Here is a 72,089-nt window from a genome sequence, read left to right as displayed (position 1 = left end):
AGGCGTTTCAGCAGAGGCCAGCATGGTGCCAATCGACTCGAAAGCCGCTGGAAAAGAAAAAATCACTATTAGCAGTCAATCCAGTACATTAATACACTTTATTCTGCTACTAACATTTCGAAACACTGAAAATCGATAGCATTTTGGAATGAAATGAGTACGATACACCAAAGATCTGGTAAAACTCACTAAAAATAAATTCAGGAGAAAAAAAATAATAGTGCTAACGTATATTTTGTCTCCAAAAGTACCAATTAATAGAATAAATATTTAATATAAACGTAAATTATTGCTCTTTGCACTGTGCATGCCAAAAAGAAAGGGACAATTCTTGTACATTCATGCTATTGAATATTTAGCAAAATTGTTGTTGAGCTGAAGTTACTAGCTTGGCTTGATTCCACGTGTTAGTCCATCTCTAGTTATCGTAGTTTCATTCCAATTCACATTTGTAATCTTGTTCATTACTTGTGAGTGGCAGCATGAAGCTCTCGAATCTGTCCTCGTCTTCCCCCAGGTCGACCATGAGCAAGCGACCAAGCGAAGTGTAGAACATGGAGCGGCATCTCATCTCCATCACCGCGACGCTGTTCCCCAGAAACGGGAAGTGTTCACTCTGCAAAAAAAAAAAAGAGTCAATTCACGCATTACCTCAATAGAGGCGACGAAACCAGAACAGGCACAGATAAAAAAAAATGACGTTTAAATGTTGTTTTTTGATACAAAATAAAAACTTGGTTTAGACTAATCCATATAAAACAAAATGAACATCCGTTTCGGAACTCGATCCATTAAAAATTTTCATCTCACTCACATTCAACATTAGGATATCTTATTGATAGGGACCGGAAAAATTCGCGGGTTCAGTGACCTGTAGGATGAACTCCACAGTTCCTCGCACACTCGGTCAAATGCCACCCACTCATTGGCTGCTGTCTTGCGAGACGTTCCAGCGTAGCAGCCTGTGATTCGATAAAGCTTTGGTCGGGTGTTTCTCATTGGCCCAGAGTCATCCAGGTTGAGTTGCGAGCCAACAGCAGAGGCAGCACTGAGGTATAACTATTTTTATTTTAGCCTATCGCAAAATGAATTCGCGAATTTTTCCGGTCTCTACTTACTGAAATTGAAAAATAGATAATTTCATATGGGACGATGTAATCCGGCCAACTGACGCTTGTCTTATCTACGACGGCCTGGAGCCCCTCAGTAAGGTACCCAACAGGACGGAATGCACTAACTTACAGTGTGGTTGTTGAGCATGAACTGCACTTCGTCCAGCTTCACCAACTTCCGCACGCAGCTGTAGCCCACGGACAGGTCGTTCAACAGCTGCAGGGTCTTGGATATGATCTGCTCGCTTCGCCCCCAGTACTTCAGGTTCGTGATGCTGCGACATTCACAATCACAAGCCAGATTCAGCTCGACTGTTCCAAAAAGACGTGCAATATTTTCAACAACCAAATATATCCACTGTTAGCATACACATACAGTAGAGTCCTGATCAACCAGGGTTAATGTGAACCGTGGTAACCCTGGATAAGCAAAATCTTGAATAACATGTTTATTATAAGGAAATTATCTTGGTTTTCAGTTGGCCCCCAGTGGTGTAATTTTTCTGGGTGATGTTTCTTCAGTGTGCATTCTTTAACATCACTTCATGATTTGCTCAAGCAGCATATGGCATCTCTGAAGATGATTTATTTAGGCTTTCTAGGTTTTCTAGCAAATATTTTAACTAGTCTTTACTGGCAATGAATACGGAGTTAACGGAGACAATACCGTAGTTCACAGACCACAATTTACCTATTTGCACAGTTCCATACAAGACAGTAATTTCACGTTCTATATCTAAAGCTAAACATATCAACTTTAAAATATCTATTCAATCAGATTTTCAATAAAAAAATTAGTATCAAAGAACTAAAGCATTAACTCAACTCACTGCTAACAAACGTTATTTTAGCATACAAGCAGTTTGTAACACAAGTTCATCGTTTAAAAGTTGAAGGTTCATAAAACAATTTTAAAGAATTTTTAATCAATAAAAAAAGTTTTTACTTTTTCTGAAGTAATTAACTAGTAGAATACAATTAAATCAGGCTTTCAGTATACAAAAAAAATGTCAGAAATGTTAATAAAATTTCAGATCAAATTGTACTGGATAAACCAAAGTGAGAGAAACTCACATTTTCCTAATGAACACGCTCAACACCATCGCCTCGTCACTAAGGCCCAAAACTTCGGACAACCGCCTATAGACTTTGGAATTCTTCTGTACCTGTGGCAGTGGGTAAGAAAAGATCTGTAACAGATGATGACTATAACATGGAAGAATATCACAGATGAAAAATAAACAGAGGATCCGAGATGTCCTACCTGGTCACCTACATAAATCTTGCGGAACTGTTCGAAGAAACTGAGCATTGCGAGTTCCAGTTTTTCACAGTAGCCAGCCTGCGACAGTCTTGAATCAGTAAGATTCATGAGTTGTAATACCCTGAAACAAGTAAAAAGTAAACAGTAAACACTACTGACTAAATAACTAAATAAAACATACATATTATATTAACCACACTATGACATACATATATTTTAAATATAAATTATCAATCTCCATACATATATTTTAAATATAAATTATCAATCTCAGGTCACAAATTAAAAAAAAAAAAACATTTTTCACTGCAATGCACAGAAATTCCCTGATATTTCCTGGTTTTGTTTTCCCTGACTTTATAGAATTCAGGTTTACTTCACTTTAACAAACTGCTGTTCATTAAGTAATAAAAGTTTCCACATTAAACAATCCACTGACCTGCAAACTAGTTCCCCATCCATCGCATCGTGTTCATCGTTGCTGTTGAAGGAAACCCGGCCTCCAATGGCTGAACCAATAATGTACACCAGCCACGTGAGTCTCCCTGATAATAAAAAAAAAAAAACAAGCAATAATAGTATGTACATGTATCTGAATTGAGTACCTACAAAAGGCATAACCCTATCAAAGCAGATACACAAGCAACTGCATTCATCCGAGGTCAGAGTGTTGTTTTGAAACATCTGCTAAGACAAAATTTTTCATAAAATGTGTTCAGAAAGCATGTTACGCAGCTTATTCAAAACTTGACAACACTGCACAGCACTCCAAAACTGGTCAGTCTGATATTTATCGAAACATGGACATCTTGCACGTGTTTTGGAGTGTTTTCTGTGAGAAAGACATTGCAATGGCTACTGTCCTTGCATATGGTAAACATATTTTCATTCACAGTCAATCCATAAATTAAAAAAAAAGTACTGTCTAATATCTTAAGAGGTGTGTATTTATATTAAGTATTTAATAGTAAATATTGCTACATTTATTAGTACTTTTGTTGTTAAATAAAGTGAATCGCAAAAAATAAATACCGGAAATGCTATTTGTTTTACACAAAACCTTTAAAAAATTTTGACAATTTTCTATAATTATGTATAAAAAAATTTCATAAAAAATAAAATGGTTAATAAAAGTTTACTTTTCAAAAGTTTGGCGTGAGGCTTATTCTAAACAAATATATTTTATTATTATTTAAATATTAGAGCTGAAAAGCTTATTCCAGGACACTTCTTGTAACTGTATTTATCCGTGTATGGGTAAGCACATTTAATGCCAATTTTTAGTTTAAAAAAATTTAGTGTGACCCTTATGCAAATTTTTAACTTTGGGTAGAAAATTTTTTTTGATTGGGCGCAAGAATGCTGCCTCACTCCCTCCTACAGTAATAAAGTGTCGAAAGCAGACAAAAAGAGGACCGAGGGTTATCAGTGCTGTATTTCTTACCAACCAATAGGCTGAGACACGGAAACTCTACTGAAGACAGATATATAATATGAGACCCATATTCGAGGGCAATCCTTACAGTGAAAAATGTTGGATTTTTATGACCCAAATTATAGGTGCAACCCATACGTAGGGGCAACCCTTCTGCCGGTAAACACAGCATTACACGAAAAGCAAAGCACATGGCTAGAGACCGGAAAAATTCGCGAATTCATTTCGCGATAGGCTAAAATCCAAATCGTTATACCTCAGTGCTGTCTCTGCCATCGGTTCGCAACTCACCTGGATGACTCTGGGCCAATGAGAAACACTCGACCAAAGCTTTATCGAATCACAGGCTGCTACGCTGGAACGTCTCACAAGACAGCAGCCAATGAGTGGATTGGCAATTTGACCGAGTGTACGTAGAACTGTGGAGTTCATCCTACAGGTCATTGAACCCGTGAATCTTTCCGGTCCCTACATACGGCGAATTTGCACAAATTTTCAGGTGATCTTCCGAGCAAAATAAGTCTCCGACAAACAAACCCCTTTGCAACCGAACTCCCCCCCACCTTCTTGGATGGTTATGTCGAGGGGAGGCGCACTGGGGCTCGCCAACAGCTCCTGGTACGTTCCCGCAGCTTGGTCGAACAACTGGACGAGCAGCGTGCACGTCTTCTGGTACTCGCACCGGCCGATCACAGACAGCTGCTCCAGCTGCTGCTGGACCATTCCCAGGTCGTCCAGCGGATCCTCCAGGCTCTCTCTGCGTCACAACACGTCGTCAGGTGCACCAACCCCCGAAAACCATTACCAAAAAAATTAATAAATGACATTAAATGACATCAACCCTTGAAATCACCTCAAAAATAAAGCAACTAAAGAGCATGGCTTACTGCAGATCACCCTGACAGCAATTCATACGTTTTTACACTGAAAGTTAATTTCTCGTCAATTCATGTTTTGTATAATCAAGTTGAGTGCAAAAATTCTGCTTCATATGTTTAAAAAAAAAGTCCAGACAGTTGATTAGGTATGGTTTTAGCTACATTAAAAATACTGTAAAATCAACTTGTTTTTAAAATAGACTTACCAATCTGAAATTTACCTAGGTAACTTAATTAACGACTCTTACTATTTTAAAGTATTTTTAATGTAGCTAACCTAGCTAATCGTACACACCATTGCAAAATATTATTTACGTAGCAACCTAAACAGCCATTCAACATATATTTTTAGTTACACAAAAATGTTTAAGTTTCAATTCATAGAGCAAAGAATACAAATTTTACAGGAACAAAAGGCCTAGAATTAACATTTGATACAAAATTTGAAAAGTAACTAAAATTTTTTCACATATTTATTACACTGCTTTTATGTTATAGTACAGACATTATGCACTGATTTTGCTTTATTTTAACAAAGCTTTTGTTCAATTTTTATTTAAAATTAGTCTGGGGTCCCTACTTATTGGAACTGAAATATATCTCCTAAATTTATAACATTATTATTTTGTAACTGAGAAATGTTAGCACATACACAGAAATGTAATGCCCTAGCCCTGTTATGTAAAACAATGCAGTCAGTGGATTTTTTTTTACTTATAATTTTTATGTTGTTTAACCTCAAAATTTTATTTAAACATTTATTTATGCGTACTTTAAATGTATATGGAAATATAAAAATACTGTAAATTGACTTAATGAGAAAAGTGTCATAATTAAAATGGTTATCATCTAATAAAAAACAAATTATTTTAATTAATATAAACAATTTTGAAAATAAAAAAATGTATTTAATTAGCACAGTTTTGATTAGCACCGTTTTCCTGGAACAAATTAGGGCGTTACTTCGAGGGGCAGAGGTATCATGTTATAGGAAAACTATATGCAAAGTAGCATTAACACTTGCTAGGTTTCATTTTAGAATGAAAATAACCTATCAGGAGTAAACAGTAAAAGGAACGAAATTACTTAGTGGTACTCAATTTTCTGTTAATTTGCAAAAAGTTATGAAACTATAATTTTTGCATCTTTATTTTTAATTTTGCTAGTATAAATCTGTTTTCTTAATGTATTTATAAGCTCTCCGAACAAAAAATTAGTCAACCCTGGAATCATTACAAGCATCACGTAACAAACCCATCACATATGCCTCCAGCCCGATGAACTTTGCTGTTGTCATCTTGAAAAATCAGGGTATCAATAGTACACTCAACATGCAGATGTCGACTGAAAGGCAACACCTGATCATCCAGAATGTTTAAATAAACGTGCCTGTTCATGTTAGTGGTAATTGCATTGAGCGAGCCAGCCCTATCCATGATACGAAAAACACCCCCAAAACATCACAGACCCACCATCCAGGATGAAATGCTTTCATTGTCCTTCGGTGCATTCTGCGACGTGCGTCATTGGAATACAGGCAAAATCTTGATTTGTCAGACCACATTGCATTCCGCCAGTCAGCTACGGTCCATGTTCGATGATTCCTGACCAATTGAAGTCGTGCAGCTTTATGTGCGTGTGTGAGCAACGGCCTCTCGCGAGGTGACCCCAACTCCAAATGTTCACTGCATGCAGTTCCCGTAGCAACGTTTTCTCGCTAACAGGTTGGGAACGAGACTTCAATCACTTACTGCAGCAATTCCTGCCGGGTTTGGAAGCAATTTTTGATTCCCAAGCCATGAAACGTGTCTCCGATCAGGATCTTTTTCCCATCACAATTCTGACATTGTGTTTTGTGGCCACATGTAGTACACCACTGCTTGTACACACGTTGAACAATCGGCTGCGAAATACCAACAAATCCAGCAACTTTACGCACCACATGGCCATGGGCACGGCCAAACAGGATTACCCATTTCTGCCACTCTGTCACAACCTTACATCTACCCAAGTACTGTCCGCTCGAATCATCAATATCCCACTGATCGCTACTGCCTTATGCTCACGACTCGTTTGCTGCACCATTTGTACAGGCTTAATGATACACCTGTGCGCAAGCACTAGGGTGACTAATTTTTTGTCCAGTGAGCTTACTAATAAGTACTATTTGAACTATCAGAAGTGAATTCCACAATTAGGAAAGTGTCGTATGTGTGTTTTAAATTAAAACGAAGTTACTGTAAATAATACGTTAACATTAACATTTTTATGCTCATCAAATTCCAGGACTTATCATAAAATAATTGTGTCACCATACACAAAAAGTCTCCATAGAAAAATGATTTTTTTGCCAAAATAGTTTCGTTTATTTCATTAAGCTAGTTGAGTGAAGAGACTTATGAATTGTAACAATACCTTACTACCACAGCGACAGATTCCAGTCGCGAAGTAATGTAAGCATTCGTCACCTCTGGCGTGTACGTCTCCAGCAAGTGGGGCTCCGTCGCCTTGACGTAGGGCACAGACGCCACCATGCGCTGCCACAAGCTGAGCAGGTAGTGAACACTGTTCGGTGCAAACTGCCACATCTGCGGGCAGACACACGCGCCCCCGCTGAGCACCGCGATCCTGGGGTCTCACGCTAACCCGGCTGTCCCACGCGAGCGGGCCTTCACATCCAACCCACAGCAGCAAGGAGAGACTACAGACGACACGTGATGGCCACAGTGGCGTAGCCAGGATTTGTGTATGAGGGGTGTTAAGAAACATGGCCCCCCCCCCCCCCTCCCGTATTGAACCGGGGGCCCCCGGGAAAAATTGGTTTTTAAGGTGTAAAATAGTGCTATTTTAGCAGTTTTCGGTACTTAAATTTAAATATTGTAATGGTAAAATTTTATTAATTTTTAATATGAAATTTTTTTGAGTGATGAATAAGAAATTAATTAAATATTTGGTCCTAAGGGGGGGGGGGGGGGGGGGGTGTTTGAACCCCTAACCCCCCACCCCCCCTGGATGGGCACATGCGCTCCCCTCCTCTAACTACGCCAGCTTGTTTCCCCAGACACGCAACAGCCGGCCCTCACAGCGGAAGCTGCTGGCTTCCCTCGGGGAAACAGCATGACAGTCGGGTGCCGTCTACCCGACCACCACATTTGTCGGCCTAGTATTAAATGTATCATATTATACATTCCTGGTGTAGTTTCACTCCGCTATTGGGTTAGCGTGAAAAAGGCCCATACAGCGAAACTCTGGCAAATTTAGACTCATTAAAGGGGGGATTAGGTCCTTCATCAGGAATTTTTCCACCTTTGCTATAGTTCTAATTTTCAACTATTTATCCCAATTTTTGGCATGTAAAAGCATAAATCATATCTCCCAGACCTTCTTCACCTCTATACAAGCACATAGGTATTTACTAACAGGCTCTGGTCTGTAAGTACCGCAACGAAATAACGTATTACTTCACGTGGGCGACGAATGAGTCTAGTAACAAAATTAAAAAAATACAGGATTCGAAGTTCAGATCCTACCCAATAATAGAAATAAATTTTAAAAAATTCAGTACTCAAGAACCTGGAAATAAAATAAAATCACTTAAAACAAAAACATATGAGAGGAAATTTTAAAGTAAAATTACGAACAGATATTGGTCATTAAATCACACTAGGAACCTGTGCTTTACACTTTACAGCAATTTTCTATGATTTAGGAATATTTTGATTTAAAACATGAAATAATCGGGCTGTAAAGAATGTAAATCACTTCCAGTTTGCCGACATTAACATAAATATATGCATACATGTGTAAGAAGCAAACAAATTACAGCTTCATTACAGTTTATTCAGGTCACCTCCAAGATGGTAAATTATGTTCAGATGCTTTAGCCAACATATATTTTGTCTATGTACCACAACTCTCTGATCACAACAATGAAAACATATTTCACAGGCTAGATAGATACATGAACACAAATATCCATATAATCTGGCTGCTACATATTACCATATACTACTATTAGCTATATTACCTGCAAGCTTTGCACTGTGAACTTGGCAATAAGCTGGATAGCTTCTGGATAGTTCTCCACCATGACGAGCTCACCTAGTTGGTAGTTAGACTTAAGTCTTGCCAAAAGACGGCAGAATTCATGGTAATTACTAGGATCACTAAGTCCCTGTCAAAAAAAATGCAAAAAAAAAAAACACAGTATTAGAGTAATTAATAAAACATGACCAGAAAACCACTAGTAATCACAGAGAGGTTTCACATCATCATCTTCTGCAACACATGGTAACTAAGAAAGAGCACATGTGCAAATGCTGTACATTACAAAACAGAAAAATGCAAAGTCAAAACACCACTGTAAGATTTAAAGAACAAAAACAATTTATTTTATTCAAGATGCATAGCTATATATTAACCCACATTTACCTACATATTTACTCAACCATAAAAAATATATTTACCCACATTTACCAACATATTTACCCAAAACTAAAAAAATTCAAGTAGTTGTGTGCTAGTAGTATGTATCAGTATCAAAAATGGAAACACAAATGCACAGAAAGAGAAAGATCAGACAGACATTACAATTTTTCCAATGCCCTATATTCATAAATTATTCATGCAAAATTCACTACTAAAAACAGTCTATAATATGAATATAATAAATAAAAATGTGCTGTTTTCTATTACATAACTCACTAAATCAAATCTTGCCACCTCAACTGTAAGCGCCTACCTTATCGCCAACAAATAACATCGCTGACCCTAGTAATCATTGAAGGATTGGCCTGCAATGTAAGCCTTAGTACATCCAACTCTAACGCCAATGTTTAACTGCAGTATACACAAAGCGGAAATTCAAATTTTGCAAACAGTAAACTTTAGTTGAGTGGTTCAGGAACTTGTCTCAATGCTCCCAACATTGTTCCACATGAGTAGCAAATCTGAACGTAACTCACGTGACTGACCTGCGGATTCTGCAGAATGTGTTTCACTCCGCTGACGAGGTGAGTAAGAAACTTCCCTCGCTCCGTGTTACTAAATAAGGAACGTCGAACAGAGGCTATCTGGACCAGACATGAAAGCGCCTGCAAACAATCCGAAAAGTCTCGGTGAACCTGCTAACATTTTGGCGCGACCAATACACAACTAAATACTCCACACAACAGTTCAAGCGAATAAACAATTTATTTAAAATTTTAATACAGGAAAATACAGCTCTGCAACTTACCTACTGGTATGTAAATTAAATGGAAGCAACAGGACAGAATATGTCCTGAATACAGCCTAAAACCAAACTTTTAGTCAGTCCAAAGTACTTATTGAAATATTCATTTTAACTATTAACAAATTACAATTTATTTTTATTTGTAGCCCGCAGTGCATGGCAAAATACTAATAACTTGAGCAATAAAACAAATATGCTTAGTATAGTGAACTATCATCACAAAGTACCTCACTATAAAATTTCTCACTTCTGAGTGTACGTTTTTAAATACCTACACGATGTTTCACATTGAATATAATTTCACTATAAAGTATGTTTGTTTATTATTAAATAGCAAAAGAGGGGTTTCCTTTTCAAGTACTCTCATAACGGACTTCACTGTAATTGTTTTAAAACTAAAACCCTGAGGACAAACAACTACAGTGCACTCACCAATGATGACAATGTATTTGGTAAGGAATGGTAGAGATCAAAAAACAGCTTCAGCGTCGAGAAGTCAAGGAATGCCGGACGCCAGCTGGTAGGGATTTGAACCGTACACAAGTCATCCGACGACTCGTCGGTCGAAGTTCCGATGAAATCAAACGTGAGGCAGTTGTGGGCAAGACGAAGAAGTTGCGTCATCAACCCATGCTAGGAACAAACACAAAAAAAAAAAAAAATATATATTTCGACCAAATCACGCTAGGAACTTATCCAAGGCAGTGTCCCAATTCGCCAATTCACTGTCGCCCACTCTTGACATAGAGGTTGGTTTTGCTGCTACACCTCAAAGGGGAGAAGGTAAAAGGGAGAGTGAACAATAATGTACCTTTGCACTCTCTCTACCACTCTTTTTGCAGCCATCTTGGTTTAAAATTGAAAAAAAAAAAAAAAAAAAACATTTTACATTATTTAGACATTACTAGTTAAAAATTAAAAAGTTAACATAAGCTGTTTTTAAAAAGTATGTCACTACTGTAATGAGAAATGAGTAACTGATGGTCTGGTTATCAAATTCTAATTTCTGGTAAACTAAAATGAAATGTTTAAGTAAAAATTATACAAGAACTTACATAGTGTAAATATATTTCAGTCATGAAAGACAAGTTTACACTCGTCACGACACACGTAGTTTGCTTGGGCATAGCCAAGGGTTGTCTCAGTTCATTCTATAGCAAGCCAGTGTGTGCCAAAATGAATAGTACTGGGACACTGTGTTAAACAAGCACTGTACATAGAATCATAGGTACAAATTACAAATAATATGCACATGTAATGCAGGAATTTTTTTTTACCGTGATCTAGTGGTCAAATTCGACACTGTAGTTTTCATCATGCAAATCAGTCTTTTAAGGGACTGTTCAACTACTAAAAATGGTAGTGAAACAAACCATTTTAATTTAAGCAGGGACATATTGAACAAAACTGACATTTGATCAAATTGATGGCCTGATGTGACACAGCGTTAAGACACTGTGAGCTTGCACTCCAGAGAACCTGGGTTCAAATAACGGTCTGACCATCTTGATTTTGGTTCACTATGGTTTCCGATAACCACTCTAGGTTAATGCTGGGATAGTTAGTTACTTCCCAGATATCCCTGTTCAGTGTAATTACATTATCGCCTACTGACCTCGTCGACGATAACACATCTAATGCAAACACAAAATAATTTACTGAATCAACAATTAATTTGAAAATGCAAGACTTATAAAAATACCCAACTGCTCAGAGTGTCTACAAATACCTTGTGAACTTTTAATAAAAAATTTCTTACAATTTTTTATCACAGTCAATTAAATAGATAATAAGCAAATTTAATAGATTTAATAGATTGGTTACTCGCAGGAATGCTCCCATATTTATATGAGAGAGCTAAAGATTTTTCAGAATTAATTTCCAAAACCAAGGAGGAGATGGGAAGAGTAGATAGTTAAAGGAGCGCATCAGAGAGAAGAAGACTGGAATAAAGTGAATAATAAGGAATGGTGGAAAGACAGAGGAAGATGGAGGCATTTTAACTGGCTGACCCAGCCACAGGCTGGAAACAACTGATGATGATGATGCCTTTCTTTGATTTTTAAGTGGACATGTATCTGCAATTAATGTGAGACTATGAACTGAAGTGAAGTGTTTAAAAACAAAATGCAAGTTAGGAAATAGCTCTGGTGGAAATTTAGATTTCGTGAGATCCCAACACCATTACTATAGCATGGTTCGTAACCTCTTGAGCAATCAATAATGAAGGATTTTTAAAAGGCCTCTCTACTTCATCACCATCACTATTAAGAGGTAGAAAACCATTTGTAATATTAAAAAGTACCTCAAGAAAATAATAATGTTGAATAGTTAATGCACAAAAAATAATATAGTTGGTTAATTTAATTGTTACAGATAAGCTCTTATTGTCCATAATTATCTCTGGAATACATCTAACCCAAGCAGTGTATCTGACTTATATACCCCTACCATTTACTATGATCAATAATTACATTTATTTTAAAGTTCAAAGCAAGACAATAAACACATTCTTAGTTTGAATGTGAGATACAATCTATGAAAACCAAATTCTAAATATATTTTGTGTATAAAATCTCATCCGTGGCCCGAAATTTGCCAGTTGCGCTGGGCACGCACAAAGTGTTGTTGGCTGCCGAGTCAGGAAACAAAAGAACAGAAATACTTGTACTTATCCATTACTCGCAAGCTACCAGTTTTTATTAAGGAGTTTATGCGGGTTCTTAGTGAAACTGAAGGACTTTTGAGAGCCGTTAATGAGTTTATAACAAATTTAAGGACGTTTAAAGGATATTAAGGAGGAGTACGAACCCTGTATAGACACACACTGATGTTTCACGAATTTTGTGATCTGTTAACTCTGTATACACACACACACACACACACACACACACACTTATGTTCTTGTAACTTTTTTTTTTTGTGAATTTTGTGATCTGTAGACACCTTGCTGCAGATGGTGAAATCAATGGAAACACGTATCCGGGGAGCGCGAGAGGGGGAGAGGGGGAGAGGGGGAGAGGGGCTTCCCCTTTACCTGCGCCTCGTCGTTGAAGTTGAGGTTCTTGCAGTTCTCCCGGGCGGAGCCGAGCAGCGAGCACGACAGCCGGAAGATCTCGAAGAGCTGGGTGTCGCGGAACGACGAGGCGATCTTGCGGTGCTTGGTCAGCGAGCGGTTGGCGTCCGCCTCCGAAATCTGGTTCATCTCGCAGGTCAGCTGGGACAGCAGCTGCACGCCGATCATGCAGTGCTCCACGGAGCCCTTGGAACAACCCACAGCGTCGCTGCCGGCTCGCACTCAGACCAGCGCTCGTCAGGAGCCCCCCCTCCGGGTCCCGTCACACACGCCGTGTCGTTTCCTCGTCCTTGCTTCTGGAACCCTCTCGCATTTGGTGTTGGCTCACATCTCACCAGATAATTACTGAACTTTATATTCACTTCACTGAAATAAATATTTGTATATTTTACAAGGAAAATCCTCGGAAACCCTGTTGCCTAGGATATTACTTGTAAAACCGCTAGGCAGAGCTTTGTATCGTGTGCGATTTTGCAAAGGCTCTGCCTTGTAGTTTTGCAAGAAATATCCTTGGCAACAGGGTTTCCAAGGATTTTCCCTTGTAAAAGTACAATTTTTTTTTTAGAGTGTTGTATGTACACTTTGCACCGAGTTTTTACCACTTTTACAAGATTTATTAAAACATCTGTTCTGACGATTTCGAGACGAAACATGAAATGTGAACTTGAGAAAAATTTTTGGTGAGAAATTTGCAACCCAACAACAAAATGCAAAAGAGCTGTCAAAAAAAAAAAACTTACAGAAGCTCTTGATTAATAAAAAAAGGACAATAAAACAAAATGACAAAACATGGCTTGTATCCTCCGGCCCCTGAAGGCGTACATCAAGCGAGGCCAAAATGTCACAATATTGGAAACAAACATGTTGCTATCACAGATTCTTATTCTAATGTACATGTATGCGAAACTGAATTAATTTCAAATCGAGATATTGTTTTCATACGACAGAGTCAAGGAACTCCCCAGCAATGTTCAAACGACACATGCCAGATACCAGACAGCGCCAACTAGTACAAAACAAATACAACTCGTGACTAGTACAGAACGCCCAATCAAGACAGCCCATCGACTGGAGACCCCACCAATCACAAAGGAAAAACATCTGCAGATAATACTGGAACAGCAATAAAACAAATATTAGCCAAGAGAAAACTTGGGTGGAAACCTGATAGCACACCACTTCCCACCGCTCAACCAAGCCAGTTCACACTGACATGGAGGTAGCTGGCAGAAAATGCTCACTTCACTATTAAGGCTATTTTATATATGTTTTCCTTAATTGTCGATTTACCTAAATTTTATTGCTCAACAGAATCAAATTTCAGTATTTTTCAAAGTTATTCTATAGTTTTTCAAAATTTATTTTTAAACAGATAAATAATTACACTAAATAATACAAAGAAAAAAATTACACTTTAATTAAATATGATGATAAAATTTGTAAAGCACACATGCTCTATTATGAAAACCTGAGAGAAAAAAAAACATAAATTAGAAAAACCTAAAATAATAATAATATAATTTATCTCCATTGCAAACACACATTGTTTATTAATTCATATGGAAAATTTTTTATATGACTATTTTTTAAAATTAAAACTCAAGAGACTTGTCAGTTCATAGCTGTCACACAATGCAAAACCTGGGAACTTCAAATAACCACCAAAATATTTTGTAATTTTTTACTTTCTGAATGAAGCTTTCACGAAATCAGAATACCATTATAGAACATAACATAACTAAACATTTATCTACAAACATTTTACAAGCTTCTTTAGACAAGTTATGCAAAAACATTTAATTGAATGCTTAACAAAATTAATTTTATCTTTTAAAATGGCCAAACATATTTATCAAATTAACTAAAATGCAATGAAATTTTTTTTATTATTGTTGCATTTATATCTTTTTCCAGTTTTCTTTATAAACATATATTTTGATTGTATTTTCAAGTTTAAACTTACAATTTTAAGGACCAACTGATAACATTGATATGAGTAAATATTTTAAGTCCCATTTTCAGTTTAAATTGTGAACACTTTGTTAACCAGCGTCTTGAATGACAGTGGTAAACAAAATCATCAAAAATTTTTTAAAAGCACTTATATTATATCAAGACCATGCTGGGAATGTTTGCAAGTGTTTCCAAGCTACTGTATGTTTACTCTTGAAGTACATATATGTATGTAGTAAGAACACTGAACTCAATTTAAATGCCAAAATACCTAACAACCACTACTGGGAAACTCAAAATAATGTTGTTTAGAACCAAAAACATTAAACTTTTCAAGGGCTTCAAAATACCTTCTGGGGAATCAAATACTATAAGGACCATAACAACAATGTTTTTTCTTATAATATTTGTAGCTTAAAAGCAATAACCAAAGCTCATTTACTCTTCCTTAACAGGACATAAAAAAATTTTTAATGACTTAAGTATAGCCTGGAATGTCCAATAAAGGTAACATTCATCATTATTTTTATATGCCAAATGATTATTAAGAAAATAACCAAACACAAAACTTTGCATAATGCTATTACAGATTCAATGAAAATTTTTTATAATGCTTTCAGGTGCTAATGACCGAAGGCCCAGGACTCAGGGCAGAATGAATAAGACAGCTCCACGAAGTTGCGACAACTGGGATTACAAGGTAAGCATGCAAGAGGGTAAAAAAACTTGAAGTGGCTGATTCAATTTCGTTCAGTTTTTAAAATAAAACCTCGCACAGCAAGAATCTAATGTGAAAAGAAATTTATAAAGCACACGTAAAAATATATTGGTAACACAGTGTAATTTCAATCGAATCAACATTTATATCATCAATATATCACGTCTATGCTCAGTAAAAAAAATTTGTTTTAAAAAAAGGGAATAAGTTGACTGTGAATAAAATTTCATGCAAAATAAAATGACACTGCAAATACCCATGGTAACCAGCGTAAGGAAAACAGGTGGAGTATGCTCATTTTTCCTCCGTATGCATTCAAGACTTCAGCATAGGGAAAGAAAGAATGCACTGTTATAGAAATTTCTTCTTTTCTGTACAAGTTAACCATGTTTGGCCCCTGGTTGGATTGTAATTAATACAGTACTTCAAAGTAATGTTTAAAAGATCTTAGTACCAGAAAATGGGAAGGTGCATTCAAATAAAGCAATGCCCACATATTTTAAGTTTTAATAGGTCAGAAAAATCATAACAGTTTTACACAATGTTCCACTGAAAACAACTTAAGAATACCAGTTTTCTACAACACAACTTACTTCTAACACAAGTCTCAAAAATGGGAAAACAAAAAAAAAAAAAATATTCATATTAATTTTTTTAGTTTTAAACAATTACCACCTCTTAATGATAAATGTTTCCACAATGCTATAAATAAACAGTGCTACACAATAACTGAAAAAAATAACTTAAAGAAAAGAAAATCTCCTTTTTACTGCAAAAACAAAAAAAAATGGCAAAACTATTTTTAAAAGTAGTGAACTGATATATGGTATAGGTATTTGTTTTTTTTATATAGTATTCAATTAAATATACTTATCCAAACATTAAGTCCTGCTAAGTTCTACAACCAAGTTTTGCTCTACGATCACCTTTCATTCACAAAGTGCAATATTTTTCCAAGATATTGTTTTACTAAAGAAAAAGTAAAGATCATAAAAACACAATATATTATAATAATTTAGTTATGATCAATTTTATAATGTTAAACCTTGCAAGTGTACATTATGCCAATAAACCATTTCCAAGCAAAAATCACAATTACTATAACCTGCTACATTTTTAATCATGAATAATCAAAACTAAAAATGACCCAATGAAAATTGTAGGGCGATTTATTTCATTACGTTTCCAACTGCATCGTTAATAAAAAAAATTGTTTAAATTCATACTTTAAAAACTAGAAAAATGAAAAACTAATCAAGTCAAGTTGATTCTTGCAACTAATATTTTATTTTATTTTAATTTTCGAAAAAATATGTTTTTATAACTTTTAAAAGATAGAATGAGAATGAAGAAATATATACTTTATGATTTGCATTTCTAGACGATACCATTTGATCGATGTTACTATTTTTTTATTTAATGTCTTGTTGACGAGGTAATTAGAGACTGTAATAATGCACAGTAAATAATTTAAAAACCTTTATATTCAAAATGCTAAAATAAATTTTCAGATTTATATTTACGTTGAGTTCTGGACAAAAAAACATTATCTTCTTATTGCATGAGCGACTGAGATTTATCACAAGAAATGCCAATGCACACAATATTTCAGATGTTCCGTTAAATTTCTCTGCTTCCGTAATAAATAACACTCCATGATTCCGTAACTCAACAACCATATCAGTAATAATTACAGCAAATTCATAACATTTGGCGGCACTGCTAATACCATCACTATAGTCACACTTACCAATAATAGTAGTATAATAATTATAATCAGTAACAGGAGTTAACCCTCTGAGTGAGGGTAACACTGAAATATTTTCGAGGTGAAGTGTACACCCTGTACCATGCTTGTCATTACAGATTACAGCACGAAAAAAAAAGACATTAGAGATTAAAAGTGCATAGGTGGGGGACAAGAGAGTAACTTAAGAAAACCCCACTGGCTCGCGCAGACAACCGTCACATTACCGAACTTGCGAGTAATCCAAGTTTGACCCTACCGAGAAATCCAAGTTTGAATGGTGGGAGGCAAGTGATGTGAACACACTGTTACTACAATTTCCAGCTCCATGCGAGAATTTTGTTTTAGTGTAGGGCAAGCTTGTGGCAGAAGACTGTCTGAAAATTAGTGCAAATCTAATGGGAAAAAGGGGGGCTAGGTCCGGTGGCTTCATTTGCTTTACCCAAAAAACACAGGTAGACTTATCTTGTATAGTAACTAAACAAGTGTACAGTGGTCGAAAAGTAGCTTTCGTAAGCTGTAAACAAAACCCTATGGCATAATTTCATGGGGATTCATAACAAAACCATAAAAAATAATCAAATCAGTTACTTTTCTTATAAGGGAAAAATACTTCAGTCAAGGGGTTAAATTATATTATTGCAAACATGCAATTTTATACCATGTAAAACAGTAAATTAACTGCAATATCAGGGTGTTCTAGTCAATTGCGAAAATAAAAATTAGTGACTTTTACTTTTTCAAGCGTACCTAACACCATTATACCTTACAATTTTTTTCTCAAGCCAATTTTAAAATGTAAATTGTAATGCAGACAACACTCTCATTAAAATATTACAACAAATTTCAAACCATTTATTATCTAAGGATGAGAAAAATCTTTCACGCAAGAGCAACAAATTTTAATAAAACTTAAACAAAACATACACTTAAAATTCTTGACTTTTAAGCAACTTGTGAGCTTTTATAAATTTAATAATTCTTTTATTATAAATAACTTTCGTGAAAAACCTTTATATCTCAATAAGCTGTACACCCTTACCACTGAATTATTATTTTGCTTAAGAAAGCTTGCTATAACCTATCTGAGATATGAAGCTAAAAAAATGTTTACAAACAACCCAGAATTAAGTGAACTAGCCAATCCCCTTTAAAGTTGATGATGTGAGAAATATAAATTTTATGATTCTAAGAACGTGAATATGACAATAAGTAAGTAGCCAACTATGTACATTTAAAGACACCCATATTTCTGCAAGAAAATTAAATTTTTTTTTAAGAACTTAAAATACCTACAACACAATATACTATTGGCAGTCGGAGGTGCTTTGCTTCAACCGCCTGGGCCAATGGGAACACAGTTTCTGTGTTACTGAACATCCACGATTAACCAAAACCATAAGAAAGACCTACAGAGCTTTGAGAAAAAACTTGACAGAAAATGTTTTCCCAAAATACAAGTGTGTCTTTAACTACGTTACATCTCTAATGTTTTGCTTAAAAATAAACAGTACTTCAAAAAAAATTTTTGTTTTCTGTATTCTGAACATGGACAAAATGAAAGAATTATTTTTGAATTGCAAATATATTTTAGGTTTAAAATATATTTTTCATGGATTGTACAGTATCCACTTAGGACCAGTAGCAAATCAAGAGATCACCACTCTGCTGTCATTTTAGTATTAATTTTTCTGCAGTTAATATTTTTTTAATTATTTAACGCTTTAACCAGGTCAAAAAAACACATGGATATCTCTGATTAACATATAAATGTGGGTAAGAGGGCATCACAAGCAAGATAAAACCATAAATGCAGATGCACTATAGAAATTACTTCCCCTCTCCTTTTTTTTTTAACAAATGCTTGGATCTGCCAGTTACACAAGCTAAAATGTGCATGTTGACTGCAAAGCTCACGCAAAGACAACATATTAGTTTTTAAATTCACAATAACGAAAAAAAATTTAATTTTTGAAGCTTTAACTATGATCACATTTAAATACCATGGTTTCAGATAGATTTGAAGACAGCCAGCTAACGATGTACACAATAACTATCAAGTACACGAACAGCTATGAATGTTTTGATTTGCACTTAAAATTTTACAGATTAACATTCTTGCTGAATTCATTGTGGTTGAACATATAATTTAAATTCTAAGTTAAAAGAACAAAAAAAAAAATTCAAATGAATTTCTACAAAAAAGTTTTAGGGGAAAAAAATTTGAACTGAAATTTATTTATTCGCCTGAATAAGAACAGAATGTCATATTGCTCTTAAGCATCTGATGCTTTCTTTTTTCACACATACTTTAAAAGTATATACTTTTATTTCACCTGGAAATTTTCTGCTATTGTTACAAGCTTCAACACTTAGATTTCTAACAAAAAAAACTTCTTAAAATCATGGCAGTATAAGATAGGATCACACACATACAGTAAAACTCCAATATAGTAAACCTCTTTATAACAAAAACCTCATAACAAACAGTTTTGCTAAACCCCAGTAAAAATTTTATCCACCAAAAGGCATTTTCACCTCTATGGTACAAACATTATTCTCTTTCAGATGTTAACTCCTTTATAACAAAGTGACAGGATTATAAATTTGTATTATTTTTCTTTAAAATAGCCCAAATTTGCTAATATTTCATCAAATATGTTAATGACTTATAAAAATGACTTTCAAATATTTAATAAATAACAATAGGAAAAAAAGAATATTCATATTCAAAGATAATAAAAAACATCATAGCAGAAATAGAACAATGCAAAACTAATAAAGATTAACTGATGAAGTAATAAGGGGGGGGGGGGGGGGGGGGGGGGGGAACATGAAAATACAAGCTAATCAGTTTGACTTATTTCTTTAATCATATAAATTTCTACAGCATATTATGTGTTGTTTGACCCACACAATTTAATGGCAGTTGAAAGTTTGGCAAATCACTAAAATAATCACTAAGATAAGTTTTTTTAATTTCAGAACTCAATCAAAATAACAAATCGACAGCAATTTTTGTGTCAGTAACGTTCAAAATTTTGTGTTGTGTGTGTCCAAAAATAGTTTTAAAAAAATCAGACACTATACACTATAAACTTACCATCATTTTATTGTTCCACTCCTTTACAACAAACACAAAAATATTCAGTCCCTTCAGTTCTGTTATAAAATGGTTCTATTGTATTTGGAATAAATGGGTGAGAAAAATATGAGTACCCCTAGAAAACCCATCAGCTTTTGGTCATGTCCACACATTTCCTACTTTACGCTGAATTTGGATTCCGGCATGAAATTTAAATTAGTGTGTTCTACACAAGTATTTAACATCCAGAAACCAAGGTCCACAAAAGCCAGACTTGAAACAACTATATTGACCCTGCAAACTGCACATACAAAAGCAACTGTATGTACTATGTAACAATATTTTAAAAAAAATTAAGGATGAAGAAATTTAACTGCGTACCAAGACAGTAAGGAGAATTACACAACTAGAATAACTTCTGGAATATATAAACATACAAGAAGGGAAAACACACAAACACATAGAGAGACACAAAACACACACTGGAGATATATAATCTATACTCAACCTGAGTTGATTGTATAACAATTACTTAAGGCGTTTGCCACCAAATTTTGATCAAATTCCTAATAACTAGGGAGTTTAAGGCACCTAATGCACCTGATGAAAAATGATGACTATAACTAACACTTTAATGTTTAATGTAATATATACAAATTATATTTATTAAAAATCCTATTTCTTTTAATATTGTCTTTTAAATCAGTGATATTGATGAACTGACAAAAGAAAAAAATATTTCATTTAATATGAATTTAAGATTTAAATTGGAATTTTTCTTATGTAATTTTATTTTTTTGTATAATGTGGCAATGAAAAGCACTCCGATAAAGTTGGTTATTGAAATTGATTTTCAGCGATAAATTGAAAATTTACTTACTTTGCGCAAGTTAATACTTAACTCACCATGATGTTGAGGAAAATGGCTTATTCAACACCAAGACGAAGACATCGAAGTTAAACGTCTCTATTGGCTTAATTACATGTATTTTGATGAAACAACTAGAATACATTAAACACCGAGACTCATCAGCGACCAAAACGTGGCAAACTAAGCCACGGCTCACTACTTAATCACTGAAAAATGATGAAACTACAGGTCTCGTCTAAATATGACGCTATGTCTCCATATAAGTCAAGAAATTCAGCAATCTCCAAACACCATTCAAGAAATCTTGGGGCCACAGACTCTGCAGCAATGCTAAGAGGAACAGGTTAGCAAAGAGCCATGAAAATGTTATACCCTAAGTGCATGAAAAAAGAATTCATAAGGCGTTACACAGTCAGTCACAGAGTAAGTGATGAGCATAAATGTATTAATGTATTACAGTATTCAATCTACAAAATCTTTATACACACATGATGACAAACAGCTAACTTCCAGGCCAGTAATCAATAAAATCAATCATTTATATTGTCTGGCAATTGTAAGAATACTTTTATACTTACCTGAGTGTTAAACATGCATAATGATTTAAAGGTTATTAAGTTTCAGTCAAAAACTTACCTGCAAAAATTTTGAAATGTCTGTCACAACATTTCTGAAGACAAATTCATCTTTATCACTGTCGAACCAGCCAAGTTTGCTTATGCGCGCAAAGAGCGTGACTAAAGCCTGAATAACAAAATTTGGTAACTTTGGACGAGTTGCCAAGTAGTTTAAAACGTAGTTTCCTGTAAACAGTAAAAAATTACAATTAAAGCATACTTAAAAATAGTTAAAATAATTGAAAAAAAAATTGTCACAATTATTTCAGCAAAATAACAAGCTCTCTATAAGAAGTAAAAAAAACCTAAATTTCAAAATTATAATCACGTAAATTATAATCACAAACTTTCCACTGCCACTTCAGAATTCCAAATCCAAGTATTTAAATAATTTGATAGAAATACATTTATCTTAACTATTATGTTTAACATAGTTTAATACAAATAATTCTTTGCTGATGGTCACTCAATTTATATTATGATCTGTTTCCTTTACACACTGAATGACCAAGATCAATGTAAGTTGGAAGCTAAACCTTAATGTAATAATAATAACCAGTGAAAACCAGAGATTAAGGGAATATACATGTTGAGCATTAGCAGTCCACATTGAAGCTGCTTTTTTTCACAACTTTTTTAAATTTAATTGTGAGAGTTGGCAATCCTGAGGACGAGTGAGTGAGAGAGAGGAAGTGGTGTGGAGAATGTGTGCGGAAGCGTGGTAGAGAGTTTAGTGGAGAACCGAAGATGTTTGAATCGTAAATGTAGTGAATAAAGAGTTTGATGCTAACTGGGATAGCGTTATTGATGATATTAACCTTAATTTTACAGCATCTATGTGGCGTTCATTAGTTTATACATTTTTATCGGCTATTCTTATCTGATGACACTGCTCACTTAAGGGTTATCTATCAGATAACCAAATATGTAAGAAATGTATAATGTACCATACATGTTCCTTATGCAAATCTGAATGAGCGGATTAAATACAAGATGTTTTATATTTTTGTATTAAGAATTCTTCCACTCTGTTACCCACCCACACCAAGCTAAAGCAACTACCCTCAAACAGCAGACAAATTTTTACTCTTATTTCAAAATGATTACATGTTAATTAGAGCTGTAGCAAACCGTATGTATTCGGTACTGAGTAACGGGTGCGCCATCTAGTAACGAGTAACGAAACGTTACACACGGCTGCATTTCGTTACTAGCATTTTTCGTATGTTTTACGCATGCGTTACAAAGAACGTGTTTGTTTATTAAGTAAAGTATCAGTTGGAAATTCGTCGTCCAAGTTTTTTTACTGTTTATTAAAGGTATTGTGTGTGTAGACAAAGTTTGAGATTGGAACAGAAACAACGTAAGAAAAAATATTTTTACAAATTATAAATATGTATTTTTTTTTGTTCTCATCTTAAAAGAGATGTTATAATAAAGCCGCTCTAATGAGATTTAATTGTTCCTTGGTTAACAAAAGCTGTTAATTATCAAATATTTTTAATTTTTTTATATTCGATTTATTATTATTTACGCGACGTCATATACTGTACGCGTACGCAATACGACTTGATTCGTCGCTGCAACATAACACAGCATTCTATGCGGTATCAGGTCATGCGGTATCAGAAGTAACGATTGACGTAATGATACGAAAGTAACGAATACTAATTGTTATAGTGACGAATACGTATGGGTACACTTTATTTCGTTACTTTTACACCTCTAATGTTGATACAGCTTGCTCCCCTGCTGAAACACACCCAACACTCCAGCTGTACACTTCCCTTGCCTTCCGCCTGCTATCTCGGGCTGTTTGGACTTGTAAATATTGTGTGTAATTTAGTGTATAGTGTTTGGAAACATTTGAATTTTGAACTTCCCGCGCTGCTTGCCAGCAGCACCAAGGTTTTTCAAGTTGGCTGCCTGCCAAGCCCTGCAGCTTCCGGCAACGAAGCAACAGTTGTTGTTGAACCATCGTGGCGGTAAGTTGTGCTATCGTGCACGCTTGCTGCCAATCGAGTTGTTCGCGAGTGCATCGTTGTTAATTGTTTCGTTTCATATGGATTTTACAGTCTCGTACGTCTCTAGACAAAACACGGGCCCCCCCCACTTACTTATGTCGACTCTCTGCTGCAGGCTGAGCCCTTGGGCGCTGCGGGACACCAGCTTGGTCAGCGTGGTGGCCGCCAGGAGCTGGGCGTAGCACGAGTCCCCCCGGTCCAGCAGGAGCTGGCACTTGGACAGCGTGTCGGGGGCGTTTTGGAAGCCCACCAGCGCCTTCTCGGCATCCACGCGGCGGGCCGAGTCCTGGGACTCATACAGCTGCTTGCATAGCAACTCTAGCTGTTGCACTTCCTGGAAAAAAACGCCCACCGTCGCGTGCAGAAAAAACAACGGAACGCAGGCATCCGGCCGCCTTCGTCGCAACCGGCCGTTCGTGGCAGTCGCCAGAAATTTGCGAGTGTTGGCCAACGTCCCAAGACTCAAAAACAAACAAAAAAAAAATAAACCAAAGTTGTTTATCCATGTGCAAAGAATGCTACAAAATTTCAATGGTTGCAAATTTTAGTGAGGTTGCCAAAATAAGGAAAACAAATCATTTAACAACATAAGATTACCATCATAACTTTTCAAAGACACACATATACACTCAAATGAAATAATAAGCATATACAATTTAAAAACCTACATCTTAAAAAACTGAAACAGACACAAACTACAAATGGCTGGTGAGCCCGAGGTCCCGGATTTTCGGGATTCTTCACTTGTGCAATATTTCCTTCCCCGAATCCATGACAGTGTGTTGTGTTGTTCCTTATCCTCTGCAATGAGGAAGGCAACGACGAACCATCAAAGAATCACCTCACCTAGTTTATTTGAGTGGTCCTCAAAGTTTTTTTTAAATCTGGGTGCGTTTAAAATCCTACAAATAATTGTCCGGTGTACTCTTTATAAAAATTTCTGAGAAATATGTTTTAACATTTAAGTCAAATATTACAGAAGAAAAAAAAAACATTAAAAAAAAAATGAAATGAAATATTCCTTAAGTTTATTTATTCTTGTGTTTATGAGAAACATGAGCATGTAGCCATTCAAATAACACATAATAATGATGTGTTAACAAAAACAGCTACATATTCATAATGAAATGGTATAATCTCACCATGGGATCATGGTTAAGGATATTTTTCTCGTGTTAGGGGTGGTAGATGAGGGATGTGGTGGTGGTTGTATGTGTTGGTTGTTTATTTTTAAGTAACTTTATTTATTTTTATATCTGGACACACTTTGGGAACCACTGGTGGGCTCTAACCACACAGCGGCCTTCTCCCAACCTTTCAGTTTTGCTTCGTTTTCTTAGTCTTCGTTTAGCCTTTGCTTTGCTTGGTTTTTGTCTGTCTTAAGCTGTCCGGTAGATGGTCAGTTTGGTACGTAAGCCCTTGTGTCTTTCTGTTTTCATGTCATTGTCATTGTTTATGCAGTTATTTTTGTGCAGTGCCTACCATTAAAGGCTATTCAGCTGTTAGTAGGCCTGCCACAAAACCAAATAAAGAACATATTGGAAATTAATTAAATCCTAAGATTAATCCATTACTTTTGAAGAGTTGTGTATTATTACTGGCTATTAACCAATTTAGTATTTTTATAAACATTTTTAAAAAATATTTTTGAGGAAATTAATTTCATAAACATAGAAAAAAAAAGTATCCCTAAAATATGGGTATTATAATTTTTTTTAATTAATGATAAAGATGATAAAAATCAAGCTTTTCACATTAAATAACACAGAGCTGATAATATCATTTAAAGTTTGTTTGATATAATAACTGAACTACACCACATTCATTTAAGAAAAGGTTTGTGCTATTATATCAACCAATAGGAAATTCCTTACCAAATTCAACTCACATCTTTAGTTAGGCTGATCATAATTTCACAGTGTTAAAACCACAGCGCTGGCCTTTAGGAGGAATTAAGTTTGAATCATCAACCCATCCTGATTTCAATTTCTCGTGGTTATAAGAAGATATTCCAGAAAAAGACCTCGAATGTTTCTCACCAATATTAACTGTTTAAGTAATTTGTTAATATTCCTATTTGTGTTGTGCATTACTGTCTGTAATGACCATGCTACCTACAACATGTAAAAGCCTTATAACAATTTTTTTTAAAAAAAAACAGGTGCATGTACGTATGTAAGTGCATTGGAAGCTATACTTACTTGGCATGATAAAAAAAAATAACTTTAATTTTGCATACAAATAATTAATATAAATAAAATAATAAAATCTGGAGTGCTATTAAAGTATAAACTCAATTTAATTTTTAAAAAATTAAAGAAATCTAAATATTCAATATTAATACAAACATGTGTAGAAAATTAATGATTTAATTCTTTAAAATGATATAAATTTTAATTAATAATTTAAAAATTAATAAATATGTTGAATTTTTATTTTAATTTATTAATTTGAATTATTTACTAATGAATAATGCAATAATTCATAATATAAATAAATTATACAAATGGGAACATAATCTCACAAACACTTCCATGAAAACTAAACCCTCCAGACACTCCCTGCCAATGACAATAGAAGATTACAAGCAACCTGACATTGTTATACATATGGGAACATAACCTCACTTATATAAATACACTTAAAAAGTTTATAAACACAATTTCTATCACTAATTTTCACAATAAATACATATTTTTAATTACATGTACCAGCATTCTTTCATTCTGTGAAAATTTTGTTGCATGGTGTAATCGCATCATAAAATTTCACTCTCATCATTTTTTTCATAACATGCCTAAAGAAATTTAACCAAAAAAAAAAAACACTTGTTTAACTTGTTGCTGAAGATGCAATTTCACAATGAACTAAAGTTTGCACTTGTTCTCCGTCTAATTCATTGAATATTTAGTTTCTTATTTTTATTCTATCTTTATGGACTTTACACCTAGTAGACAGCAAGGTCATTTGAGACTGCACCAAACAAGACAGACCACGGTTACAGGACAGGAATCAACCACTGCCTGGAGAAATTTCACGGGCCTGTAGAAAACCGATATCATAATGGCCTAATCTGCATCCTCTGTTATGCACATCTAGGGGCTTTCCACTGCAACACGTCGCTCAATAAATCAATACATATTTTACAGCAGTCACGTACGATTCACCCACGTAGCCTACTAGGTTAGCCTGGGTCCCCTGTAATACTGTCCTAAGGCCCGACTACCACAGCACACATACAGTATGCTCAAGTTATCCGAGCGAAATGCATTTAAGAATACACAATGTAACATAGTAGCCTAACTCATAATACAACTTACATTAGATCATCCATAACGATGTGTGAAGTATAGATAAATTAAAATTATGTATGTCTTGGTCTTAAGAATATTTAAGGGGGCTAGCAAGACATAAACTTTTCAACGCCCCATCTTGCTATTCCTTGATCAATTTATCAAACCTCTGTAGATGTATCAAAATATCAAAAATAAATTTCTTATAAGTGTGTGTTTTTTTTAATATATGGTAAGAATTAACAAAACTCTAACTTGCAAATAAACCAGTTTTGTGATGAATATGTATTTCCACTGAAGTTGGTATGCCACGATGGAATTTTCGCTGAAAGCTTCCATGACCTCTTGTATACAATGTTTTGTGGAAGCTTTAGAAGACCACTGGAGGTTTTCGTTGTTGTTTTGGTTTTTTGTCATGCACAATAGTTTTCTGAGTAAGGTTTCCCCACAGGGATGAAATTTCTGCCAATCAAATTACTGTTTCTTTGATCTTGGTGTACTAAAATTTTAATACAAAAATATGGAAAATTTAATGATCAAATTCAGGGTGTCACACAAATCTGTAATAAAATATACTTGACCTTTTTCTAAAAAAAATTTTAAACTTGCCTAAGTTTTTTCTCTCAATAATTTACCTATATGGAATTTCCGACAGAAATAAAGAAATTCCAGCATTCACCATCCCCGTAGCTGACCTTATTCTCTCTACACTTTCTTCAGCCCATTTCAAATAGAACATTGCATACACCATGTTATATTGTGTACAACTATGCACTATAACACCATCTGGGAAAAAAAGCTTTCAGACTGCGTTATCTGCATAGTCTTGTCTGAGAGTTCAATTTAAGTTGATTTTTATCTACCCTGTGTACTGCCTTTGACAATGACCTTATTTATAAACTTACTAAAAACTTTAATAAACTTGATAGGGTCATTCCATATGAAATCAACCAGAGGCCTTAACCTCTACACCTTAGATTTTCATGTTTTTTTGTATATTGGTAATATAAACTAAATACATTATAAATCTATTTTTTCTAAAAAAAAAAAAAAAAATTGAGTAGTTTTTTTGTATAAATTTTTGAAAATTGCAAAAATAGCCAATTTTAACAATGTTTTGGATCACTCAAATACTTGTAGGTTTCCAACTAATGGTGCTAGAAGACTGTCTGACAGCTCATTTTAAAGGTAATTGAATGGGCTTCAATTTGATATGTAACATGACCAACTTTGGAAGAAAATTTTTTTTATTTATTTTCAAAATTTTTAATATTGAATTTCTAAAAAAACACCATTTTCGATTTTTTTTTTTAAAAAGTATGTTATTCCTACATATATTGGTTATAACTTAAGCTACATCCTTTCAGCAAGATCATGTGCTTTGAACTTAGGCTACATCTGTTCAGCAATATCACATGCTTTGTATTATCATAATGATCAAATGTTTAATCAAAGAACACTGGATGAATGCAAGGTAAGATTTGTTATCCGTATTTTATAATTTGTAAAAATTTTTTAGTCTATAAAAATAAAATTTGAATACTTTACTAAGTCAAAATTTTATGTAAAATTATGCTACTCTTCCTTGCTGCAACTATTTCTTAAGGCGGCATGGTATCTAAACCAGAGCTAAATGCATTAATTAAAAACTTAAGATTACTTGAAGCCAAAACTTTTGCCTTGGTAATTTCGAACATTTAATTGCTGCGGAAGAAACAACGCTCGAGAATTATCTTTTTAGGACGTCTGCTAATAAAGTTGGCAAATAACATTATGTAGGATTGTTGTTTTGCAGTTTTTCAATGTTGTCTTCCAAAAACCAATAACGTCCAACTGACGCTTAAAGCATTTATTTATCTACCACGCCCCCTTAAGCATCTACTAAACTTCTCATTTTTATTTACTCATGATCCCATTGATTCTCCACCTTGAAATTTGGCAAAAATCTAACCAATATATGTAGGAATAACATACTTTTTTTTAAAAAAAATCGAAAATGGTGTTTTTTAGAAATTCAATATTAAAAATTTCTAAAACAAATAAAAAAATTTTTTTTTCCAAAGTTGGTCATGTTACATATAAAATTGAAGCCCATTAAATTACCTTTAAAATGAGCTGTCAAACAGCCTTCTAGCACCATTAGTTGGAAACCTACAAGTATTTGAGTGATCCAAAACCTTGTTAAAATTGGCTATTTTTGCAATTTTCACAAATTTATACAAAAAAAAACTACTCAAAATTTTTTTTAGAAAAAATAGATTTATAATGTATTTAGTTGATATTACCAATATACAAAAAATCATATAAATCTGAAACATGAAGTTTCTAAATTAATTTTTCATTGGTTGATTTGATATGGAATGACTCGATATACTTTATAGTTAGCTTAGGTATTTTTACTTTTTAATAATTATTATTATCCAGCAAATTTTTCTTATAAGGTAGTGTTCAGTTATCTTTTTATAATTCTAGTTAAATCAATTCTATTTTATTATTTTATTACTATTATTTCTTAACAACACTGTTCTGACAGTAGTGCTAAACCTATTTAAATAACTTATGAATATACATAATTGTTTTTAATTTTATTATGATTATGATATTTTTATTTTCTTCCTTTTTGTGCTCAAGTTTTTGTTCTTTACATATTTAGTGTTTGTGTTTACATGTGTGTTGTCCATTTGTACATATGTGTGTTTGTTGTATATAAGTTGTGCCTACCTCTCAAAAGTTTCATACTGTTGGTAGGCATAGTACAAATAAATAAATAAATAAATAAATAAATAAATAAATAAATAAATAAATAAGTAAATAAATAAATAAATGGCAGACTGGAGCATGCCTACATTTACCCAACAAATTGCTATCACTGAGGAATTTTCGGGTCAATTCTTGTTTACAATACCAGATTCCTATTGGTTGGAAATGAATGAGGGGAAATGTATTTTGTCATGGACGTTGGCCAATGATAAACTGAATGGCGGAACGAAGGAAAATATGTATGTAATATTGGAAATACTAAAACTGAAATAGTGCTGTAGAAAAAAAAAACTAATAAAGACTGAGTTTTGCAGCAATAACAGCATGGTATGAACAAATTAATAAGAAGCATTGAATATATTTATCAAATGAATGAATAGGTAAACAATAAGTATTAAGTAGATATTATAAAATTTCTTGGATTTTGTTTAATGAGAGTAGTAATCACGAGAAAAGAGCAGGGTGGTGTTTATTTACAATGAATTAATATAAAGGTACAGTGAAGATAAATAATGTGTGGTTGTGATAGTAGTATTAAACAGGAAAAGTGAGGTTTGTGTTTCGTGATATAAGAAAAATTAAAAGGCGGAATGGCAAATTATCTTTGGCGTAAATTTAATATCCTCGAGAGGAATGTTGACAGTAAATGATTATTGCCATAAAGGCAAGAAAGGTAAGTGATTATTAAATGGCACTTAAATGTTTGTGATATGTAGTTGTGTTTTATTAGCATTTCATTTGATATGTTAGAAGAGAGGTGTGTTGTGTTTCATTTGCGATGTTAGGAGAGGTTAGTTTTGCTATCATTAAAATGATAAAAAACAAAGTGAAAAGTTTGATGAGGGTACGTCAGCTAATACAAAATTTTTATGTATGTACTTAATTTTGGTAAATTATAGGTGTTGGGTCAGACTATAATTCTACTAGGTCTAGTCTATTTTGTGATACCAGTATTTAAATTTTTGGAAATTGAGGCATTTTAAAATATTTTCTCTGTATTTTAAGTACAATACAGTCCCACCTGGTCTATTTTGCAATAGTACAGGTATTTAAATTTTTGAAAATGAGGCATTTTGAAATATTTACTTAGTATCATAAAGTAGAATACAGTCCCACCCGGTCTAGCCTATTTTGTGATACCAGTATTTTATTCCTTATAATTTACCACATTTCCTGTAGCTTTTATTTGTCAGCAACATCAAATTTGTAATAAATGGGGCATGGTGTTATATTTCACGATACCGCCTTAAGTTGCATATGTCTTAAGACATAATTTTGTTGATAATTAAATAGCAGTATCACAAAATAGACTAGAGATTATAGTCTAATTTACAATACCAAAAAAAGAATAATATCCAAATAAAACAATATACATAAAAAATAGTGTGTTTATTGTTCCACGCCCAAAACTCCCATTTTCCCACCCATGTCCTGTAAATATGTAGGGGTGGTAATGATGTAAGCGGCACCATCTAGGTGATGTCGGTAGTATTGCTATGGAATCATAAAATACTCGACTCCCGAATTTTCGTAACATTTCAAGGTTTTCAAGAAAATTCCCTGACTTTCCAGGATGTGAACACCCCATTTATTTAAATAAAAAGTATGAATTGCCACAGTGAATGGGTTTCATTAAACATACAAAATAACAGGCGCAGGCAGCAGATTGGGTGGAACTAACTTTTGGGGGTCCGCACAAAATTTTCTATCGTGGCGTACATCTAAAGAAAACCTTATGAATAAGTAATGTTTGGCACAATCAACCACAAACTGCTTGCAAAATTAAATAAATAATGCAGTAACAAATTCTCAGATAAAAACACATTTTTTATTGGAACACATTCACTCAAAATTCCAACACACTGAAAAAGATGCAAATATTTAGTGCAGCAAAATTATGTTCCCTCATTTCTGTGGATTTATTTTTATTCTAATATACTGTGTATTTCAAAACGAACATAGTCCACAACTCTAGGTATTTTTTTCCCCAACAGTATTTTGTTTTGTTTCAAACAAGTGTGTCTCCTTTTTTGGCAGCATCTTACAGCAGCAATCGATTCCATGGTACTTTTCACTTTTCCTTGCCTTTCCCAACGTCAAACCAAATTCCCTGATTTTCTGGGTTACGATGAGTCAGGGCACGATTTTGGAATAAAATCCACAACCCCTGTCACATAAGCGATAATGGGCACAAATAACCCATAACGTTTTTAAAACCTTTTAAAATGTCACGTATAAATTCATGATGACAATTTTTTAATGGTACTGCTGGGAAATACATCATGTTTGGAGAGCATAACAATGAAAATAGGTGCTTTTTGTGATTAATTTTTTTTTTTAAGTTATCAGTATATTTATTATGCAACAATATTACATAGGTAACATTTCAAGTCATTACTGATTGACATTCCTCACTTCGTAGGTCACCTGACTCATTTCCTTTCCTGGCAGCTAATCTTTCCTTCTACATTTACTCTCCAGTCTGAATTGCCATACTGACCATGCACAGAGCCAATTATACTAACAAAAAAAATTAATTTCTTCACAATTTTACACAAATGAACCAAATGATGCATAAAATAAATGCAATAATCCTACACTGCATGTTCTACAGTTCTGCTTGTGCAACACTTCTAAAACTGCAGGTTGTTAAAATTTGATGTACAGCTATTAATTTATATTACAAATCATTTTAAAAATTCATACACTTTGATAAAAAAAAAATATATATATAATTTCTCCTTCTTAGCTTAGCGTGACTTCCAAGTGACCAGTTGGAAAAATTAAATGATCAGTGTTATTTTTTTTTAAAACACATTCCACAACTGCAGATGTAACTATCATTACGTTTGTGATAATATGCACATTCGTGCAAACTCCACATAAAATAATTTTTCTTTTAACTGTGATTTTCACAAATGTGATCAAGGTACTATGTATCTGTGGAAGAACTGAATTATTTGATGGAATGACTGGTTCAAGAATATTCTGGTGTCATAAATGTATATTAATTGGGGTTACTGATATTTATAAGGGCTTCTCTGGAAAAAATTAGTCACATTCCAAGAATTGTGTTTTTTTTTCTAGCACTACAAAATTTACTTAGAACATTATGTAAAATCACATTTCAAAATCTATTGTGTCTCCAGTTTAGCTTCCCGGAGTCCAGTGTGATGACAAAGAGCACATCTGCAACTGCAGCATTGTTTAGTTTCAACCTCTTTAAGTTTAATAATTTAAAAACATGAATAAAATACTGGTGATAGATAAGTATGTATGCCATTCTTGTTTTATTCATACTCTACAAAGCAAAATTGTGCAGATTTGAAACTAAAAGTTTACCTTAGCAGGATTAATAGAACCCTAATTTCAATTGGAATGTGTTCTTTTCTTTCTTCAGAAAAACCTTAAACTCCATAAATACCATAAATTCAATTCAGATTTTGAAATGAAATTATTTTCTTGGCTGTACGAATGTACATGCAAATGTTAGCCCAATTGAAACCATACCACACATGGTAAATATGTAGTGTACGGATTAGCATCAAAATTTTTTTTAAAAAACTTAAATAGCTTTCATTATATGCTCTTTAACGTCCTCTTTTCATTACAGCCTGCGGATAAGAAATTCCAATTACTTTAGGAGATATCAAATTTTTTAATTTTCATATTTGGGCGATATTTGTTAAAAATAAATGTTAAAATTCCGAAAATACCTTTATTCTGTGCTCTTTAACTTCCTCTTTTCATTAAACCCGGCGGAGATAAGAAATTCCAAATACTTTAGGAGATAAAAAAAATTTAATTTTTATCCTGTGCACTCGTGCGGCTTCACAATTGTTGCTTGTTTACAAGTATGAATTTTTTTTTTTTGCAACGTACGTGAACGGGGAAACCTAAGATGCACATAAAGTTCTGCCATTCCCGTTTACACCCGAACAATTCACCTTCGGCCAACCTCGGGTTTAATTATTAATATTTATATTTCTCTGTTTATTTTTATGTAGCTATACTTACCTAACTAACCGTCCATAGTGTTTTAAAGTGTTTTAATGTAGCTAACCTAACCGACCACTTTTAATATTTGAATTCATTTTTCCTGCGCAAAAATAAAACAAATCCCGAAGTTGGCTGAAGGTGAATTGTTCGGGTGTAATCGGGAATGGCAGAACTTTATGTGCACCTTAGGTCTCCCATGTGAACGACTACATCATGTAAAAAGAAAATTACGTGAGTTCCTACCGTTCATCCTTTGTCCCGGTTTGTTAGGTCAGGTCAGCTACATTATAAATACTTTAAAACTAAACAACCATTAAAATTAATTTTATTATTTTTAATGTCCGTTCAGTTTCAAAGTATTTATAATGTAGCTGACCTGACCTAATCTACCTTAGTCCCGTTTTGTTAGGTCAGGTCAGTTACATTATAAATACTTAAAACTATACAAGTAAAATTAATTGATATTATTTTTAATTTCCGTTTATTTTGAAGTATTTATAATATAACTAACCTTATCTAATGGAAAATTTCTGTTATTTAGGCACACACGACAAAATATAAAATGGCTCAGGTCGTATGATTACACAGGTCTTGTATTGCAAAATAAGAACGGCGATATCTCCAAAAGTAATTGGAATTTCTTATCTCCACAGGCTGTAATGAAAAGAGGACATAAAAGAGCATATAATGAAAGTTATTTCAGATTTTTAAAAAAAATTTTGACCCTAATCCGTACACTACATATTTACCCCACACATTTAAGAACATTTTTCTATTAAAAAACAAAAATTTTTCGAAGACAGTATGTATAACAATTGCAACATTTATTAGAGCTCAAAACCCAGGCATTAACCAAATATCAGGTATGAGATAAATGCCCCCATGCCCCAACAAAAAAACATTCTAAACCACCTAATTTAATTTAATATGTTAAAAAACCCTAAAACTTAAAACAATGACGTACATAGGTTTTGACTAGAAATAAAAAACCTCTGAGAATAAAAAAAATGTTATCACTCTCAGCTTTATACATACATTTCTAAATGCTCAACAAGTCAGTAAGTTACAAATGCTACATACTATCACTTACCATTACTACAGAAGTTACAAAAAAATATAAAGAATGGTATTGTCATGCCATCCATTCAATAAAGGTTTGCACTTTCTAAATCGTCTTTAGTGCCGCAACTCATCATTTAGGTACGTTTCGCATTCATCTACGACAGTAAAAAAAACACAAATTGGCATAAAAGACTTTGCTACATAACTATAACAAAACACAACACTCCTGCAAAGATACAATAAAAAAAAGTTTTTTTTCCCTGTTCTGCAACAAAATTGCCAAAAACAATCCGGTAAATTGCTCAGTGCACATCGTCTGTAATCCCGGTAATAATGACATATGTAAAGAAGCTTGCGTCAATACATGATAAAAATTAAAAGGTTAATAAACTATCAAAAACGATTACAGCCAAATCAAAATTTTAACCACTATTAGTAAATAAGTGTGCAAAACTATTTTACATTGTTTTCATTTACCTGATGATCCGCCATTTTCACAACTCGACATTTGAGCTTAACAGCGGCGCACAACACGATGGTGGTGCCCTCTAAAAACACAAATTAAATTGAAAGGTTTTAACGACAAAAGAAAAATTAAGCCAAAGGGAGAATAAACAAAGACTTTTAAAAAGGATATCGACAATAATAATTTACCAATAATTTCTAAGTGGTTGAATGTTATATTAATTATGTAAATAAATTTAAAATTTGATTTATTTCTTCATGCAAAAAATTAATGTACCATGACGTCATGCTTATATGGGCAGTATTCGAATCCCGCCTTCAAGCAAAGTCCGCATACACAAAACTACTTGATCGCACCCAAAACCACGCCCATCCCAGTCAGCCGCCTTGGGTAGGCTAGTAACGAATTTTATGATCAATATGAAATTTAAAAAATGTTAACGGATGGCGTATAATGTGTCAGGCATTTTTTTCTTTCAGGAAAAAAATTGATGTGTTACTTCCTTGAAAAGTAGGCAAAGCCTGGGTCACAGTACTGTCGGGTGTCGGCTGCTGTTCGAGCGCATTCTGTTAAGTCATGGCCAGTTGCTACAAGGGTTGAGTTTTAAAGATGTTGCTTTAAAACTTTCACCAGCAAGATGAAAGATGTTATATAATCCAATGTAAATTTTACATACTTTTACAGGCATCAAAATATAGACAGTCAGCATATAAGATTTTAATTCGTTATATTATTTGACTAGCAACCTTAATGCCTTAGTAACAATAAAGACAACTAAAGAATGTCACAAATAATTATGAACATAATATTTAATATGATAGTGTAAGTTAGGCTAAGTGCAGATGCAGCAATCAGATCCTGCTTGAACTTATGTTGTTTAATTGGAATTAAGGTGGGTCTACAATTGAAAATTAAGAAATAAGAATTAAGACTTAGTCGTGTACTTACCAGATGACTCTATGTAAACTAGTAAAATAAGGTTTGTTTGACTCGAGGAATCTCTTGCTCCTCGGGAGTTGAAAGAGTTGGGAGCAAGTTGTCCTGAGGGCAAAAAGAGTCTGTAACTTTTAAGTCACGAAGAAAACGCTATTTGTTGTAAAACAATGATGGCGGAAAATATAGCAGACATCGTGAGAAATTTGTTTGGAAATGAAAATTCATCTGAAGATGAAGCTGCTATTGATTTACCATATATTGGACTACAAATTATGAGAGAGCTTGATTAAGGTAAAAATATATAAATATTGCTTTTTGACTTTAAACCGCTTGTTATGCATTAGCTAACCTGTACTAGGAAACGATTGAAAATCTTGTGATTGTTAAATAAAGGACGCCAAATAAGTTATATTGAAATGTTTTTCCGCTTCAATGTTGTCATCTATTAAAATATTACCGTCATCACCAAATGTAGCTTGATAACATATTGACTACATCGTCAAAGTCGCGCCAAAACAACCAGCAGACGACTTGCCCTCGCAACTCTTCCTCGAGAGGAGGAGCATCGAGAGCATGACCTGAGTGACCTGAGAGCAACTTGCCCCCGCGAGTAAAACGACCATCCGCCATACTGTTTCCGGAAAAGGGCGCCCCGAGAGTTGACAGGTCAAAAAGAGACATCGAGTCAAACAAACCTACGGTTTATGACTGTCGTGTGTGAATTTTGACGGGTCGTGTGCGAACCATATGATGATTTAAAGCTGGGTTTACGATTGAATTCCTTAAGAATTATAACTTAACATCGAGCACACGATTAAGTCAAAACTACATTTTCCAGTTTATGATTGACATAGAAGTCGTTAATTCTGACCAATCACAGCACAAATACATGGTCGGCCATTGTTCTAAACGGAGAAGCAGGTATGAAATAGGTTATTGACAACTGGAATATCTATTTTTCGAAATGGATGATGATTACAAATGACAAATATACGAATTCTAACCCAAAATACTGCCTCGCTCGGTCCAATAATAAGACATAAACTTCCGGTTGAAAGGTTCCGGTTTGTTGTAATTGGTCGCTTCCCTTAAGTCTTAACGAAAAATATAAAATATAACCATTTCTGTTAAGTCTTAAGTCATCATATGCTTCGCACACGACCTGTCAAAATTAACACACGACAATCATAAACCATTCCACTAGTTTACATAGAGTCATATGGTAAGTACACAACTAAGTCTTAAGTCTTAATTCTTAATTTTCAATCGTAAACCCACCTTAAGACTTAACAGAAATTGTTATATTTTATAATTTTCGTTAAGACATAAGTGAAGCGACCAATCACTACAAACCGGAACCTTTCAGCCGGAAGTTTATGTCTTGGTATTGGACCGAGCGAGGAAGTATTTTTGGTTAGAATTCGTACATTTGTAATTACGAATTAATTTAGACATGAGTGAACATTCTTATGCAACATAATTTGACATTTCAGTAGAATATGATGTAATGATAGAAGAAAATAGAAATCCCATTTGTGAATAACCAATTTCCAACCTGCTTCTCTATTTCGAACAATGGCCGACCATGTGTTTTGTGCTGTGATTGGTTGGAATTAACGACTTCTATGTCAATCATAAACTGGAAAATGTAGTATTGACTTAATCGTGTGCTCGATGTTAAGTTATAATTCTTAAGGAAATCAATCGTAAACCCAGCTTAAGGTTTGAGTTATTTAATTTTTTATGTATATAGTTGATGACAATCTTGCGTGCTCCCTCAGTTCATACAGGACATTATGTCCCATTGCCGTTCCTCCATGAGCGTATGTGGGAGTGCTCGCCCAGAATGCAGTACAGTGCAGTACAGTACAAGTGCAATATGACATCTCGAACGAGTGCTGCCAGTGGCATTTTGATTGTCGCCCGGCGTGACTGTCGATCAGGTTTATGTGTCCTTTTAAATACATATATCGCAGTGAACTTACTATAAAACATTCAATACACCATATTTTAGTATAAAAAATTGTTGTCCTACCACCTTCTGCTGTGCTGATTGATAAGTTGTTTTACCCGAGGCACCGACTAGCCAATAAAATGGTCTTGTGGGCTTGTTCACAGGCAGAGCACTATAGCTTTTCTCAGGACATTACATTGCCACGTGGCCACCAGACAGCAAGATATAAGATAGATAACATAAATTTGGGCTGTTCTATGTGCTACAGGCACTAATTATGTCATGGGTTAGTTCCTTGGAAAATGAAGAAATGGTATTCTGCTAAGATTACTTTTACTGCACAAAGTGCGCTCAATCATGGCCTGTGTTAACTATAAAGCTGGTGGTTGTCACAGCAAACCTACCTTCACTAGTTCGATGGTGCGAGCACCAGTACATGTTTTTTACATCACGGACCAATTGGCCTTTGGCCGAACACTAAACGTATAGTGCCGGTAAGACAATGTTTTGAGGTTCAATATGGAGAACACATGTGCCCAGACTTAACTCACAGTTGTTCACATGGGCAAATGCACATGCGAACTCCGAAAGGCCACAGATTGTCAAAAATGTTATAAATAAAACACAAATATTAATAAACCTATCACATAACACGGTGGTCCAGTGCAAGCGAAGCTAAGAAGATGCACTGGTTGCCTACTTCGTATGTGAGGCACGGTGTGCAGCATGTGTTTAAGTAAAGTTCATAATTATGGATAACAATGTAATTTCCTTACATAGGCACATTATATTAGTTTATGCGGCTGCAGATTAAAATCGACCGAAGGGTTCCGTTTGGCTTCACGAAAGAGGTTTAGAGAATTTAGCACCATTGAAACTACAGATTCGGCGAAACACTAAGGTAAGAGCCCTGCGACACCACAATGCAGCTTACTTGGTTGCGATAGGATTGCAAACTGCTAGAGAGTACGGCGATCGCATACCACTATGGCCTTGCTCACTGCGAAAGGGTGAGATGCATTAAAGTGAATTACAAACCATTTTTTCGCATGGTCGCGCAAAGACAAAATGACTTATTGTGATACGAACCCCGCTTCCTCCGTGTGAATTTTGGCCTGATAGGTAATGTCTGGAATCTCAGGGTAGGTTCGGCATTGTGGCGGGAGGCAGAGGTTCGCCGCAACAGGGCCCTCCGAGCTGTTAGGGCCACTTGGGACGCCTGATAAATCAAAGAAAACACTGTGTTAAAACTTATTCATTTAATCCGGCACAGCCCTTTACAAGGTGCTACCCCTCCTGGCCCGAAAAGAATCGTCACAAGTGCTGCCACTCCCTCAGGGGTGGCTCGTGAATTTAATACCCGGTAAGGTCATTCAGTTCTGACACGACACGACGATTACATATGCGCACGCTAAACAAAACACAACTGGAACCCTAAGCAAGATCACACTTCACAATAACATTACATATTACACTAGGCTAGGATCGTGTAGGCCCGCTACTCCGGTGACGCTACATGAGTCCTGGAACTATCCCAGATACTGATGTGTTAGAAAGTTGGTTACGTGGTGCCTACTGGCTGCCTCGTGCAGGCTAAAACAAAGTAGCCGACTGGCTAAGATATTGAGTGAGGCGCCGACGGACCATCTCGCAGTCCTCTCACAGTACTTACGTATGAGGTAGCACGCTTGTCTTGGAGCATTAATTAATTAAGGTACATACCACACGGTAAATCGAGACCGACCACGGGACTGAAGGAAAAGGTTTAAGAATTACTTAACTATGGTAAACTACATGTCAGTGAAAATAAGATAATGCTGGTCCCGTGACACGCGGCTCCGGAAGGATACTGCTGCTCTCACAGCGCGCGACCCCCTCCCCACCAGCCCTCCCGTGCAAAACGCGTGATTTTTGCAGGAAACTGAACTGGCCTGGTTCCGGACAAGGCGCACGGTGAAACATAATTTTGGAAAATATAAAATGTTAAACAATGAAAATAAAGTCTAATATGTTCCTGTGACTTATACATAAACATTCTTGTAGTTCGGCGGAGGGATATATCACACCCCGTCGGTCACCTCTGCCGACTTATTGGCGGTCGGTGTCAATTGTTTAATTAATGCATGTTTCTGTGGAAAAAACATTGTTTGCATAAATGCTCCATTATTGATTATTTCAATAAATGCAGAGCAATTGTAATGGTATATGAGTGACATTACTGGGCCGAGTTCCACATGGTCGACAATCGACTCACTGGGGCGGCTGATTTTCGCCATTCTACATTCGTTTACGCTGACGTCGTCCGACCGAAGGCCACCCTAAAGCCCGACCTGCAACCGCCAGTATCCGACCCCGCTAACGGAACGCGCCCTTAGATATGGCCCACCCGTCAGGCGAACGCCACGGAGCAAGGTATAATTAAAGCCCATGACTTAATCGACTAGACAACCCGAGTCCCGCACATTGTAAATTCAACACACATTAATGGTCACATCACTTTTAATTAACAACCCTGTGTAAAGGAAGTGCGACGTAGGAATGCCCGGGTCACTCACATGTGGTTTTTTAATAATACAGTTGTGAGTGCTCCCCTTGTGGCCTTCAGCCTGATTTCAATAACGTAGTATGTGACTTAATTAAAACTGCCCCAAATTATCAATTATCATTCGCCACTGGAGCAGTCATCAAGCGACAAACAGTCTCCAGTGTGACTCTGATTATTCAAACTTATTTCATATAAACTTGTTACATCTAATTTCCAAAACATATATATATATATTAAGTTGACGCCAACCGCCAGTGCTCCCTCAGGTTCGCACAGACCGTTATGTCACAACAACACTTACTCTTAAGTGCATCGAACACGCCCGAGCGTGATGTCAGCCGAGTGTGTAAAAGTGCGCCGCGACGAACATCAAAGCGACGACAGCGCCCGCCCGGGTGTGGCAATGCGCCTAATTAAATTTGCAATTATTCTGTTCAGATCAAAAACAACCAATTTAATAACAATTTGAAAGTTAATTAATTCAAGGGAAATTATGTACAATTGTCTATAATCATATGTTGTGAAATATTTAATTTAAGTTCAAAACTGGTCGGAGCTGTTTTCCGCGCTGCCCGTGTCGAGGCGCGAGGCCGCAGGGCGGTCTCGAGTTCAGTTACCGTCGGGAGCTCGCAGGGGTCGGAAGCTCCGCGAATGCAGAGCCATCAACTTTCGCGCTACATCCAAGTCTCAGCAATAGTGTAATTTCTTAAAATCCTTTTACCAGCTCTGCGCCGACCCCACTCAGTCACACGATATTTCGTGCGACTCGTTAACTAATTAATTTCATCCCAACAGGGAGCTTTGCATTTTTTACGTAATTTCATGTCCAGAGATTAAGGACAGCGTAATTGAGTTACTCAGTTTCGGCTTCAAAGCCAATTAATTGTTATCGTCGAAGACTCTTAGCAACACGTGTGTCGAGTTCTTACTCGTTAACTTACGCCTCTTAACTTTCATCGTCTGTAAATGTGTAACTTGTAATGTGCAATCTTACCGAGTAATTTTTAACTAGAAAGTGACTGTAACATGTATGTTTCCAGCTTAACGGGTTTACGTACTTTTCGGGACTTTAATATTTCGCCACAGGTTTGGAACATTCGTTTGTATGTGCCGTTCTCCATGTTAACGTAAATGACTGAATACGTTTATGCAGCACAGTCAGGGGCGTAGCCAGGGGGGGGGGGGGGTTAGGGGTTAAACCCCCCCCCCCCCTTTTCGCCAAATCTTTAATTAATTTCTTATTCATCACTCAAACAAATTTCATATTAAAATTAATAAAAATTTTACCATTACAATATTTAAATTTAAGTATTGAAAACTGCTAAAATAGCACTATTTTACACCTTAAAATCCAAATTTTCCCGGGGGAGGACCCCCGGACCCCCCGCTTTAATACAGGGGGGGGGGCCATACTTCTTAACACCCCCCCATACACAAATCCTGGCTACGCCACTGAGCACAGTAGCTCTGCGACTATCCGCCGCATCTTTCACATTGATAATCGGCCACTGTATAAGTCCGTATATACCACTTTGCAAACTATCCTGGTCGCGCGTACCGTTTACGCATAGAGACACGTGTGTCGCAGCGGTCAGACAACAGACGCGGCCAGTACCTGGACCAATAAGTGTATCGGTTCTGAATAAAGTGCAGTGTCGTGTCAATTCGTTTACCAGTTATTTATAAGGCGTCCTGGGTGGCCTGAACAGCCCGGGTAGGTTTCGAACCGCGACGCGCTCCTGCCTGCAGCCACGAGGCCGAACCCCCGTTAAAATCCCTGAGATCATTAATAATTACTTAAAAAACCTAGACAGGCAGCGGGAGTGGCGTCAAAGTTAATTATTAATTTTTATTGTGTGAATTTAGAGCCACTTACATCTTGTTATTAATATAATATTTTACGAATAACGGAACTTTAGAAACCTTGGCGCGAGAGAATGCTCACCCCTCCCCTCGCGCCAGGGCCAGACGCCAGTACCGAGCGATTCGTGGACCGGGACAGACGTGCGTCCCACAGGGAGACATCAACCATAGTCGACACCGAATTCATTCTGGTAAGTATAGTCACGTACCAAAACCTTTTTTTTAATAAACTCCCCGTGTGCGCCCGGTCCTTTTACGGTGTAAGGCCCATCCCAGCCGCGTAAACATAATACTCTCCGCACAACGCATTTCGCGGGACAGTGCAATATACGGCACGGGCCGACTCCCGCAATAACAGACTTTCAGTTAACTGCCTAATTGCACAGGCACTGGCCACATCTAATTGAAGACTTTAACTAATTTAATAGCGAGCCGCAGTCCACACAGGTGGGCCCGCGCGTCGCCCTTCGCAACTAACGGGATTGGCCGACTCCAATCAAACTCTCCCCTTCAACCTCGACTGGTGTGAGAACTGAATTACTGACGGCGCGTCAGAGCGCCCAGTGTAATGATAGTGTACTTTGTGTAGGGAAATAGTGTAACTGTAACTGCAAGTGTAATTGCCTACGTTAAATAAACGTCCACTCCGCACACTCTGTGCGCGATGTGTATACGACAGTGCAAAACAGACTCGTGTACGTTATTTGTGAAACCTCCCCAATCCAGTTAGGGATCAGTGTGCTATGCTGTGTAGGGCCAGTAGTGCATCAGTAATTAGGGATCCCTAACATCACGACCACCGCTGCCGTTCCTAGTGGTCCACTCAGGGGCTTTCGTACCCAACGACGCACCTCGTGGTTAACCACCGAGTTAACCTGGCGCCCTCCCGGACACGTTTCTCTGCAAGAAATCAGCCTTCCCGCTTGGAACTCCGCCGGATTTCGAACACGAGAACCCGGGCGACGGCAACGCATACATGTTATTTGCGCAGCACTTACTCACATCACATGCATATTATCACACATGCTCTTCAAGACGATGTCGACGCAGTATAATGGTCTGCGCGAGTTGTGGGAGACCTTGGGCGCTGTCAAAAAATAAACATTGTTAAATGTTTTGAAAAATGTCCTAGCCTGACTACCATTCTGTTCACACTTTGCACACGAAAATGACCTCGCACGGTCTTGTGCCTTTTAGAAATTTATCCAATTGGCATTCACCCTGCGACTAGGCCTAACACATTCGCGACCGTGATGACCTCACTGTTTTTCTTCACTGAGGTACCCCAAAAAAAGTTAAATTTTTCTAATTCTTTTGCACCGACATCACGACTGGCCCTTTTCAGTTTGTATTTAACACACTGCTGCATAACTTATTTATCTACTTCTCGCCAGGGAACAATTTTAATTTTACAATTTTTTTTATAGTCTGAACACAAGACATGGTTTAAGTTTTACATAAAATAGACTCTGCCATAAGGTTCTCTAGGTTAACATGCACATGTCCGCCTAGAGGCCAAACATGCAAATTGAATTTTAATTGAAACGGGAACTTTCGTGGTAGGCTATGAATAGCGTGTGTGTTTTAGGGACACTCCACCATGAGATACTATTAACAGTATCAGTCATCACATCTCTTTGTGCCAGACATACAATAACTAGTGTTCTTTGTGATCGTGTTTCATGTAGTGTAGAAGTGACCCACGACAAGGCATATGGTCAGTAATTATCATTGTGGAAATGTGACCATTTCTGGATGGATCAGCCACTTCATCATGCACCGCCTCTGCCGTGGTCGTTGGCATCAACACCACCCATTAGTCTTCAAGGGCGACTTAACCCTTACTGTGAGGTCACGTGACGCGACTCCTCGACAAAAGACACGAAGTTGGTTGACTGTATGGTGGTCACGGTCAAGTTTGCTGCAAGTAATCTCATGCTATGGTCGTAATTTTTGTAAAATTACCTTGAATTTTATATGGTGTGTGCATTAATCCACAATTTCGAGACACCAGTTAAGATTGGTGTTTTTTTTACTTAATTGTTATATTTCATAAATAAAATTGTTAAAATGTTACAACTTTTAAAAATGCTGCTTCAAATATTAAAGAAATTGTTCTTACTCTTCCAATACATATTTAATAAAACATTCTGATATTATTTCATTCCTACATTGAAGGCTACCATGAGGTCATATTATTTTTTACTCTTTTAGCATATTTGTTCAACGTAATTTTTATTTTAAGGCATATTAGTAGATCTACAAAAGTTTTAATGTTTGACATATTTGATCATTTTAATAGGGTCTACCAAGAAAATATACTAAAATTACTTCTTAACTCTATGGTATCGAGTGCGAGGTTAGTAATATTTTGTTTACTTTTTGGTTTTTGTGCACTTCTGTGATGAGAAGTTGACACGTTTTAATAATAAAGTAAATTTTGGTTTTCTAGTATTCCTTTATGAGTTTTAATTATTTTGCACTGTTAAGGTGGAAGCCGTATCGTATGTGTAGCAATTAATCAATTCAATAATAATTCTGAGGTAATGTTTGTGCATTTGTGAATGGATTTTTATTATATAGTTTTTACAAGATAGTAGAAGTTTCGTTTGGAAGTGCTGCTAATTTTGGTTAAATATTCAATGAATTATTCGTGCAGTGGAAGTCCTCGTAAAAATTAAAAATAAATATATTTTATTAACAATTTTTGAATAAGGTTAATAACAGATTATTAGAATTTGGTAATTTGAATGAGAGTACTTTTTCTGTAAACATATATATCACAATTTTTTTTCTATTATTTGGGGCCTTTTTAGATCCGGATTCCATAACAATACTGCTGAAGTCACCATTCAATTTTTATAGGACAATTTGGGGATTTTGAATGGGGCAGAATATTTTTTTTTTTTTTTTTTCACATATTTCAGTTATGTTATACATTTTTGGTATGGTAAACTATACTGTTATCTCTCCGTGAAAGTCTATTTTGTGATACCAATATTTATTATCAAAGAAATGATGACTGTAGACGTTACAACCTATGGTGTTATCGTGAAATACTACAATGTGCCTTATTTATTACAAAACTTAATCATACCGAAGAATAAAAGTGGTAAATTATGAGGTCTAAAATACCGGTATCACAAAATATAGTAACCAGGTGGGACAGTATTTTACTTCACGATACTGATAAAATATTACCTCGAAAAGTGTCACCAAAAATTAAGTACTAATATCCAAAATACACAAGGTAAGACTGTAGTCTGCTTCAAGACACTGTGAAAAATTGATAGTGAAAATCAAAAAAATGAAATACTTGTATGAAAAACTCATAATATTCCAACATTAAATATGTAATAAATACATGGTTATATTTTCCCAATAAATTCCAGTAAATATTCCGTTCACATCTCAAATTTCAACCTGCTAAGACACTACCTCCCACACCATGTTGATTGTTTTGGTTTTTGTTTTCATTACATATTTTTATTTAAGTCCTTTTTTTTTTTAAATTTCAACTTAATACTTCCCTTGCATTATTTGTCCTCCCACTAATATTTCAACAGTAATATCACGGGTGTAAAATGGTATTCTAGTCTTCGTAATAATCATTACTTGTGCATGTGACTGTTGCGTGCATGCCTTATATATATTTGAATCAAATTGAAATTCTTCATGCTGTTTTTTTTTAAATTTTGTATGGCTTTTCATACTATTTTGCAGCATCCATTACCAAAATCAGTTTCATATTACTACCAGATAAATAATTTTTCAAAGCTAAATTATCGAACTATAAATTTGATTGTAATACAGTAGAGTCCCGCTAATCCGAACCCCGCTAATCCGAAAATCCGCCTAATCCGAACAGGGCTAGGATAAAAAAAATTATATCATTTAAGAACTAAGAAAAGTAAAGAAAAACAAGTTTTTTCAAGTAATGTTGTACGTTTATTAATATGTACATAAGAAACTGATAATTTATCTATCTCTCAATGTGAGTAATTAAAAATATTATGACACTAAATATGTACGCTAAATAATAATGGTGTATTTATCGTCTGACCTTCCTTATATATTTGATATATCAGACACTAAATATGCCTCAAAAAGACAATGTATGGCATTATACGACAAAATTCCGCCTAATCCGAATTTTCGCTAATCCGAACAGGGTTTGGTCCCAATTAGTTCAGATTAGAGGGATTCTACTGTATCTCTAATGTTCAAACAAAATATTAACTTATAAAGTGTGGATAAGGCCACCAGGGGGGGGTGGGGGGGGGGCATAGTTTTAATCATTATCTCTATTAATTTTTTTCGGAATATCTATATAGGTAGTGTTTTAGTTGGAGGGTGGGAATCCTGTTGACATGTGTACTGTAAACTGTGCAATCCACTTTTATGTGACAGCTTCCCACAGTGGTAGTTTTGTAACAAATGCATTAAAGTTATAATTTTTGATCTGTTTTAGCCCTTTGAAACTACGTGAATCCTGATTGGGGTTTCTGTGTAAGGTTTAGCCACACTTTTGGATATCCAAAAGATGATTTTTTTTTTCTGGCTCGAAGTGTGACGTGTTTTGTGTTGGGGTTGATTTCGCAGGTTGTGTAACGGCACCGGGAATGGAGGAAGTGGTCTTGGTGACGGGCGGGTCGGGCCTCATTGGCTCCGCCATCCAAGAAGTGGTCAAAGATGACCCCGCAAGCAAAGAGAAGTGGTTCTTCGCGACCTCCAAGGATGCCGACTTGAGGTGGGTTGAGTGCCTCGTGGTGTTTTGCTCTCAGTTGTGAGATCTGCACGCAATGAAATAAAAGTTCGGCGTTTGCGTGGCTCCGAGGGTAACAGGCAGAGTGTGTGAGCCAGTCTTGCGTTCCAGAGACCTGGGGCAGACCAAGGCGCTGTTGGAGAGGGTCAGACCCACAATGGTCATCCACCTGGCAGCGAGAGTGGGCGGACTCTACGACAACATGCGACACAACCTGGACTTCCTCGTGAGGATATCTCGGTTATAGTAGGCTGAGTTATTCTAGCCATTTTGCTGACGTTGCACCAGCTTTGAGAGGGGATTGTTATTTTTCTGTATCGCATGCACCTACGTGTAGTGATGTGGACCGTGCGTGTATCAGGGCCGCAGGCAGGATTTGGTGAAGGGAGGGTTCAGTATAACCATCATATGAAATTTTTAGGAGTACGTTAACCTTATAATTTAATTTTAAAAGAAAATAGATTGTTACATTTAAATCTCGGGGAATAGTAGACGTTCAGAACTCCGACGTTTACACAAACAGCAATTTAAGTAATGATTTTTCTTGAGAAAAGAAAACTGAACATTTGTTTTTTTTAATTTAATTGTTTTTAACACTTTTTCTTACGTCAATTATTTGATTTTGTTAAAACAAGTAATGAATACATATTTTATTAATGTTTGTTAAGCAATTTAAGTAATGAATTTTTCTTGAGGAAAGAAAACTAAACATTTGTTTTTTTTGAATTTAATTGTTTTTAACACTTTTTCTTAGGTCAATTATTTGATTTTGTTAAAACAAGTAATGAATACATATTTTATTAATGTTTGTAAATATGTACATCAAACACACAAGTCATGTTTGTATGAAAGACATGCTGACAGTAATACGTGTTCAAACCGTCATTTAATGTAGACTACTTGGCAACACAATTTGTGCAGTTTCTGGAAATGAGGCATGTCGACCTATGATGGGGAGAAAATAAATTACAGTAGCCCACTAAGTAACACAATAATCCATGTAAAACAAACTCTATGTAACCTTAAGTAACTCATTTGCTAAAATTTTCTTGTTCTATCTTCACTTGCATGTTTTTTAACTTTTAAATCCTGGAAGGAAGGGGTCCGGCCTCACAGACCTTCCCCCTTGGCTATGTCCCTGTGTTTGTGTGATCACAGGTTTGTCAGTTGTGACATTTCACTTTGTGTGTATTATCCTATTAGAACTATTTTTTTTTAAATTTAAATTTATAATTTGTTAATTTAGAATTATTAAATGAACATAATTAACAATTTAAAAATAAATTATATAGGTAATATATGAAAGAATTTCTACTCCAGAACTTCACCATCAAATGTTGGTAGGACGCATGGTGTACGCCACTGGTTTCAGCTGCGTGGTGTTGACACAGGAGGGGGGGAGATTGGTGGATATAATTCCCCCCCCTCCCTCGCAAATAGAAAATCCTTAAAAAAAAATTCTCACCATTCGAAAGGAAAGTGGTACTATTCCCCCCTTCCCCTTTCCCTGAGTTGAAATTCTCCGTCACTCCTGGCGATATAGGACTGAAAAAAAAGTTAATAAACAAAGTCAATTGAGCATTTTTAATGTACTGCCTATGAAGAAATTATCTGTACATAGCTGTTAGCTAAATTATTTGTGAAAGTGTCATATTTTAATAAGCGTTAAGTTACATATTACCGCAATGGTGGCTGTGATGTTATTTTGAATTTGTGTTCCTGTATTTTGATTTTACTACTGCTTGTTTAGGTTTATAATGTGTTTTGGATGTCATTACTAGTTTATGATTTTTTTTTTCCTTTCAGAGAGACAATATACACATAAATGACAATGTGCTGGCTTGCTGTCACGAAATGAAAGTTCGTAAAGTAGTGTCGTGTTTGTCTACGTGCATCTTTCCAGACAAGATTACGTACCCAATTGATGAAACAATGGTGAGGACCCTATATTAGATATTAAAATTTAATAGCTTTAAATAAAAATTGGGTACAATTTATAACACGTTGTGAGACCTGTATGTGGTAACCATGTTATAGTAAAAACCTTTTTATAACAAAATGTTTGTTATGATTCAAGTCAAAACTGTATCAAACAAAAGGCATTTTCACCTCCTTAGAGCAAATCCTTTTATTATTCTTCAGATCAAAATGCTTTTATAAAAAATTACCATTAAATTTTCATAATTTTCTGTTTAAAATTAAGCTACTTTTTTAATACAGTAAAACTCTGTTAAGGCGATTGGTGCATAAAAAATATTACAATAAAACTAAATTGACAGAATATTTATGTTTGATTCTTCTTTTTAAGTGAAAAATATACAGTAGTTAGGTATTTTTTAAATAATATTTTTACTAAGAATGTAAGAATCAGTTGTTTAGTATCATGTATAGCCGTATAGCCAATGTTCACTAGAAAGAGTTCTAGATTAGGATGGGAAAATCAGGAAACAATTAGAAAGAGTGCAAATTAGTTAATCATTTAGGCAAAGACAATTGATGAAATTTGCTGTAAAACACTATTTCTTATAATAAAAAATGCTACTAAATGCTAAATTTCAAAAGCCAAATGCTGAAAATTGAATTTAAACTTTCCTTTTTCATGTATGTTTTTTTATAATAGAATTTCTTTTTGCTCCCAAAATCACATGTGGAAATCAAAAGATAGTTTTGTAATTACGATCTGGCAAAGTGTCTTACAGTGTAGCTGACTTCTTCGACTGCATAATACACTGTGAGTAGTCAGCGGTTAACCACTGTGTGAAGTTAATACTACTCCAGTCCCTTGGGTGTGTCAAACTGTTTTTTCAGCATGAATTATCTTCCTGTTGATAAGATTGAAACGTGGTGTGAACAAAGAAGATTACAAGACACCAAACTATTCACACCAAGTTACACACGGCGCTCGACAGGTCCCTACAACTCTGAAATATCAGTGTTGGACAGGATAATTTCACCCTTTCTATTAAGGGTACCTAGCAGAGCGTGTCTTGTAAAAACAAGATTAATATAACGTGGAAGAATAAGAATAATACGTTTAATCGAATTTTTTTTTTAATAATTTTTTCCATAAACGTTCACAAAATACATACAAAATACAAAATGAGATTATGCCGTTCCACAAGGACACAAAAAGAGGACAATAATGACGTTCAGATAATTTCTTCACCAACATATGCTCCATTAAGGCCGAAGCCAAAGTTCATTTAGTATGTGACAAATTTGTGATGCAACCTCAATTTTCATGAGTTTAAACGGTCAAACATTTTACGTAACAATTTGCGTTAAATAAGTTAAATAACGTTTTTGAATAAATACAAAGAACGTGTGCGTTGCCCAATAATGAAGCATTCCATAGCACACCAGCGAATACTACCTCTAAAATGATTCAAGCTACGTGCATATGAAGCACCCATACATGATACAGGAATTTAGGATTACTTCAGAATTTATACGAGCATCTAACAAAATATTACATAAGAGTACCAATGTGCTCCGCGCGGAGCTACAACAAGCAAGTTACAAAAGAAAATATTTAAAAAGAATAAAAGAATCATAACATGTAGACTAAATATCAAGACCGGCATGGCCATTTACAGGTTCCTACGAACCACGAGCTCTCCATACGTAACAAGTGCACGACCCGAGGGAGCACTTACCCTAGACGTGGCGAGAAACAAATAGGAAAGACAAAAGCATAGCAAAGTCACTCAGGCAGGCAACTTGTGACACAGGCACAAATGGTGCTTTAAAAAAAAAAAAAAATGAGGGACGACAATAGGCATGAACGGACGGCAATGCAAACCGCGGCATTAAAAGAGGGACAAGAACCTAAAATAGGTGAACCATCGAGGTCTCAGCAGCCATTCAAAAACAACCTGCATGATGGCAAACAATTACCTTTTAGATTACTTTAAACGCTGGGATCCTTGGAGCCAACTGTAGCTACTTTACCACACGGCCATCTCGTGCGAGCAAAAAAACATTTCGATGAAAACAAACCACAGCAGTCTCTCCCTCGGCGCCGTCACTGGCTAACAAACTGACTGATCACATGCTTATCACAGCTCAAAGTATGCTAAGCTAAAGAGGCCGAGGCACAGCGGACGGCTGCTTATAAAGCCTCGCATAGAGCGCGCTGCGGTCGGAGAGCTTCGGCGGGGAAGCTGAAAAGAGGAGGGGGGAAACAAACTCACAGGGAGAGGAGGAGAGTGGAGAGAGGGATGGGAAGGCTGTGATGTAGCAACATACGAGGCGGCGGGCCGCTTCAAGATGTAAAACTCGATAACACTTTTTAAAAATAAGATATCAACCAGTAACCATCTTTATTTTTTTTTTAATTTAGAAAAAGCGTGCCTCATACGAGTTGAAGCTCCTGTGCAGCGTTAATGTTGAGTTTGTTTTGAAGGGGGCGTTGTTACGTTCAAGGTGCACAACGGGCCGCCTCACAGCTCCAACTTCGGCTACAGCCACGCGAAACGCCTGATCGACGTGTACAACGCGGCGTACCACCAGCAGCACGGCTGCCTGTTCACGTCCGTGATCCCCTGCAACGTGTTTGGGCCGCGCGACAACTTCCGGCCGGAGGCGGCGCACGTCATTCCGGCGCTCATCCACAAGCTGCATGTCCTCATGGAGACAGGTGGGCCGGCCGAGGTCACCGTCGCATTCGCTCGCGCGCGGGCCAGTGGCGTGGCCAGGATTTGTGTATGGGGGGTGTTGAGAAGCATGCCCCCCCCCCCCCCCCCCCCTTCCGTATTGAAGCGGGGGGGTCCAGGGGTCCTCCCCCGGGAAAATTTGGATTTTAAGGTGTAAAATAGTGCTATAGCAGTTTTCGGTACTTAAATTTAAATATTGTAATGGTAAAAATTTTATTAATTTTAATATGAAATTTGTTTCAGTGATGGATAAGAAATTAAAGATTTGGTGCTAGGGAGGGGGGGAGTTTGAACCCCTAAACAACAACCCCCCCCCCCCCCCCCCCCCCCCCGGCTACGCCCCTGGTGCGGGCTTCTCTGTGCCGAAAAGCTGTGCGCTGTGACCTGTCTTAACTCGTGTAAAACAATCCTTTTGATCATCAAGTTGTGTCTTGCCAGGACATACTTCCCTCACTTAGTAAAAGTGTGACCGCAATAATTCTCTTGTGGTGTTTGATGACTCAACATGGTTTGTTCAGCATTCACGTTCACCCATGACTTTTACGTTATTTTAGTTTAATCATTGGTTCAAAAAAAATTTTTTTTTAAATCAATTTGCATGTACATCACCAAACAATCAGTGCCGCTGATTTTAGACAGCCGTTTCAAACTGATTGTTGTGAGTGAGTGTTGCACACCTGCTTAGCATCAAAGCATTTGGTTCTAAACTTTCTTGAAAAAGGTGGGTAAAGGATAATACAGGAAAGCTTATAATGTTCACGAAGTCGAGTTGAATTGTGTATTGAACTCGATAATAAAACACAATAAGTGAATTAAAAAATTTAAAGCATTACCGTCAGTTGGAGTAACATTGGCCCTTTGAGGGTAACTTTGGCCCAAGACAAAAAAAAATGTTAAACCATGTTACAACTCTTCAAAATATTTATTAGATGTGATGATACATATATTACATATGTGATATGTATCATCACATCTAATAAATATTTGGAAGAGTTGTAACATGGTTTAACATTTTTTTTGTCTTGGGCCAAAGTTACCCTCAAAGGGCCAATGTTACCCCAACTGACGGTACCTTTAAAATATTATTAAAACTGATACAAAAAAAATTAAGTAATCTCAAAAGATAATTTTAAAATTAAAAATGAATGTAATCAAACATTCCTTGCACAGACAACAATTTATCCACTTACATTAAAACTGCTTGCAATTTGAGGACTCGTGAATCTAAGGCTTTTTGTGTTTAAATCACACAAATCTTCACATTATGTTCAAATCTTTTAATGAAATGGATTGGAAATTTCCTGATGAAGTTGAATTGATTGTAAGTGCAATGGTAAGAGTAAGGGTATGGAAATCTTGCTTCAGTACTATACATGTATTTCAGCAAAATTAGTTTTTATGGGCAGTTAAGTTGGTATGTTTTTGATGAAACATAATTCTTCTATGTGCTGCAGGAAATACCAAGGAATCCGTTTTCACAGTCCTTGGCTCTGGGCGGCCCCTCAGACAATTCATCTACTCATTAGACTTGGCGAAGTTGATTGTGTGGGTTTTGCGTGAGTACGAAGAGGTGAACCCAATTATTCTCTCTGGTAAGCACTTACTACTCAATGACCTGTCCTGCCATGAAAGGTCTTTAATGCAGCGTATAATGATTCAGTGTGTTCTGTAAACATGCATCAATCGAGCTGCTTGCGTTCAGCTCTTAACCCGGGCCACCATGACACGTTATTGCACTTCTGATGTCTTTTGTTCACTCAGAGATTATCATTACTGTTAGTTGTCATTTCGTACAGTGTTTCATGTTTTCCATCAGATAACATTTAACATTTTCACGATTGGTATTACTATATAGTATGTGCTACTAAGTTTTACTAATTTACGTAACTATTGCTGATTTAGTTACCCAGTCACAAAATTACATTATTTATTTATTATGAAAACAGATAAATTTAATGACGTGCCTGAAATTTTGTATCAGTGTAAACTTTATGTAAAGTAATTAACATAGAAATTAATTTAGCATTTTAAATATTTAGTGGTTTGCAAACCTATACTTTTTAATTATTTAAATTTGGAAATTAAACCTAAAACTTAATTTAGCATTTATAGTAAATAGTGTTAATTATTTTGTAGTATATTATTTGTATAGTGAATGTGTATGGCAGTTGGCAGCACTTTTGTATCAAATGATCTTTCAATGTATTTGGTTGAATTGTCTGTTACTGTACAGGCCAATAATTTTGAATTTGACTGTTTATCTATGAATGTTTAAAGGTGCTGCGACTTGTAATTTCATAACGTGTTAGTTTAACTACAGTAGTTGAAATATTTTTAATTTGAAATATATTAAAAAATATTTAGACCAATGTGTCATTCGTTGACGAGTGTTGACGAATAAGCAGTTTTCCACATGGGCACATCAGCAACTATATTGAATATTAACCACATTGTAAAGCCAATTACACTGCTCTTACTTTGCTTCTGAAACACTATCTCCAGCTAAGCTCTAACTTAATGTGTTACAAAGTTGGTAAAACAGCTATGTCAAACAATTTTTAAAATTTGTTAAAAAAAAAAAAAAAAACTTATTGCATATTTGTACAACTTTATCAGGTGTGAAACTATTTGATATATGTGCAAAAATTAACTTACTAGTTATGATGTTTTATATTTTGCAGTTGATGAGAAGGATGAAGTTCCCATAAGCAGAGCAGCGGAAGCTATAGCCAAAGCATCAGGTTTCAATGGCACAATGGTTTACGACACTTCGCAGTCGGACGGTCAGTTCAAGAAGACTGCGAGCAACGCGAAACTCCGTAGATACCTTCCCGACTTTGTCTTCACTCCTTTCGACGAAGCAGTTTCGCATACAGTGAGGTGGTACGCAGCAAACAAGAACTCTGCACGAGTATAGTTCGAGTTCAAAGACGACGATTATTCGAAGTGTTTATCGAAGAAACTGGGGAAGAGCATATCAGAAGTGAGTCTACAGTTGTGTATATATTTTCCTATAATGGTTGCAGTGAAGCTATTTGTAAACTGTTTTGTCATGTTGCTGTTGGAATTGTGTGAACAAAAATAAATGTTTTCTGTTGCATTTTTTAATTTTATGTGTGTTGTGGGGAGGGGAGGGGGGGGGGGGGGGAGAGACCATTAGATGTCACCTTGGTTCCAAAATTATTTTGCCATAACAATTTATTGTAGTTAATATAACACACAATTTAATGGAATGCTTGTAATTAGTGGTGCACCGATGCGGATATCGATGAATCGTAATCGGCGATAATGGGTACTCTCCGATTAATCGTAATCGGCGATTATCTTAACGATTACTTTGCCGATTATTTACGTCCCGGCCGGCGTAATTAAGTAGGTTTTTACCGTGTAATATTTTGTTACAGATTTTAGGACGAAATACCGTAATATTTGTATATATTACAAAATTCATCTAACTCCGTCACATCATAATTACAGATATTTCGTTGAGTTTAATAAATCTCATTGCCTCGAACAATAAAAAATACATTTTTCCTACACGTTTATTTACGTTTCGTCTTTTGTTTGTTTAGTGGCCTTGTTCATTACCTATAGCCAGAGACGTAAAATAGATGTCACGCCATCAAACTACCACAAACCGTTGCAGTAGATTCTATGACAATCGATATTTTCGAGTCGTAGTAACGGGTTCAAAATCGTGGTCCCGATACTTTCTAGAGTTTATCACTGCATTTTACCAACTCGTTATGGGCGTCTTTGGTAACATTATCCGTTGTGTTATTTGTATGTGACGTGAAAAGTGAAAAAGTATTTATAATTTTATATATTCAGTCAACATAAATAAAATAACGTGTGCTAGAATTGGTTTTTAGTCATTTTTATATAATTATAGTGAGATGGCGAGTAGGGAGGAAAAAAATGAAGTGTGGAAACATTTTTCTATAAACTCAAGTGAACAAAATAAAGCAGCATGTTTAGATTGTTAAACGGTAATTTCTTGATATAATCTTATGTGATATTCGATAATAATGCTAGTTTTCCGCAACAAAAACTTACCCATTGTAAATTACAATTATTAGACTGTAGTTCAAGTTGATTACAATAACAAATATTTAAATAGAAGTTAATTTAATTTACACTTTGCAATGACTTAATAGTGTATTTTATATATTTTTATACTGTTATTATAACTGTATTCTCAATTGTACCTAATCTTGTTATTAAATTCACATGGGAATAAAAATTTTAGTGTGCATTATTACACTTAAAAAAAATTTCTTCATTATAATCGGTAACTGAATCGGTATCTGCCGATTATTGCTCTCATAATCGGTAATTGAATCGGTAATCGGTAAAGTCATATCGGTGCACCACTACTTGTAATTAATAGTGACTGGCTGCAACACTAATATTGATCAGTCCTGAAATTTTCCCAACCCAAATAAAAGAAAACCAGATATGATGTGCACAAAATAAACTTGACTGGTAAATTTTGCCCTTTTCCTATTTTTCCTTACATTTTGTATTTTATTCGTGGGAAGGAACATAATGGTTTTGGGGGTAGGAAACATTTAAAAGATTGTTGGTTATTAGTCCCCCATGGGAGCAATCAGATAGTCCTAGTCATTCAAAAGATGTAGAGGGGAATCATCGGGGGCTAGCAATTTAAATTCCAATTCAGTCTTTTAGTACACTCACATGGCTAATAAAGATTTCTACTGTGTTAATACTTCCAAGAACATAACTTCAAAGTTGCAGTGGAAACCAAATTTTATGAGACCCAGTCTGCTTTTGACTTCCAAAAACAAATTCATATACTTCATCATTAGATGATCAATAGGCCTGTACGATTATCTCTTTTTAAGTTCCTATTTGCCTTATTTTTTCATAAACTGCTACTCTACATGTTGATTCTGAAATTTTTTGGTGAACTGCAAAATCCATTTAAAAAAAATTTAAGGCTTGATTCCTAAATAAAACCCTAGTTATTCACAAAGTTTCATTAATATCTGCTAATTTCAGTTGAAACTACGTTAATTCTTTTAATGGCCACCACAATGGAGTGTGTTTTTAGCGCAGTTGATGTTTATTTATTCTCCCCCATCTCCTGGTGTGACAAAATAAATACCACCATTTAGTTTTCTAGTTTGAAATGACAAATATGACTTTTTTATTAATCATTCACATGAAAATAAGTGAATTCTTGTTGCATGTTTAAAACATCACTTATTGTAAAAAATGTCACATTAAAACGGGGGTATTTATTTATATCACACAAACAAGTTCACTCAACAGTGAACGTTGCTCTACGACATACTCACGAGGTATGCCGTGTCAAATACTACTCGAGGTCAAATGGAATATGTATAGTTTATTATTTATACCTATTCCAGGAATCACACAGGCCTAGTGATCAAAGTTTATTTTCAAAAATTCCCAATGCAGCATACGTATTTGAGGCAATGAAAACATAGTTTCACTGCCCTTTTATGTTATTTGACTTGATTTCTTAACAATGAGGTATTTATAAACAGAAACACCCTCTTGACTGGCATACCAACTTGAGAGTTTCAACATCAGCTCTTGGTGCTGACATTTCAGTCAAATGAATTCACATGTGGTACTCCTGCTAAGTCCTAATTACTTGATTGCACAAATTGAGGTGTACACAAACTGCCCGCCGGTCTTAATTTCAGATGGTAAGGAATATCTATTCATCATTCTAGTCCTTAAAAAATACTTTTTTTTTTTTACTTTGCATTAAGCCATTTAATCATCTTCATAGACCATCCACAAATCAGTAGGACGATTCTGTACAATAAATTACATAAATATTTCAAAGGATGACTCCTATTGGAGAGATTTAGGTACTTGTGCAAGTGAACTTTTTTATCTGTTAAAAAAACATTTATCGAGATATAAAAAAATATATTACATATATACAACAATATTTAATGGTTTTTATATACTTTTTAAAACTTAAAATAAGTTGACACGATCAGCAAGAATGGTCGTCACTATCATTACAATTTCCGCTTCCGTTTTCACAACCCAGTTTCGCAGATCATGCTTGTGACTAATGGCTAATCTGTAGAGACAGGTGTTTTTCGCGATGCGCGAAATCGCGAAATATATATATTTTTAAAAAAAGGCGCTGGGGACTCTCCATCTGCCAGTAGATTACGGAAATGCTCTGCATAGTTGTTGAATTGTTGCTTGTTCTGTGCAAATGTTTGGTTAAGTTATGTATGTATGAAACTGTGTAGTTCTGCTCTTAAATGACATATCAAACACATTCATGTTGAACTTACAGTATTTATAAACCTCATATTGCAGTTTTAAAATCAACGGAATTTTCGACGAAACTACCGATAAAATAAGCGGAAAAATATACCGGAATCATCTCGTAAAAAGTAACGAAACTGTGCAAATTTTTCCCACCGAAAACACCTGTCTCCACTGATCTGCGGGAATAACGGTGACGACCTCGCCGAGCGCACAGACGTGCAGACCTGCCAACATTCAAATTTAAAAAATCATGAGGTCCTCTATAAAAACTTTCAGGCCCATAAATACAGGTTAGATATAAAAAAAACAACAAATGAGAATAGAATGCGAAATAGAAAAATCAGCACAGCACACGCCATAAAACGCAAAATTGCTTCCTTTACGTGACACGAGTATTGATGGAAACTCGTTACCGTAAGCTTTCGTAAAACTTGTTTTGTAACTTTTACAAACAAAATCTTGGGGCCCCGAAAAATCGTGAGGAAACACTATTTTGGCGTAAGGGGTTTGAGATGGACCTTAAAATCGTGAGAGTTGGCAGGTCTGGACGCGGGGGGGGGGGGGGGGGGGGGGGGGGGGGGAAGAGGTCGGGCACCGCGGTCGACGCTACAGGACGGCGCAGACGCCCCGCGACGGCACGGCCGGGCCCGTCTCCTCCTGGAACTCCCGGATGTAGTGGCGGTACTCCCGGTCCATCCTCTCCGCCGCCTGCTGCTGCTCGAGGTGCGCCGGGACCTCTATCTCCCGGGCGCACCGCGCCGAGCACGCCCAGTGCTGGAACGGCACGCACGTGTTCCCCAGGTACGGGTTCTTGAACGTGAACACCTTGTAGCCTGGCGAAAAACAATCCAAAAACCTGCTTTAAAATCACTTCCACGAACACACACAGTTACCAACGGCGCGGTTACACGGGGACTTTGAACTACTTCAGGCGAACACGTTTACAAAACGCGAAAGTGCACGGTTACGCGGTAGTTTCTGAAAAGTGCGTTCAGCTCCAAAACCGATCGTCTTCTGTCAACGAATGACTGTGCTGTTGATCTTCTCCGTTTTGTATCCAGAAAAACGCGGGATTTTCTAACTTGTTTATACAGCATTATCAACAGAAATGGAAACAACATGCACGGTAAAAATTTTTAAACTTATTTTTTTATTATTTTTTGAGCGAGAGTACCTATCTCAGTTTTAAGAAAATTAAGGTCAGGATCAATTAAAACAAAATATATATATAATTACCTGTTTATTTTTTTTTTTTGTTGCATTCAGTAAAATATTACTTGATCTTGTACCAGGAACACTTTCCATCTTGAATTTCTGCAAAGGACTGTTTATATTCTAAACAGCCAATCAGAGGGCTAATGTAGAAGATATGTCGATCTGAACTACTTTGCCTACATGTTTAAGTTAAATGGGAAATGGCCTCGAACGAAACATGTTCAGACTGTGTGTAACCGCACTCAACAGCTGAACATGTTCACCTGAAGTAGTTCAGACTCCCGTGTAACCGCGCCCTAAGACTTATCCAATTAACCAAACACTAAGAATGGACTTAACATGTCGTGGTCTTCTAATATTGATGTTAAATAAAATAAATATTTTGAACAAAATGTAAAATAAAACAATACTGAGATTTTCTTTTCAGTGCATACCTTAATGGATGGAACCAATTTACAGTGATTAAATTTTGCAAAACATTCTTTTAGTGCCCCCATTATTTTATATTCAGTTTGATAATCAATGTGAGTAATCTGTTCATTTGATAATCAATTTAGGGTTAATACTCATTCGACCTTGGCTTCACTATTGACAGTGAGGGCCCGAAGAAAGAGAATGGAATTCATTCATTGGAATGAACAAGCGAGGACACGGCATATGCAGTGTATTGCACTTCCCACATATACCTACATGTTTGGCCCTGTCTGCAATTGAACTTGTATTATTACACCACTGCCGGACAATCTGCTGTGTTCAGAAATTGGTATTTCAATGATGGTACACCTGTGTGTATAGCAAGCACTTTCACGTATAAGAAGAGTTAAGTTTTTATGGTGTTATCTTCAGGCCAGTTAACCTTATTAAAGCAGGAGCTTCTGGTGTTATTGTTTTTATTTTTGTACATTTGTTTAGTCAAATATTACACTAAAATGTTTGGTATGATAAATGACGTTTTCACATTGAAATTATTTGTAGCAAGCACATCTCGGACAGAATCGCTCTGTACAATAAAAGTAAATTGGCAATCATTTGTATTATGTGAATAATGTACTGTATAAACAAGATCAAGCAGAGTAAAATTCAAATTTTTCTTGTCCATTCGGCCCATACATTATGGATGTTGTGGTACAAAACTTGATACATAAATTACCCTCATTAAATTAGCTTTATTAATGGAAATGTTTTTTCGTGGTTTCAGTTTTGTCGTAATTTTAGTAACCTTAGATACATTTCAGTATTTCTAATTTTAACATGCCCACCAACCAGGGGCGCAACAACTAAATTTCCGAAGTGGGGGGGGGGGGGGGGAATATACCTTTTTATAAAGAATCATCGATCCCCCCTCCCCCAGGAAAATTTGTATTTCAAGGTGGAAAATGGTGCTATTTAAGCAGTTTTATTATCTAAAAATTGATCACACAGCACTTTATTTGCCCCCGTTTGCCCCCACTTCAAGGTTCAGGAGGGGGAAGGGGAGGGGGCAAAATAACTTCACACACACCCCCCCCCCCCGGTTGCGCCCCCGCCACCAACAGTTGGGGAAACTGGACACATGATATGCACACGTCAGTCACCGCAGGACACGCGGGGGGTGAGTACCTGGGGAGGCCAGGGGCGTGGCGGAGCGGCAGTGGCCGCACACGTTGAAGGACGGGTAGATGAGCGCCAGGTAGTCCTGCACGCCGGGGGGCAGCTGGCCCGGCTGGAAGAAGTTCCACTTGGAGGCCACGATGGCCTGCCCCGCGAGGAACATGAGCGAGGGCGGGTCCCGGGAGCCGAGCGCTGGGGGCTTCCGCCGGAGGGCGTCACCCCGCACCAGCAGCACCCTGCGTGGTTCCCACCCTCTCGTCAGATCAAGGAGGTGGGAAACTTTGTAATATAACAAAGCACCTCAAGAAACAAAAACTAAGTTTTCAAGGAGGTAGAAAACTCTTTGTAATATAACAAAGTGCCTCAAGAAACAAAAACCTAAGTTTTCAAGGAGGTAGAAAACTCTTTGTAATATAACAAAGTACCTCAAGAAACAAAAACTAAGTTTTCAAGAAGAAACAAAGCTCTTTGTAATATAACAAAGCACCTCAAGAAACAAAAACTAAGGTTTCAGGAGGTACAAAGCTCTTTGTAATATAACAAAGTACCTCAAGAAACAAAAACTAAGTTTTCAATGAGGTAGAAAACTCTTTGTAATATAACAAAGTGCCTCAAGAAACAAAAACCTAAGTTTTCAAGGAGGTACAAAGCTCTTTGTAATATAACAAAGTACCTCAAGAAACAAAAACTAAGTTTTCAAGGAGGTACAAAGCTCTTTGTAATATAACAAAGTACCTCAAGAAACAAAAACTAAGTTTTCAAGGAGGTAGAAAACTCTTTGTAATATAACAAAGTACCTCAAAAAACAAAAACTAAGTTTTCAAGGAAGTAGAAAACTCTTTGTAATATAACAAAGTACCTCAAGAAACAAAAACTAAGTTTTCAAGGAGAAACAAAGCTCTTTGTAATATAACAAAGTACCTCAAGAAACAAAAACTAAGTTTTCAAGGAGAAACAAAGCTCTTTGTAATATAACAAAGCACCTCAAGAAACAAAAACTAAGTTTTCAAGGAGGTACAAAGCTCTTTGTAATATAACAAAGTACCTCAAGAAACAAAAACTAAGTTTTCAAGGAGGTAGAAAACTCTTTGTAATATAATAAAGTACCCCAAGAAAATAATGTTAAACAGATAGTTAATGCACAAAAAATTATTACTTAATTGGCGAGTTCAATTCTCACAGATAAGTCTACATTACGTTTTATTTGCAAAATACTTTATGATCAAAATTATTTGATGCTTGATTTGAAATTAAGAATATATATATATATCCAGTGCCAAAATTTGTAATGAAACACAACTTGAAAAAGATCTTTTTGTGATGTATAGGAAAAATTATAGTGACACGAAAATTAAACTACCCAAAAGGGGGGAAAGAGGTGCGAGGGGTAAGCTTACAAGTATGTATGTACAAGGAAGAGCTCTAGGAAATGATTTCAAGGAGAGAAAGAGAACGGAATGAACGACAAAATCGATGGTAATGAGAACTAGACATGTGAGTGGGAAAAAAATTTCCTTTCTTTCCATTACATAGATTTACACAATCTAAGACAACATGTTGATATACTTTACACAATGATTAATTTTCCCCAGATTGGTAGATACTGTTCAAGAAACAATTTTTTTTTTTGTTGTTATTAGTGGTTCGTAGAGGGTAGCATGAATCCTACTCAACTCTCAAATGTTAAGTTAGCCATTACATTATTAATAAAAACCAAATGCATGTTTTATTTGGCTCTGTACTGATAAGTTGATAAAATTTTTTGAACTACTGGCTCGCTGTAGGAAAGGTTTTGATGGAGATTAAAAAATGACGAAAACTAGCTTCTACTGCGCAGCTTACGTTCCCCCCTTACTTCTTTGCGACAGAGAGGGGGAGTGACGGAAATTCTCTGTCGCAAAGAAGGGAGGGGGGGAACCTAAGCTGCGCAGTAGAAGCTAGTTTTCATCAGTTTTCAATCTCCATCAAAACCTTTCCTACAGCGAGCCAGTAGTAGTATGTTTCTGAGAAAGTATACTTAAGACAATTTTCCAATTTTGCAGAAAATAGCCAGCGAGTATTCCTTCAGGGAAACAAGCACGGACGGGGAGAGTGAAGGCCGAGGGGAGAGCGGGGGACCGGCGCCCCGCACCTCTCGTTGACGTCGGTGTGGTACCACATGAAGGTGGCCTCGAAGTAGCACGGACGGGGAGAGTGAAGGGCGGGAGGAAAGCAGGAGAGCGAGGGACCGGCGCCCCGCACCTCTCGTTGACGTCGGTGTGGTACCACATGAAGGTGGCCTCGAAGTAGCACGGACGGGGAGAGTGAAGGGCGGGAGGAAAGCAGGAGAGCGGGGGACCGGCGCCCCCACCTCTCGTTGACGTCGGTGTGGTACCACATGAAGGTGGCCTTGAAGTAGTTGTGGTTGCCGTGGCGGTGGACGGTGCGAAGCTGCGGCATGGCGAGCAGGAAGCCAGGCAGCGCGTCAAGCAGGTTGTTGTCCAGGTACAGCTCGGCGAGGCGGCGGCAGAACGTGAGCGTGAACGGCACGGAGCTGTTCTGCAGCCGGTTGTTGGTCAGGCAGAGGCGCTCCAGCGAGGCCATGCGCCCCACGTCGGGCGGGATGCCGTCCAGGCTGTTGCACTTGAGCGATAGCACCCGCACGTTCGGGCACTTGAACAGCTGCGGGGGGGAAACACACAGACACACGCCTGCCATTACTCTTCCGCCGATCCCCTCATTTTGTATTCCAATCAAACATCAAATATTTTACGAATTTAATCTAAACTTACAGTGAAACTTTTTTTTTCCCACACTTCACAAGAATCCACGTAACACTGAACACAGTACAGTAAACCCTCGATAAGTCTGACTAAAAGAGGGGAGAAGTTGTCCTAGTTATGATTTGTCCTAGTTATTGAGTGGATAATTTCAGGTTACACCCAAAGATAACTACATACCAGTGTTACGAAATAAAAGTATACAAACTGGTATCAGTTTAAAGACAGTTGCAATGTAACACATAATTTATTATTCAGCATCTTTTAAGTAAAGCACGCAAACATTCTGCAGCGAAACACAAGTCCGTAACTGTGTATGGCCGCTAGCAGGGCAATTGTGAGCATCGAGCACGAGACAGCCAGGCAAGGTCGCGCAAAAGGTCACAGTAGTCTGCTGGCGCGCTGTGCGTATCTATCAACTCAGCTGTTGCTGCGTTGCCGCCGCACGTACCTCGTACACAACATCGGGCATAAAAAATTTAAAGTTTCAAGATCTGTTTCTGTAGGCTGCTTAAGCTGTTTTCTGCTGGAAACAATTTTTTCCGAGTCACACTTGAACACAAACTGCTTAAACTTGTCTTTATTTCTTTTTATGTCCGACACTGTTTGTTTCGTGATACCGTACTCGAGACATAGATTCGCCACAGAAACACCAGACTCAAGTTTTTTTTATACACAACACCAGGCATAAAAAATTTTTCAAGATCTGTTTCTGTAGGCTGCTTAAGCCGTTTTCTGCTGGAAACAATTTTTTCCGAGTCACACTTGAACACAGAGAAGGACGTGTTCTAGCTAGTGGCCGGCTGGCTATGACGCCACGTCTCCGCCGGCAAGGCAGCGTTGTCAAGTCTCTGACATCCGAATTGCCACTTTTTCCCCCTTCAAAGAATCGGCCCATACCACGCTGTACATACTTTGTTTTTTTGCACATTATTGAACACCGCAATTGCTATTGTGGTGTCTTATACGTTAAAGAAATTAATATTGTCTGTTGAAAATTTTTAAAATTTATTTATTTATTTTTAATGGTTGTCCGACTTATCCGATGTCCGGAACATCGAGGTCCGACTAATCAAGGGTTAACTGTAAAATGAAAAGAAAAAAGAGAACCAAATGTATGAAACCATAATATACTGGTGTAAAATGCAAGAAAATAACCAGCAATGCATTTGAACATTCTGATTATGTACATAAAAAAAATACTAAAATAGAGTATTTTTGTTCATCATTAACCATAATCACAGATTATGTGATGCATATAAAAAAGCATATTACAGATAATAAATATAAAATTTTTAATAAACATCCTAGGCTTCATTCATGTTACACTTTCAAAGTTTTGTGTGCTGTATTTATTGGTAACAAAAAAATTTTAAGAGAAATTTGTGACTTGAAATGTCTAATCATATATCAGATTATTCATGAATATTGAATTTTTGTTTTAAATACAGTAGAACCTCGAAGAGACAAGGAAAGAGTAAAACTAAAAGCAACATATTAATTAGTAATAATTAGCATCAGTAATAATTGTACATTTTTTTGTATAATTTAATTACGAAATTTTGCTGTATTGTATAACCTGAATACATTTGAATTCGAATATCAGTGATTTTCGCTTATACATACTGACCTCCAACCCCCCCCCCCCCTCTTCCCCCCCCCCCCCTAATTCCACAGTTAACCAAGGTTCTACTGTACTTGCATTCAGTACGTAACAAACATCAAGCTAATACACACAACTATTTGTAACATTGTTCCTCACCTCCTCACCTATTCTAAAAATTATCCTTCGCAAAAAAAAAAAATTAACAAACCATTTACTACATTAAATCTGTCTTCATTACAGCAAGCACATACAGTAAATTATTATTTTTCTATATATAGCCATGTTTAAGATACCCAGCTAATTTTTTTTTGTTTCAAAAGAGATTTTGTAATTAAATTTACAAATCACACCCAGTAATACAAATAAAACCCTAAAACCCTATTCCCGTGCACATGTAGGCAGGACGGTTGAACCGTAACCTATTAACACAAGCCAGCTTTTGGAACATATGTATTCAGATTCCTAAAATGTTCTTTCAGATTTTGTGAAATCACATTTACAGGAGGTGATAATGAGTAAGAAGTGGACACACTTTTTTTTTGGGGAAAAAAAAAGGGGGGGGGGGAATAATGGTGATGGATTTGAATGAAATGTAAATCACACAATCCCAGCTGACGTTTGTAGTAACAGACATCATATGTTATACATAGGCGTATGGTAGCATTATTTATTCCCAAAAGTAACGTTTCAACTTTGGTTACGTTTACATGTTATGGACATCAGTTAGAATTCAACACTTAGGCATATTTTCATCTTAGCATATATTAGCATGTGAGTCAGTTAAATTTCCGACCAATCACACGAAACGCTTACAAGACTTGACTGAGTAGGTAAAGTTGAATGTCACCTCTGGAGGAAGCGTGGCAGTCTCCCCGTATTTAAATATACTGTCGAGATGCATCTCGACGAAGTTGTGGTGCGAAAGATAGCGCGCCAAGATAGTCTGGCCGGGAACGGACGTGTTATCTTCCTTTTCTAACTGCACTTGGTGCATCACAAACTGCAGGAGGCGATGCGGATGTTTCTCCAACGCGACAGCCAGGAACCACAGCTCCACACAAATATTCTGCAACACAACAGAGATTACTCTACGAACTACACCACCTGACCAGTTTCAGGAACTTGTACCCAACAAATTTTTGAACATCACTGCGTCATTTACTAAATATCAGGGGCGTAGGAACCCGGGTTGGGGGGGGGGGGGGGGACAGGGGGGACGTCCCCCCCAACTTTCTAGACCGTGATATTTTTATTTTATAATATTATTCTGCCCAACTTTATTTGTAATTTCTTCACTCATCAATTTTTATCTTAAGGAAACAATAATAATTTTAACATCGATGTATCCAATGGTTAGATACAAAAACTGCTTAAAAAGCACTATTTTGCACTTTTAAAATCAAAATTTTCCTGTGGAGGACCCCCCTACCCCCCCGTCTTAGTAAGAGGGGAATGGGTTTACATGACATAAAAATCATTATTTGTCCCCCCCCCCCCCCTCGCCCCAACTTTATGAACACAGCTACGCCAATGCTAAATATGATAAGCAAAAATTAACATAAATACGAACTAGCGTAACCATTTTCAGGAATGTGCTAACATTAATGTTAGAAGATAAAAATCTTTCCAGAGATAATATTCACATGATCTAACTAGATTTATATTTGATGTGTGACTGCAAACTGAAGTGAGGCATCAAAAAACAAAATGCAAGTTGGCAAAAGGCTGTGGAAATTAAAAGATTTTTACTTGCTATCTATTATAGTTCTGGAGCAAAATAAACACTTTTTACTTTAAATATTTAGTAAATAATTATATAAATAATTAGTAACTCCAATCAAAAGTCTAGATCAGCATTTTATTGTCTCACTCCACTCCATTTCATACCTTAGAACAGGCAAGTAATGAGTGGAATAACTTTATTACATGCACATAAAACATAGTTTACATTAACAAAATGTTTCAACGTTATTTGCATCTGTTAGAGTGTGACGAGTGGGTGCGAGGATGATGAAATGCATGCCTACCAACCTTCCCTTCACAACGCTAAATCAGCACTCGACAGGGCAGTTTGCCTAAAAGAGCACTGTACTGAACAGGAAAGGAAGACTGCGTCCAAGACCAGACCAGCTCTGAGGAAGCCCCGCTACAATTAGTGGGGAAGGGGCAAACCCCCTAAAAGTTGACAAATAGACTTTAAATAATTTTTGCAGCCACTGTAGATTGTGGTTTGTTGTGGTGTGTGTGTGTCTTTTATGGCATAGCGAGCACAGTGTACCTTTTCAAATTCCCCTGCACGTGGTGTACCATGGCCCATCGCCTAATATCTTATTATTCAGTCAAACTGACAGTGTGATAGCTATTTAGTAGGTAAAATTTAATGTGTTATCTATATCTATTATCAATAAGTCTTTACTGTAATAGGCCTACATAGTTTGCGTGTCTAAACAAAAAAAATACAGTAAGCATTAGAGAAACGGCCCAGACAAGCCAGACGTGCCGTTTTTGAATACACCTCCGAGCACAAACTGGATTCAAACTTCCCGAGGGTGTTGCGATAGCCAGTCATGCACAGTTGTTTTGGCAAGAGTGTGATGCCAGGAAGGGTGAACCTGATGAAAATCTGAATGTTTGTTCGGTCCCCGGAAAATGGAGCAGCGATTCAGAGTGAACGTTGATTGGAGGTGTGGGGAATCAACACCATCATATAGAATGCCTGTCAAAATGCCCCGTTCCAAAGTCAGTGTGGATTTCCAACAACAAAGACAGGAAGAAGCCAACAGCGAAAGCAGTTCAGGAGTCTCTGTGATGACGCTAGGAGTGGATAGGATGGCACTGCCATGAAGAAGACGTAAACAGATTCAAGTCAGATAATACGGACTACATTTGTACACTGCGGAGAGCATTGGAAAAATTCCACTAATCCAGGCTTAAAACTCTTTAAAATAAGATAAAAAAAGAAAAAAAGCTAAATAATCACATAACTACTCATTGTTTATCCTATGCAAATAATTGTAAAGACTTATTTTGTCTATTCTGAACGTAAATGTTAAAATAATATTATGCTTTTTATCCATCTTTACCAAGTAGTCAGCTCCGATCCCAAGAAAGCTCCAGTTTATAAGTAGGAATATAACTAAACTCACAAGTCTCAGACTAAAAATTTGTTTGCTTGAACTGTTTGCTGAATAGCCTAAAATTACTGTATTGATCTGGATTCAAACAGTTAGATACTAACAACCATAAGAAATTTTTTTTGAAAAAAAAGATGAAGCAAGAATGAAATTATAAAATAAATGTGTGCATGGATTCCATGCAAAAACAAAAGTAAAACTACTTGATTATAAGGTACAGATAAATAAAAATTACTATTTTTTATAGAGCAAGAGATAATAATTGAAAATAGTAAGGATGCAGGTAGAACTCAAATGGAAATTGAAAATTGGGTAAATATGTACAGTCGCGGTAGATGCCAAAAAAAAATGCTAAAAATCTGAAAATACTTTTATTCTGTGCCCTTTCACTTCCTCTTTTCAAATCAACCGGCGGAGGTAAGAAATTCCAAATACTTTAGGAGATATCGAATTTTTAAATTTCATCATATGTAGTCGCGGTAGATGCCAAAAAAAATGCTAAAAATCTGAAAATAGTTTTATTCTGTGCTCTTTCACTTCCTCTTTTCAAATCAACCTGCGGAGGTAAGAAATTCCAAATACTTTAGGAGATATAGAATTTTTTAATTTTCATCACAATACCTGCGTAGTATGCGGCGATCACCATTGTTTCTTGTCATAGATAATAAGGTTTCTTGTTTACGAGTATCATGTTTCTTATTGGACAATTTTGTCACGTGACTGTTCCGTGATTGGCCAGTATTCAAATGAACCAATAGGTGATTATTTATTCCATGATTGCTCAGTATTCAAATGAACCAATACGTGATTATTTATTCATTTATTGTTCAATACGATGTTTAATTAATCGGTCAACTTCTGCCGTGAACGACTACATCATTTCCTTATAGTGGCAAAGGAAATGTACCCGCCTCCAACTTAGGTGAGTTTTTAACGTTTCTAATTTTAAAGTATTATTTTTTTATTTGGATATTGTTGCGCAAGTAATAAGTAAAAAAAAATTACGTGAGTTGTTAATGTTCATCATTTGTCCGGGTTTTGTTAGGTCAGGTCAGTTACATTATAAATAATTTAAAACTAAAGAACCATTAAATTCACATTATTTTTAATGTCCGCTTAGTTTGAAAGTATTTATAATGTAACTGACCTGACCTAATCGACCATTTTATTTATTACGCATTCACTAACACACGTCAAAATAAAAAATGGCGACGTTCGAAGGGTTGAACGGGCGTTGTATTGCTAAATTAAAAAATTCGATATCTCATAAAGTATTTGGAATTTCTTATCTCCGCCGGTTGATTTGAAAAGAGGAAGTGAAAGAGCATAGAATAAAAGTATTTTCGGATTATCATTTTTTTCCGCATGAATACGCAGGTATTGTGATGAAAATTAAAAAATTCGAAAAAATTAAATGAAAATTAAAAAATCTCCGAAAGTAGTTGGAATTTTTTATCTCCGCCGGTTGATTTGAAAAGAGGAAGTGAAAGAGCACAGAATAAAAGTGTTTTCGGATTTTTAGCATTTTTTTGGCATCTACCGCGACTGTACATATTTACCGAAAATTGTTGCCCCCTCAGCAAAAAAGCCAAAAAATCAAAATGCTACGGTTTTCTAGTATCTTTATACACACAGCATCAAGATCAAGCACACACTTGCTTTTTTGCTGCACTTAAGAGTGCCATTCCTCGCCGAACTTCCCAATATCAACTTTAATAAGACTTACGACACTCAAAACTCTAAGATGATCCCTGTGAATTACTTTCATATATGTACTAGTGGCATGTCACTCTCGAACAGGATATTCAAGCAGAGTGTTAATAAGTACTGCATTTTCTTAGACAGAATATACTGATAACTGCAAACCTAAATGGCACAGTTCTAACAAAATCTAATATCACAACATAGAAAAATAATTTTAAAAACCTTATATGTTGGAGGATCGTCATCGCTGGTTTCTTCGTATTCAGAAGCTACCATTCTGGATTTTAGCCACGCCAGAAGAGCTTTTGAATTATAGGAACTAACTAATAAACGGGCTTTCAATTCATTCCAAAGAGTTAGATTGGCTTGCAATTTTCTCATTAATAAAAACTCATAACAATGTAGAACCTCCATGATGATATGCTGTAACCAATTAAGAGGTTTGAAATAACACTAAAATCCAGCTTCCACAAATATTCCGCAATACGTAGCACGATATGACAAACATTCTACAATTCTATTTCTTTATCATCTTTTCCCAAGTAAACAGAGTACGAGAACAACAACCGAAGATATAAATAAAAAAGAGTATATGAGTACGCTAAATAGTACAGAAGCTGTCTAAAGTTAACAAAATTGAAATACAAAAAGGAAAAAAAAAAAACATTTTTTTCTAAAATTAAATAATGTTAACAACAACTATTGAAAAATTATATTCGTAAAAAAATGATACAATGGCTTGAGATATTTCAAGGTGTCAAATACGAATATAAAGTTAAGTTAAGTTTTTGAGTACTTAATAATGACATGATACTACCCTAAGCAAATTAAAATATAAATGATTTTCTAAAACAATAAAAATAAGTGACTGATAATCAGTAATAATCAATCTATATAAAAATATATTTATTGTGAATATTATATTTTGACCCTGTACCGACCATGGCCTCTAAGCCCATGCTCAGTACCGCTAGTACCCGATCCCATTTTCGGAGTGCACCCCCAGCCAGCGCGAATGAGAAGCGCCTCGGGCGTAAACCCAATAGACATAATGAAACTTAAGGGCACGGAACCCCTGGGGACTCAAAAACATAAAACAATTAAGGTGACGCCGCCTGTCGGTACTCCCTCTGAGAGCACAGGCCGTTATGTGTCCTCAACACCTGAATTAGGACAAGTGTAACGAACACGCCCACGCATGCCAAGTAGAGTAGGGTAGGGCAGTGAATCGAACGGCGTGACACTAGTCACGGCCGGCTATGTTATGCGAGCGCCCGGCCAGGTGTGGCAATGCGCAATCTGAACATAGTGCACATGCAATTATCATTAGGAGAAATAACTAAAACTTATTTGTATTTAATATTCATGAATAATTTGATGTCCCCCGGCGTATAGTCCCTAATTCCCTGTTGTGAATTGTCCCGTCTCGCCCGCGTCGCTCCAGTCGGAGAGGGAGTGGAATTCAGGCCAACGTGGCTGGGA

General features: G+C 36.1%; 3 protein-coding genes across 15 annotated transcripts in view; 1 reads left to right on the top strand and 2 right to left on the bottom strand.

Annotated features, from left to right (window-relative positions):
* The window catches only part of LOC134538224 (exportin-7), a 51,391-nt gene extending 15,703 nt beyond the window's left edge, over nt 1-35,688 (bottom strand). For 4 of the 8 annotated variants that reach the window (XM_063379347.1, XM_063379350.1, XM_063379348.1 and 1 more), the window contains exons 1-16: nt 35,605-35,688; nt 35,156-35,282; nt 24,107-24,347; nt 22,009-22,175; nt 12,960-13,184; nt 10,355-10,555; nt 9,663-9,782; nt 8,717-8,863; nt 7,105-7,277; nt 4,375-4,568; nt 2,816-2,921; nt 2,377-2,497; nt 2,187-2,302; nt 1,243-1,387; nt 469-616; nt 1-47 (exon numbers count right to left, since the gene is read on the bottom strand). The exon at nt 1-47 is cut by the window's left edge. In XM_063379347.1, the coding sequence (XP_063235417.1) occupies nt 1-47; nt 469-616; nt 1,243-1,387; nt 2,187-2,302; nt 2,377-2,497; nt 2,816-2,921; nt 4,375-4,568; nt 7,105-7,277; nt 8,717-8,863; nt 9,663-9,782; nt 10,355-10,555; nt 12,960-13,184; nt 22,009-22,175; nt 24,107-24,347; nt 35,156-35,158 (2,154 nt within the window). In that variant the 5' untranslated portion in view covers nt 35,159-35,282; nt 35,605-35,688. The remainder of the gene's footprint in view (nt 48-468; nt 617-1,242; nt 1,388-2,186; nt 2,303-2,376; nt 2,498-2,815; nt 2,922-4,374; nt 4,569-7,104; nt 7,278-8,716; nt 8,864-9,662; nt 9,783-10,354; nt 10,556-12,959; nt 13,185-22,008; nt 22,176-24,106; nt 24,348-35,155; nt 35,283-35,604) is intronic. The other 4 variants (XM_063379349.1, XM_063379353.1, XM_063379351.1 and 1 more) reach the window with 1 other exon arrangement.
* Nucleotides 35,689-44,512: 8,824 nt separating this feature from the next.
* LOC134538222 (GDP-L-fucose synthase) lies at nt 44,513-55,411 on the top strand. 6 transcript variants are annotated; one of them, XM_063379343.1, is made up of 8 exons: nt 44,853-44,871; nt 45,194-45,250; nt 47,494-47,641; nt 47,768-47,882; nt 49,463-49,591; nt 52,082-52,295; nt 53,766-53,903; nt 54,993-55,411. In XM_063379343.1, the coding sequence occupies exons 3-8, from the start codon at nt 47,514-47,516 to the stop codon at nt 55,226-55,228; spliced, it is 960 nt and encodes a 319-aa protein (XP_063235413.1). In that variant the 5' UTR covers nt 44,853-44,871; nt 45,194-45,250; nt 47,494-47,513; the 3' UTR covers nt 55,229-55,411. The 6 variants fall into 6 exon arrangements, with proteins under 6 accessions (XP_063235410.1, XP_063235414.1, XP_063235409.1 ...); XM_063379340.1 differs by lacking the exons at nt 44,853-44,871; nt 45,194-45,250 and adding an exon at nt 44,513-44,818; XM_063379344.1 differs by lacking the exons at nt 44,853-44,871; nt 45,194-45,250 and adding an exon at nt 44,571-44,814.
* A 2,640-nt stretch (nt 55,412-58,051) lies between these two features.
* LOC134538223 (uncharacterized) lies at nt 58,052-71,183 on the bottom strand. The gene is made up of 5 exons (XM_063379346.1): nt 70,830-71,183; nt 66,617-66,835; nt 63,755-64,065; nt 61,414-61,640; nt 58,052-59,432 (listed from the first exon to the last, which is right to left on the bottom strand). Exons 1-5 carry the CDS (start codon nt 71,019-71,021, stop codon nt 59,206-59,208), a joined length of 1,176 nt encoding a protein of 391 aa, XP_063235416.1. The 5' UTR covers nt 71,022-71,183; the 3' UTR covers nt 58,052-59,205.
* Nucleotides 71,184-72,089: the final 906 nt, after the last annotated feature.

This window comes from Bacillus rossius, chromosome 13, assembly GCF_032445375.1.
Source record: "Bacillus rossius redtenbacheri isolate Brsri chromosome 13, Brsri_v3, whole genome shotgun sequence".
NCBI classification, from domain to species: domain Eukaryota; kingdom Metazoa; phylum Arthropoda; class Insecta; order Phasmatodea; family Bacillidae; genus Bacillus; species Bacillus rossius.
This window is presented reverse-complemented; position numbering and strand designations above follow the sequence as displayed.

Coding starts and splice junctions, on each gene's coding strand:
- LOC134538223 (XM_063379346.1), bottom strand. CDS start 71,021: ATGGAGGTTCTACATTGTTATGAGTTTTTATTAATGAGAAAATTGCAA. Junction 61,641..63,754: donor CACACCGACGTCAACGAGAG/GTGGGGGCGCCG, acceptor GGAACCACGCAG/GGTGCTGCTGGTGCGGGGTG. Junction 59,433..61,413: donor CACGCCCCTGGCCTCCCCAG/GTACTCACCCCC, acceptor GTTTTTCGCCAG/GCTACAAGGTGTTCACGTTC.
- LOC134538222 (XM_063379339.1), top strand. CDS start 44,606: ATGGTCAGTAATTATCATTGTGGAAATGTGACCATTTCTGGATGGATC. Junction 49,592..52,081: donor ACCCAATTGATGAAACAATG/GTGAGGACCCTA, acceptor GTTACGTTCAAG/GTGCACAACGGGCCGCCTCA. Junction 53,904..54,992: donor GAACCCAATTATTCTCTCTG/GTAAGCACTTAC, acceptor TATATTTTGCAG/TTGATGAGAAGGATGAAGTT.